Source organism: Ctenocephalides felis, unplaced genomic scaffold (genome assembly GCF_003426905.1).
Source record: "Ctenocephalides felis isolate EL2017-DRISC unplaced genomic scaffold, ASM342690v1 CF-g0.4_SCAFFOLD_00845, whole genome shotgun sequence".
Taxonomy (NCBI): domain Eukaryota; kingdom Metazoa; phylum Arthropoda; class Insecta; order Siphonaptera; family Pulicidae; genus Ctenocephalides; species Ctenocephalides felis.
In genome coordinates this window covers 14102889-14174977 of record NW_020536999.1, presented here as the reverse complement: position 1 = coordinate 14174977, position 72089 = coordinate 14102889, and the positions used below count along the sequence as shown (strand labels likewise).

Sequence of the window (72089 nt, the reverse complement as noted above, 5' to 3'; positions counted from 1 at the left end):
AAAAAGGAAACTGGGTTGGAATCGTAGTAGAAAAATGATGCAAAGAATTTATTGTTTATTGACGAAAAGATTGTTTTTAGAGAAAGCAAAAAAAAATAACTTTTATTTCATTTTTTTTAATTTCCAAAAACTTTTTTTTGAATATTGAAAATAATTAGGATTTTAATTTTTTATATAAATTCTAAATATATATATATATAAATTTTTGCTGAAATTCTAAAGCTCACTTATATGCTTGAAATAAATAATTTTAACTTTCGACTCAGTTTATATAATTCTTAAAAATATGAGATAAGGTCCGATTGATCAAGTTTTATTATTTACTTTTCTATAATAACATCATCGTCCAATTCGTCCAAGCTCTTTATATTATGTCTATAAAATACGAATGATTAAAGTTACAGTATTTATAATAATATATTTGAAAACATTTAATATTCCTCGAACATTTCATTACGGTACAGAAAGTTCCAGCAATTTGCCTTAAAGCACGATGCCATACACCACTAGTTAATATTAGTAATAAGTTTAAAATTGATTACATAATATACTTACAGAAAATTTATTCAAATGCAAATTAGAATCATCATCTAACAAGTGGTTGGAAGTACATGGCGTCACCATTTATTTATTTATGTCGATAAGAAAAAACATTTTATGAATGTAAATAATCAATTTGTTCATAATTATATAAATAATAAAATTAACTAGTGATGTCTTAATCGTTGAGGAAAAGAATACATTACATCTTATTTATATTTTATAAGTCTTTGGTTTTCATATGCAAATAGGAACAAATGGAAAAATCTAATACTGATTATATTTTTTATTTTCTCCTCTTCATTATTTGTTTTCATATGCAAATAGGAACAAATGGAAAAATCTAATACTCTTCATTACTCAAATATTTTATTAGTTTCTAAATAATATTTTAATCAATTTTTTGAGAAAGTGTTTATTTTAAATTAAATAAAACGTAGAAACGAAACTAGGCAAGCAAAATTTCTGGACTCAGACAAAGAAAATTTAAGTCATTTACCAATGCCTTAAAAAATTAATTATTATAAATCATTACCCAAATATTGGGTTTCTAAATAATATTTTATTAATCCTAATTCCCTGCAAACATCGTAAAATACTTTTACAGTAATATCGCGTTAACAAAAAATCCAAATAATTGTATTAATGAGCTAAATTGTTTGCCTTTGTTCAACACTTTGGACTGTTTGGATAAAAAATCATAACATCGTTAGCAAATATTATTTTTGAAACATTTTTCATGTCTCCGAAATTTTAATAGTCACCTTTGCAATGAAATATTGTGCGCAGAAATGAAATGATACAAAGATACAAAAAATTGAACAAATAGTTTTTATTAATTAATTACTTTCGATGATGAGATGAAATATTGGAATTCAATCTAAATATAAATTAACTAGTGGTGTATGGCATCGTGCCTTAAGGCAAATTGCTGAAACTTCCCGTACCGTAACGAAATGTTCGAGAAATATTAAAGATTATTATAAATACTGTAACATTGTCTAATATTTATAAGAATTATATAAACTAAATTACAAAGTCAAAATTATTTATTTGAAGTATATAAGTGACAATTAGAACTTTAGCTAGAATTAGAATTAAAATTTGAGTTATTTTTGAAATAAAAAAAGATCTGAAAAAAAAATCCAAAAGCAACTGTATCGTCAAAACACACAGAAACACACATAAAGTTTTCTGAATCAATCAAATCGGATCCTTAGTTCTCTCAAAATTGCCCTTTTTTACACATTAAAGTAAAGTAAAGTAAAGTTCTAAAATCTCAAAAATAACACTTTTTAAAAAATTCAGAGCTTTTTCAAAAAAATTTAACTCTCGTTACAGGAAGTTCCAGCAATTAGCCTTAGTAGTCAAGTATATTTTTGCCAGCCCTGTACCTTGTGCATATGACATAGTTGGCAAGTGTTATTTTTAACTACTATACAAATTCACCTGTAGCGAAAATTTATTCTAGATAAGAAAATATTATTGGATAGACAATACACTATAAAATAACAAAAATAAATTTTTGCTCTTTATTTTTGTTACACCAATAATTTCGAATTATACACAATTTGAGAAGATGCATGATGAAAAAGTTGGAAAAATTACAAAAGTTAATCAAGACTAGGATCTACAAAAATAGCGTTTTTGGAGTAACTAGTTTGTAAAATCAAGTATTAGAAAAAAATTACTAAAAAAAAACAGTATTGAAAAATAGAATAGTTGGAAGCACTAATAAGAAGAACTATTTTTTATAATTAAGAGTTATATAATTAGCCATTATTAAATTTAAAAGAGCATTTTGCACTAGTTTTTGTTTATAAATAATTTCAATTTGAATCAAGTGTTTTATGTATACAAAATAAAAAAAAAACACAAAAAGTTTTTTATGAACATTAATGTTTATGAACAAATATATTTCGTGTGAAACCTCTTCCTGTAATTGAACTATTACAGTTTTCAGAAGTTTAAATAATATTAAACAAATTATCATAAAAAATAATAAGAATCGCGATTTCTGATTAAAAATAGTTTTAAATTCTTTACTAAGAACTTATTTCAAGATCACATGTAAATATTATATTGACCTTCTGTAACATCCTTACATAATCAAAATTTAATTCATGCTCTTAAAGATGATAAGAGTTATTAGCAATAATAATAATTACATTTTAGTCGTATTATGCAACGTCTTCATAAAAAGATAAACTACATATTAAGCGGTTATTATCATTATCATTTGTATTATTATTATTATTATAAATATATTTAACTTCCCGAAAAAGAAGTAGTAGTTTAATCTAAAATTTGGTTCTGAAGACTACTTTTTCTAACTAATATATGGTTGTATGTAAAACTTTGTAAAAAAAAATTAGACTTTGTCAAACTTGCTGAATGATGACATACAGAGTCTAAACGTACATAATAAATCGCAAAAAAATCGAAAATATTTTTTTTATATATCTTTACGTTTCAGAACCTTCTGAACATTTTGGCATTTCTTAGAAAAAATAAATGTATGTGTGTGTGAATGTGTGTATGTAGCATGTATGTGTATGTTTGAAAACAATTTTTGGTCCATTTCGAGAACACGGATCAACCGATTTGAATGCTCCAAAAAACATTCGATTGCTATTGATGTGGAAATGTGCTGATTAGTTTTTGGCAAAGGCAGGTTCAGGCGTTTTGGAGAAACGGAGAAAAAATAAGAATCTTCAAAAAAATATGCATTTAAACATTTTGCATTCTTTAATCTAAGATTAACTTGCTAAATATTCCAATGCCAAATGATTTTTTGACACATGAAACAAAATTCTAAATCATTTTTTTAATAAGTAGAAATAATTTTTTGTATTGCTGAATAATTTAGTAAAATGAACCAAAATGCGACATGCAAACGTATCAAAAAATAATGAATATGCAATTTTGGACTTATTGCGTTATTTATTAAACTGAATTATATAATTGCATCTGCCAACATATACTGTTGACTGTATCTTATATTATTTTAATTTCTGGCACATCCAGGTGCTTTTCGGCAATAATAATGTAGACATTGCATTTTTCTTGTATGTTATATTCTAATATTATCTAGGCTCATAATTTCAGCTAAATTCAAATTTCAAGTTGAATTGACACTTTTAGCAGATGCCAGTTCAAATGTTTTCAATGTCTAACAATGACAAGTGATTTTTTGTAATTTTTATCATTTATTTCTACAATATTACTATAGTTTAATCGTTCATTAAATCTTAAAAATTTCCTTTGACAAACTCTAAAAAGGATTATCAAAATTCGAATAACCGTTTAGGAGAAGTATCAAATCATACACCCGTACAGAAGAATTTTATATATAAGACAATAATATATACATACATATATATATATATATATATATATGTATATATATATATATATAATTATTATTAATTATTATTAACTCACCTCTAAATTATTAATCCTATGCACATGAACACACAAACAAACTTATCCAAAGTTTCCTGTTGAGCGTTTACCGTTACTTTATATAGAAAGTAACATATAGGCGGACGGCCTACACGTTTTTTCAATAAATAACTGTTACAAACTTATTTATTCAATAACAAATTCAATGTATAAAACAATTAATTAATTGTTAATTTTTTAATCACTTTTTTCATTGAGTTCGCAAAACACTACTTTTTTGCTTCACAAACACTGTTTTGATTTTTGCAAGTCAAGAGGTCACGGACGAGCAAATTTTGCACTCTGATCACTTCTGGTAACTGAAATAATGGAAATAATTTTAAAATCATTTATATATAAAAATAGTATTACATAATTTACCATAATTATTCAATTTTATGTTTAATTAATTATATTAACTTCCCGTAGGGTAAGTTATTGTAATGGGCCGAAAATCGGAATTGAAAATTTTTACATTTCTCGACGTTTTGAAGGTTTCTGAACGTTTTGGCATACCTCAGAAAAAATGGATGTGTGTGTGTGTGTGTGTGTGTGTGTGTGTGTGTATGTATGGATACAAATTGTCGCCCACGTTTTCGGGCGTACGGATCAACCGATTGGAATGGTTCAAAAAACATTCTATTCGTATTGATAGGGAAAAGAGCTGATTAGTTTTTGGCAAAGGCAGGTCCAGCCGTTTCGGAGATACGGAGCAAAGAGTGCAGAAAATAGAAATCGAATTTTTTGAGAGAACGGAGTATCCGATTTGAATGATCTAAAAAACATTCAATTAGTAATGATTGAGAGAAGTGTTAATTAGTTTTGGCAAAGGCAGGCCCAGTCATTTTGAAGATACGGAGCTAAATATGTAAAAAATGGCATTTTTTGAGAGAACTAAGCGTCCGATTTAAATGATTCAAAGAACTTTCTGCTTGTCTTAACAAAATAATTGATTTTGGAACAAAATTTTTTGTTCCATTTTTTTTTTTTTTTTTTTTTTTTTTTTTTAGTTTTTTGTATAGCGAAAATATTTCAGATTTTATTTTTAATTCTTACTATAATTCTAATATACTTTACAAATAATTTCAACTCTGCAATTCAGTTTATATAATTCTTATAAATATTAGAAAATGTTACAATATTTATAATAATTTATTCGAAAACATTCAGTATTCCACGAACATTTCGTTACGGTACGGGAAGATCCAGCAATTTGCCTTAAGGCACGATGCCATAATTGCCTCAAGACAGAATTCCACTTACAGCTAGTTTAATATTATATTTAAAATAACAAATTTTTATCAATATCGATTACTCTTTAGAAAGAAAAGTAAGAAATTTGCATCGTTAATATATAGATAAATTATAGTTAGTAACATAATATATTATAGGTATTTTAATATGATGTATAGGTATTTTATAATTATTATTTAAATATTTAAGTATTTTATATTAAACATATTAAAAATTAACTGATCTGCCTTTTTATATATTTATATAATTTTATATTTGGTATATTATTTTATGTTTTGTAGCGTGCATATTATTTAAATAATATTATATGATTTAGTTTAGTTTAGTTAAATGTATTGCAGCTATGCTGAGGCTTGCAGCGCTGAGTGTATCTGTTGACAGAAATTAAACACAAACACGCTCGAGTCTCTAGCGCATAGCCTAGTTGTAGGAATCTTAGAGGCAAAAATTATTTTAAAGATTCCCATTAGTGCGAGGGAGATTGAATAATTTTTGCCTACGGGGAAAGAGAAAAAAAGTAACAGAAATGCTGTGACGAACAAATTTGATTCAATCCCCCACCGAAAATCAGGGTGGACATTTTTGTATAAAAGGCACAGCATTCCTGTTAAAAAGTGAGTCAGTGTTTTAGTTTTGATTTTAACGCATTTAATTAAAAGATACAGAAATTTTGACCTGGGTTCGCCGGCATTTCTGATACTAAATTAAATGCAGAAATAATTAATATTAAAGTAGTTAGTTTTCCGTTTAGTAGTGAAATACTGAGATTTTGACCTGGGTTCGCCGGCATCTCTGAAATTCGAACTAAACGCGAAAACTATTACTGGAAAAGTTTGTAAAGTTTAGACAGGGCTCCGAACAACGTTCGCTGACCAAATACAGAAATTTTGACCTGGGTTCGCCGGCATTCTGACATTGTTACCGTTACGGGGGATTAATTAATAAAACAACTTAGTCCTGCTAAGCTGTTTTAGATAACTTAATCAACCGTACGAGTGTTCTTCGTAACAAGATAGGGAGTTGTGTTTTAATGTTAATTAATGTAATAAGTGACTTTTATTAGTGTCTGTACGAATCCAAAATCTAAAGATAATACATGTTTTATAACTTATAGTGGTTTTCTTTATTGCATAACTGGTGCGAAAGTGAGAATTTAATAAGTTTATAAAATCTAGTGTTATAAACTGGCGCCCAAACGTGGGGCAGAGCTAAAAAAGACACTGTTATTGAAAAAGACATTAATCCGAACACAATGGAATTCTCAGTTACTGAAGAAATGCTATCACGCGTTTTTAAATTGTGCGACGGCTAGAAACGTTCCGCCAGGTAGTTTTTCAAAGTGCGATTACAAATTCGACGGATCTCGCGATGCGCATAAGGCTCAGGAATTCGTAGAAAAAATTGTTATCTACAAGAAATATGAACAAATCCCTGATGAAAGAGCCATCCGCGAGATGCCTTTACTATTGACAGGTGAGGCAACAGTATGGTGGAAGGGTGTGGAATCGGAAATCCACACCTGGACAGACGTTATCACCAACCTGCAGGAATCATTCGCACCCACACGCCCGGACTACTTAATTTTTTCGGAATTATTCGAGCGTCAGAAGGAGAAAGAGAACGTAGACAAATTCATAGCGCATAAGCGAGCTTTGTTTGCGGAATTGTCAACGAAGACAGTAGAAAGGACGCAAATTGACATGATATACGGTCTCTTAACCTTAAAATTAAGAAAGTGCGTTGATCGAAGTAGCGTCAACACATTTAACGAACTACTGACAAGGTGTCGAACGGTGCAGCAGAACATACAGGAAGCCACATCGTTGCAAGAAACTATAAAGTGTTCGCACTGCAGAAAATTCGGACACGAAAAAGAAGACTGCAGAAAATTTGTGCAACAAACCCTGCCTCAGAGAAAACCGCTAATTGAAAATCAGCTAATTTGCTATGGCTGCGGAGAGAAGGGTTTTGTGCGAAGTAAGTGTCCAAGATGCAACTCGAAACCAAAAATTGAGGATTCACCGTTAGCTTTTTTCGCGCTGGGTGCAAAAACAGATGTTGCAATAAACAAATCAAGATGCACAATCTGTAGGAACCACAAAAGAAAACGGCCGGAAAGCGATGAAACCGACATTTTGTGGATGCATCATCACGCAGACATAGGATTACCTAACGCAGGTATCTGTTCACGGCCCGTAATCCGAATGTCTATACAGGGATCTACTGGAGCAGGCTATATAGACACCGGAGCACGCAGAAGTTTGGCAGGCGCGAGCCTGTACGCGGTTTTGAAGGAGACTGGTCATCGCTTCGAACCTGAAATTATGCAGGTAACGCTTGCAGACGGCGTTGCAAAACGCGAACAAGTGTTAATGACATGCACGATTGTACGTGTGGAAGGTCGCGCCGTGCCGGTAGAATTCGTAATATTACCAAAAGCAAAAAATAGTCGCACGCTGCTGGGGGTCGATTTTCTTACGAAGGCTGGAATAATACTTGATATGGCAAACGGTCAATGGTATTTTAATAATGACACGAGCAGAAGTTTTAAGTTTTTAAAGGAAGACCAGGTAACCGCACAAATGAATATGGTTTCGGTCGAACCAACGCCGGAAGAAATAGACGATCGGAATAATATGATCCGACGTTTATAGAAGAGCTCTTTAGAGATTCGCTGCCGTTAAACTGTGAATTGGAATACCCCATGTATGCTCACCTAGCAGCGATCGACATGACTATAGATTTGCGAGAGGACGAAGCGACCGCGCTGACCGAAACACAACGGGGTGCCTGGAATCAGCTGCTTGACGAGTTCGATGACCTCTTTGCCGAAAATGGAACGGCTTGTGCGTACGTACAGCATCGCATAACTGCGACGGAGGACACGCCCATTGCGTTACCACCGTATAGGATGACTCCAAGGCGAAAAGGAGGAGCTGAAGACAGGCATAGACAAGCTGATGAAACTTTGGCACACAATCTGCGGACCGACGCAAGCTCTTATGCTCTAGGGGGAGCATTACTCCAGGGGGAGGAAGAGAACGAGCGGCCCGTGGAATATGCTAGCCGACTACGAGTCAATCCGCTACGGCGTAGAGGTCGTCCAAGGAAACGCTAGCATGCAGGAGATGCCCGCTGTTGATTCTGGACCGTTAGCTGGCACTTAAACGATCCAGAGGGGGAGGATGTAGCGTGCATATTATTTAAATAATATTATATGATTTAGTTTAGTTTAGTTAAATGTATTGCAGCTATGCTGAGGCTTGCAGCGCTGAGTGTATCTGTTGACAGAAATTAAACACAAACACGCTCGAGTCTCTAGCGCATAGCCTAGTTGTAGGAATCTTAGAGGCAAAAATTATTTTAAAGATTCCCATTAGTGCGAGGGAGATTGAATAATTTTTGCCTACGGGAAAGAGAAAAAAAGTAACAGAAATGCTGTGACGAACAAATTTGATTCAATCCCCCACCGAAAATCAGGGTGGACATTTTTGTATAAAAGGCACAGCATTCCTGTTAAAAAGTGAGTCAGTGTTTTAGTTTTGATTTTAACGCATTTAATTAAAAGATACAGAAATTTTGACCTGGGTTCGCCGGCATTTCTGATACTAAATTAAATGCAGAAATAATTAATATTAAAGTAGTTAGTTTTCCGTTTAGTAGTGAAATACTGAGATTTTGACCTGGGTTCGCCGGCATCTCTGAAATTCGAACTAAACGCGAAAACTATTACTGGAAAAGTTGTAAAGTTTAGACAGGGCTCCGAACAACGTTCGCTGACCAAATACAGAAATTTTGACCTGGGTTCGCCGGCATTTCTGACATTGGATTTGAACGTTACCGGTGGATTAATTAATAAAACAACTTAGTCCTGCTAAGCTGTTTTAGATAACTTAATCAACCGTACGAGTTGTTCTTCGTAACAAGATAGGGAGTTGTGTTTTAATGTATAATTAATGTAATAAGTGACTTTTATTAGTGTCTGTACGAATCCAAAATCTAAAGATAATACATGTTTTATAACTTATAGTGGTTTTCTTTATTGCATAACTGGTGCGAAAGTGAGAATTTAATAAGTTTATAAAATCTAGTGTTATAGTTTTAATTTAAATATTTCAAAGTATGAATAAAAATCAATTATTTGTTATAATTTAAATTATCGAATTTCATATTTATTATAAATTATTGATATTGTTTAAAGTATATAAATTGATGAATGTGATTTTTTGTAGTTTACTTTATATGTACATCACATATTGTTGAATATTTATGTTTTTTATATTTGAATTTAATTCTAATTTAATGTTTCAATGGAAAAAAATCAAAATATTAATTTATAAATATATAAGACTAATAATTATTTTTTATAATTTGAACGTTTATGTGTTTACTTAAATATAAGAAAATTATTGTTTAAAATTATGAAGAGTTAATTATAAATTTATTCCAATTGTTAGAAAATGTGGTCAATTGTTTTGCAAAGTTTTGAATTTTTCAAAAAGTTTGTAAAGTTGATAATTTACTGAGACGCCCCTAAAAATGTAAAAAATGGTCTCTTAAAATGTTATGAATTGTCCTTAAAAATGTTGTATGCTGTCCCTAAAAATATAGGAAATTTGTTATTAAATTTGTAGTAATTTGTTATTAAATATGTTATAAACTTGTTATTAAATATGCTGTAAATTTGTCCTTAAAATTATGTAAATTGTCACTGAAAATGTAGTAAATTTTCCTTTAAAATGAACTAAATTTCCCTTAAAAATGTTGTAATTTGTTCCTAAAAATGTAGTAAATTGTAGTTCCAAAAATGTAGTAAATTATCCTTAAAAATAAACCTAATTTCCCTTAAAAATGTTGTAATTTGTCCCTAAAATAGTCGTAATTTGTGCCTAAAAATGTTGTAAATTGTAGTTCCAAAAATGTAGTAAATTATCCTCAAAAACAAACTAAATTTTCCTTGAAAATGGAGAAATTTTTCCTAAAATTATCGTAATTTGTCCATAAAAATGTAGTAAATTGCAGTTCTAAAAATTGTATGAAAATATTGTAACTCGTCTCAAAATGTTGAAACTCGTCTCGAGATGTTGAAACTCGTCTCAAAATGTTGAAACTCGTCTCAAAATGTTGAAACTCGTCTCAAAATGTTGAAACTCGTCTCAAAATGTTGAAACTCGTCTCAAAATGTTGAAACTCGTCTCAAAATGTTGAAACTCGTCTCAAAATGTTGAAACTCGTCTCAAATTATTGAAACTCGTGTGAAAATGTTGAAACTCGTGTGAAAATGTGGAAACTCGTCTAAAAATGTAGTAAAGTTGTCAAAAAAAATGTTGAAAGTTGTCTGAAAATGTTGCAACTCGTCTGAAATTGAAGTGAAGTTGTTAAAAAATGTAGTAAAGTTGTCGAAAAATGTAGTAAAGTTGTCAAAAAATGTAGTAAAGACGTTTGAAAATGTAGTAAAGTTACCTAAAAAATGTTGTAAATTGTCTGAAAATGTAGTAACTGGTTTAAAAATGCAGTAAATGGTCTGAGAAAATGTAGTAAATGGTTTAAAAAACGTAGTAAAGTTGTCTGACAATGTAGTGAAGTTTTCTGGAAATTTTGCGGACTGTCTAAAAAAACAGTAAATTGTCTAAAAAAATAGTATATTATTTGGAAATGTTAATTGCCTGAAAATGTTGTGAATTGTCAAAATTATTTGGAAACGTAAATTATTTATAAATATTAAAAAATATGTAAAATTGTTATAGATTATCTGTAAATTTACTCGTAAACTTAGAAAATTGTCAGTAATTAGTGTGAAAATGTTGTAAACTGTTTCTGAAAATGTAAATTGAAATTGTTGCAAATTGCAACATATTATATTGCATATATATATATATATATATATATATATATATAAATATTTACATACTTGTATTTTAATCGTTAAAGTAATTTGCATTAAAAACACTGTAGTAATATTTACTTAATATTAAAAGGGCTTGAACAATATCTTACAATTTAGTAAACACTTTGAATTCCTGTAGTTGTTACTTGTAATAATTTATTCGGATTTATATGATATATTCGAATTTACTACAACACTTTTTTATTTATTCACTATATAAATATAATTATTTAATATTTTTAACAACAAACAGTATAATTATATCACACACTTTGAAATAATCGTTACCACACAAATATAAAATCGAGTCATAATTATTAAAACAAATTTAATTTTAATATTTATTTAACATAAATATATATAAAATAGTTATATCATTTATGACATGTTTCCTCGACGGCTTCGTCTTTCGTACTGACGAGTTCAATTCGGTTTTGTTCGTTCGAAACCGTTCGGATTGCAAATGTTTTTCCCCCACCCGATGTTTCCCGAAGTGGCAGGGATAGGTGCAAATTTGCATAGAAGCATTTGTTTGCTGATAAGACTAATAAGATAATAAGGATTTGCGAATTGATAATGGCAATGTTAATGTTTTTGTTGGACAAAAACCCTTGGGAATTGTTATAACTAACAGACTGTAATATAATATTTTATACTTGAAACTGGTGGTGCATTGCACTGGTGGCATCGAGCCTTAAGGCAAATTGCTGGGACTTCCCGTACCAAAATTTGAATTTTTTAACCCTAGAATGGTATTGGGCTTCTTAGTGCGGTAGTGGTATCTATTCGCTTCCTAGGCCCTAATTAATGCATTTTAAGGGGCACTACTAGTGTAACCGCCTATAAACAAAGTGATTTTTGGAAATTTATATTAAAAAAAACTATTTTATCAATCATTTCAAAATTTTACGAATATATTTACACATGTTTTAAGAATACATAGTAAAATTTTTGAAGAAAAAAATTAAATATCTTTTAAGTTATCGTCGATCTCCGCGACAAAAAAAGACCCTTCACTGCTGCAGTGATTCCGTCCTTCTACGTGGATGGCATTTAAAAAAAAATTCTCATTAAACCAGATAATATTGTCTGTAAAATAAACTACGATAAAAAAATCAAAAATTGACAAAATGGCGTCATTTTTTTAAAAAAAAGTCGAATTTTACCCAAAATTTTGGTCGTTTTTGGGCTGCCAAAATTCGATTTTTGATCTGATCAATAAAGAACATGTAAAAAAAAATTGATAGTGATCGGGTCATTTGTTTTTGGGTAATCGCTGCAGCAAATTCGGAAAATGCTGTTTCGAGAAAAACGCGTTTAAAGATTAAATGATCGTTATACTATATATATATACTCTTTAAATGGCTGAGACTCAAAAACTATAAGATATCGATTAGAAATTTTGGTATGATATTTTGAAAGGTATAATCTATCGAAATATGGAAAAATTGAAAATTCGATTTTTTGAAAATTTCACACTAGTTGTGCCCCTTAACATTTTTTTTCAAAATTTCCGTAACAAAAGTATTATCGCCTCAGAAATACCATAAAATTTTAGTCTTCATAAAAAACAATAAAAAAAGCTTTAAAACTTCGAGAAAATGAGATTTTTGAAATTTTTAAAACTGTTGAAAGAAATGACTTGATAATTTTGATTTTTTTTTATAATTTATAATTTATAAATTTTGAAACTTTTATTACTTTTTTTCCAAGCAATCGTGCTTCGTGGCTTATACAGTTTTATAGCAAATATTATACAGTAAGTTATAGTAATCGCAAAAAAATCGAAAATGAAAATTTTTATATATCTTTACGTTTCAGAGATTTCTGAACATTTTGGCATACCTTAGAAAAAATAGATGTATGTGCGTGTGTATGTGTGTGTGTGCGGATACAAATTTTTGTGCACGATTTCGAGCATACGGTTCAACCGATTTCAATTATTCAAAAAACATTCGATTCGTATTGATAAGGAGACGTGCTGATTAGTTTTTGGCAAAAGCAGGTCTAGATGTTTCGGAGATACGGGGCAAACACAAAACAAAAATGTTAATTCAGTTTTCGAGAAAACGAAGCGTCCGATTTTAAAAATTCAAAAAACATTTTACTTGTTCTGTCAAAATGAAAAACTGTTTAAATTTTTGGGAAGGCAGGTTCAGCGGACCCTCGATAAAAATAAGTTAAAAAATGTCTATTGGACATATCTACATCAAATTATCAGATATTTTATAGAGATTTTAATAATGTGTATACATTTTGTGTAAATTTTTTGGGTTACGTACCAAGACTTTTAATTAAGGTACGGGTACGTCCAGCAATTTGCCTTAAGGCACGATGCACCCCACTAGTTGAAAATATAAACCTCTCTTTCAGGACTAGTAATAAGTTATCTTCTTCTATAAAGTTTGTGAATTCAAGCGAAATATTTAACAACGGTACATTTTGCAAAATTACATTAAAAGATTATCATTTGAATCTTAATGTAATTAATGGTGGAAGTCTTTCAAGTTTTTTTTAAGGGGCTTTGAACTATGACGACTGATTCATATGACTGAGTCATTTTTATTATAAACATACAGTAAAAGTACGAGTCTGACTCGATGGTCATAGATATTCGTAATATTGAAAATTGTTTGATTCGTTTATATAAAACTTTTAAAATTTAGGGCTAGTGTTAAATTATTTTTCCACTAAAGTATTTACTCTTGTTTTCTATTAACGCTCCCCCATTGTGAGGTCACATTGACCCATGACGTCATTCTTAAATTGACGTCATTTATAATGCGAAAAAAGGTACTAAAATGGTAACACAAAATATTTTTTGAGCAAACAAATGTTGAATCATACCTGTATAGAGGAAAGACGGGTAAATAATAATGGATTTGCTACTAGATTTATTTTTCATTTGTAGTCAACTACAAGAAAGTGTGATCATTTGAGATGAACAGAATTTGAGAAATTTTTATAAATTAGTACATATAGAAAATGAAAGACTTACAAAGTGAGTGATTTTTGGGTTATTTTAATGTTATTTTTGAATTCAACGACCAAAGTATTTTTTGTATTAATAGATAAACCGTGACTTGATAAATATAAAATGAAACTTCTAAATTGTACTATAAATCACAAAGAACGATAGAATTATTTATAGCATATTTTATGAAAATACTAACATTAATATTATATAGTCAAATCTATATCATTGACCATCAACTTGCATTTTAAATTAAAATAAAAATACAATATATTAAAAATGCTACTGTTAATGCCGCTTTCCCCTAACAGTGGGCGATTTAACACAAATTTTAGGTATTGAATATTTTGTCAAAGAGACAAGTTTGCTTTTATGGTAACCTGTTCATTTTTGTTTTGGACATTTGAATGCTAAATATTTTTCAAAAGATTCACTTTTCATATGTATTCTTGCGTGGAACGAAATTGGATCATTAGGTAGTTGTTTATCGAAAACAATTTTTTTAAATGTAAATAATTTTTTAATTATTTTCACCAAAAATCATTGTTTTTTGCCAGAACGCGGACAAAAATTTCAGCACGTTTCTGCTAATTATAAAGATACGACTTGACTGATTTTTTGTGAACAATTTTTTGTCTTGCAAGTCCTTATCAAGTTTCAAAAAATGGTTGTTGAAATCGGTTCAACTGTTTTAGTAAAAAAACGTCGACGAAAGGTAAAATATCGGCTGAAATTTTAATTTTAATTAGAAAAGAGACTCTACTGACGAGCAAACTAAATTCAGATTTGATTTACAAAAAGGACTCTACTGACAGGCAAACGAAATTTGGATTACAATTAGAAAAAGGACTTTACTGACGAGCAAAGTTAGGACTCTGCTGACGAGCAAACTAAAATTCAGATTGCAATTACAATAAGGGATTCTACTGACTAGCAAACTTAAATTTAGATTTCAATTACAATAAAGGACTCTACTGAGTTACCGTTTTTGGCACTTTTTGCCGCGTATTTTCGAGGGGCTAGACCTGCCTTTGTCAAAAACTAATCAGCACGTTTCCTTATCTCGCTGTCAATGGAAATCGAATGCTTTTTTAATCATTCAAATCGGTTAATCCGTGTGCCCGAAAACGTGGACGAAAAATTGAATCCACACATACACATGCACACACACATACATCCATTTTTTTTCTAAAGTATGCCAAAATGTTCAGAAACCTTCATATCGTGAACAAATGCAAAAATTTTCAATTTCGATCTTTTAACGATTACTATAACTTACCCTGCGGGTGTATGTAAGACGATTTTGTCCATGGAACTTGATCGCGTATTAAAAGGGCTGTTAAACTTGCCTGAAGACGAAATGCCACCCACACCTGCCTACTATACTAGACCTTTTTTCTATTACTTTTGCCATTTTTTTGAATCCATCACCGATTTATTTCGGCCGATATTATGATCCATGTATCATGCCTCGTAGATTTGATTCAATCCAGGAAGTATTGCAGTATAACTAGAATATCCGCATTATTATTACGAGAGCGAGACGAAAACGGAAATGATTCCGATGGATGCTGTTAGGCGATTCAATTAGTTTCGAGTCACAACACCAAAGCACCCATCGGATTAATATTATTATTGCACAGGAATGACATTAATCATGGGCGAGGTCAAAAAGGGCCATTGGCCCGAAAAAGGCGACATAGGTTTAGCGTTTGAATGAGATTTTTCCGAAATTCCCGAAAAAGTTTTTGTTTTTGTCAGAAAATCCGATTTGTTAATTTTATGTTTTCTCAACGTTTCAAGCCATTCTGAATAGTTCGAGACCAAAATTAAAAGATCAGTTGGGAATCGTGATTAGTTTTTGGCACTCTTATGATACATCAATGAAGTATAAATTAAACACCACAGCTATGCCTTTACTTTTTTTATTACTTTCCCGTAGGATAATCGGATTTGAATGATCTAAAAAACATTCAATTCGTAATGACGGGGAGAAGTGGTGATTAGTTTTTGGCTAAAGCAGATCCAGCCGTTTCGGAGATACAGAGCTAAAAGTGCCAAAAATAGCAGTTTTTGAGAAAACAAGGCATCCAAACTGAATTATTCAAAAAACTTTCCGCTTGTTTTGACGAAACGATTTTTTTTATTCTTCAAAAAAAATTTTTAATATCGAAATTTTAATTTTAAGTCTAGCTATTGTTATGAAGCTCACTTATATATCTCAAATAAATAATTTTAACTGTGCTATTTAAACAGTTTATATAATCACTAGTAGAAATAAAATTTTTCACTTTTATGCTATTTACAAAGAAACGGTTTGGTTGACCGTCGCACAAAAATGACAAACGCAAGTTCTTATCGAGATGCATCGAATGGCTTTCAATTTTTTAAAAATCGGTCCAGCCCTTGCAAATAAGGATTTTTTGACGAAAACATAAACTTCTCCTTCGGGAAGTTAAATATACAGGGTAGAATAAATAAATTTGACTAATCATATTTTCACAAAAATATTTAATAATAAAAAATACAAGTTTAAAGTATGCGTATTATAATCAGGGAATCAGTTATTTAAAAATAGCGAAAAAATTTCACTAAAACAGGGTAAAGCACATTTGTTCTGTATTCACACCATCCATAATAACTATTATCAATCAGCACCAAACCAAATTCATTTACTGTTATCATCAATTTCCGCCTTTTACAATAATATTTATAAATTGCTTAGAAAGTTTTAGCTCCGTAAAGAGATATCGATAAATCAATATTATTCTTTCGACTTAAATTAATTTATATCGATACGAGTCGTTTCTTGGTGAGTCATTATTATTGAGACAGTATCGATACTGCAGAAATTGTATTAATTAGAAAAATGCGATTAAGACATATTTGCCAACATTCACTAATAGAGATACAAGTTATCTTGCAGAAATTACTGAACAGTTTAACAAAAAGTTGATTGGAATGGTGACTCATTAAAGATTAAAAGAGTTATGTGAATACAGTTGTACCTTGAGTTACAAGAAACTTGACATACGAGTGTTTCGAGATACGAGCCGCTAAAGAAGCGATTTGTTGCTTTGACATACGAGCAAAAGTCAAGATACGATCTATTTTATAGATATATATGTTAAGTTCACGTTTTTTTGCTTCTTGAATTTTGACAAAATTGTATGTACTTCTTTAACCATGGATCTAAAAAAAATAGCCAATGTTTCTTGAATTAAAGGGTGAAATTATTGCAAAATATAAAGAATACAAGAATATACATTCTGTAAGACCATGAAAATCTATCTATTATCTATCTATTCTAGAAGAATGAAAATTGAATGAAATTGAAGAAAGCAAATTGAATGGAAGATATAGGATATAAAGAAGAGATAGTATATATATGATGAATGGACAAGAAATATATATGTAAGAATTGTATAGAATATGATGAAAAATAATATTATATCTATCGCGAAAAAAAGTTTCATAAAAATAGACAAAATATTTTTTTCAACACAAAAAAATGGCTCCGTCGATCTACACCTAAAATTAATTAGTATCATTCCCAACCAATGTCTTATGAACAGTTTTTAATTTTTTAAAATCGATTTAGTATTGTGAGCTAAAACGTGAACGAGTTTTACACTTTTTTGGAAATTACAAAGAAACGGCTCGATCGATAGTCGTACAAAGCTGAGAAACGCTAGTCCTCATCGATATACATCGAATGGCTTTTACATTTTTGGAATCAGTCTAGCCATTTTTTAGAAAACGTCGATTTAAGGTAAAAATCTGTTCACACACATACACACACATTATTTTTTTAAATTTGGTATTATTCGATTTAGAATGACTTGAAACTTCGCGAAAACATAAACTTCTCCTTCAGAAATTTTTAATATTAATTTGATTAATATTAAAAAATTAAATTATTTTTAATATTCAAAAAACTTAACAGAAACCACAAGGCTGAAACGATTTAATCTCAAATCAATGTATTTATATAGAAAAAATTGCTTCAAGATACCATTGTATATATTTTTGGGCAATGTCCACGAAAGTCGATTTTTACTTAAGATTCATAATCCAAAGTAAAAATTTGATATTATTCTGTTTGATATAAAGCTGGTCCAGGTTGGTATCAAACCAGGGACTAACCATTACACCACGTCCAGTTCAAATTCATGTTATGGTCGAATTTATATTCTTTAATTACGAAAAAAAACACATTCTTTAATAACGTTATTGAGGCCCATTGGGGTGGTCCTTAATGTGGATGTTTTCGAATTTTCTTATTCTCAGGGGCTCAAATGCTTCCAAATTGATGAAAAAAAATTCAGCTCTTAATATTAACTCTAACATAATCTACACTCCAACCAAAGTTTCTTGGTTCTTCTTCCTAAGTAAATACTTATTTTATGAAATATGTCACTTTTTATTGCAAATTATTTATTTATGATAAAAATAAGCAAATTTATTATTCTCAAAATTTTTAATCACTTGTCGCTAAATTATGAAATTTTACTCATGTTATTTCCATAGAAACTTTGGTTGAAGTGCAGACTATCTAAAAGTTAATAAAGATCTAAAACTTTAAGAGAATTTTTTTTATCAATTTCGAAGCATTTGAGCTCCTTGGAGCAAAACAACATCCATATCAAGGACCACCCTAAGGCCCATATTGAGGCTGCACCTCATGTCCCTTTCGAAGTACCCGAAGAAGCCCTCGTCAGTACGTGTAAACATGCAAAGAGTGTTATTACCTTTGTTGATGTTTATTTCTCTTTTCTCGACCGGTATAAACCGGTTCTTGTATTACATACGGTTGTACCTTTTTGCGGTGAGAAACATGCACTCATTGTTCGGAGTAATCCGATACTATTGCAGAGGTTGACAACGTGTTATTGATATATGTATTGAATCTTTCGAAGAAAAAGTTTAGGTTTAGGCAAAAAAAAATATTTGCTTATTATATGTTTTGTTGATGTTTAGAAAAACGCATGTGCTCAGTTACTATAAACAACAAATTGTCGGAAAATTACATTAACAATAAAAAATGTGAACTAGTGGCGAATGACATCGTGTCTTAAGACAAATTGCTCGAACTTCCAGTATCGTAATATTCCAGTACAGTAAATATTCGAGGAATATTAAATGTTTTCAAATAGATTATTTTTTCAAATACTGATATAAGTTTACATGATAAGTGAATAAACAAAACTCTAGTAAAGAACTTGCAAGTCCTCTGAGAAGTGCAAGCAGCCTTTACAATAAACTACCGGACAAACTAAAGACAATGACGGACCTAAACAGTTTCAAAATTAAATTACATAAGAGATAAATGAAATAAATGAGTTAAAATCCCTATTTTAAATACTATATTACTTCTGTTTTGTAAAAATATTAATTACAATTAAGTATAAGTATGTATAAGCGTTCTGTGTATATATGTGTGTATAATATAGTAATAAGTAAAAATATATAGATGTCTTAATGTAAGCCTGTTACATAAAATTTAGATTTTATTTTTGTTATAATTGCTGTGATCTCTCATACCAGAACAATTGTCTGACTGAGATACAGTATGAATGAATTATATCAAATAAAAAAAAAATAAAAAACAATCGAGTTTAAAATGAAGGTCATTGTCTAATATTTATAAGAATTATATAAACTGAATAGCACAGTTAAAATTATTTATTTGAAGTAAATTAGTGATTTTTAGAACTTTAAAATTGAAATCCGAATTATTTTTAATATTAAAAAAAAATATTTATAGAAATTCAAAAAAGAAACTAGTAGTGTATGGCATCGTGCCTTAAGGTAAATTGCTGGAACTTTCCAAACCGTATCAAAATGTTTAAGGAATATTAAATGTTTTCAAATAGATTATTATAAATACTGTAATTGCGTCTAATATTTATAAGAATTATATATAAACCGAATTACAAAGTTAAAATTGTTCACTAAAAGTATATAAGTGAGCTTTAGAACTTTAACCAAAATTAAAATTGAAATCTGAATTATTAAAAAAAAAACAAAACAAAAAACTTTTGTTTCGTTAACACAAGCAGAAAGTTCTTTGAATCGTTGAAATCGAAATCGGAATCTGTGAAATCGAACGCTTAGTTCTCTCAAAAACTACTATTTTTTACACATTTTGCTCTGTATCTCCGAAACGACTGGACCTGCCTTTGCCAAAAACTAATCACATCTTCTACCAATCATTACAAATTGAATGTATTTTAGATAATTCAAATCGGATGCTCCGTTCTCTCAAAAACTCGCTTCCTATTTTCTGCGCTCTTTACTCCCTATCTCCAAAACGGTTGGATCTGCCTTTGCCAAAAACTAATCGATACATCTCCCTATCAATCGGAATAGAATATTTTTTGAACCACTCAAATCGGTTGATCCGTGCGCTTGATAACGTGGACAAAAAATGCCGACACACAAAACACACACACAGACACATCCATTTTTTCTGAGGTATGACAAAATTTTCAGAAACCTTCAAAACGCGAAGAAATGCAAAAATGTTCATTTTAGTTTATCGGCCCCACCCTATGAGAAGTTAAAAATAGTGACAGTAATACAAAATCTAATTTGAAATGTGGAATAATTTGGAAATTCATACATTTGCGTGATAATGTTGCCAATACACGTAGTTATGTAATCAACTGAAGCATTCATAAAGATATCAACATAATAAAGATTGAATCAAATATATTCAGAGAACTTTAATAATAACCACAGCAAAATGTGACTGGGTACGCCACACGTATATAATTATATAATATTACGTATTAATTATAATTATACTTTGTTAAAATTATAATATTACTTTGTAAACTATGAAAACTAACAAAAACAATACAATACTCACTTTTCACCTGAAGGTTCCAAAAACAAGCGTTAATTTCACTAGCACAAAACTGTCATGTTTTCTTCGGCATCAACACGCGACGACGACGTCCCGGATGCTCTGGCGCCCGGGACGACCGCGCCGATGTAATCACTACCAAATGCAAGAACAAACTGGCCGCGCCAGTCGAAAAATTGCTATAATTACAACTAGCATAGACCATAAACCTCGCAAAGATAGGAATTTCGGTTAATAAACAAACCAATTGTATCGATATATCGATATTGTAGATAAAACTGCCCTCTGGTAGGCAAATTTCACAACTGAGGTGACTGAGAATCGGTCAATAAAGGGTCTGCCATATAACTTTTTTTTATTCGTAGCAATTTAGAATTTTTTGACAGCCATTTAAAAGTTAGACAGCCATTTCAATGAAATTATTTTCGATTATTAACCACAAGGATTGCACTCTCAAATAGAAAAGATTTAGATTGAGAAAATATTCAGTAGTTTATATATAGCGTTTTCAAAAAAAAAGTTATCTGACGGACCTTTTATTTTCATAAATAAATATTATGTAAGTAGCACAAAATTATATTTTCACTAAAATAGTAGTTTTTAACGTATTAATGTTCAAAAATTGCACAAAGCATTTGACAGTTGAACAAAAATTTCGTTAAATACACACTGACAACAGACTGCGTCTTGCCATTTTGCGGATTTTTACCGAACTATATCGTACCTTAAGGACATAGATAACAGAAACTTTTTTTTTTAATTTATTTGGCCGTTAGGTCATTTGGCAAAAATAGAAACCTTAGAATGCAGAATATTGAAGAAAAAACTACCTTTTCCGTTAACTTGTTTCTAAAGAGTACAGATCATTTATTATTCTGAATTTATTTTGTTCGTACTCTCCAAAAGGCAAAATACCACTTACAACTAGTTAATACATAACAAAAAATTTAATGTTAGAATTGGTACTAAGCACTCTGTTATAACGTTGTGCACTAAAACGTGGGCACATAAATAAAAGGTTCACAGATTTGATGTCTCCTGAACAAAATGAGAGTAAATGTCTGTTGGAATGCAAATGCATTGTATGGATGTTAAGATAATTATTTCACTATCATCTTTTTTTCTGTTCACATATATTTATAACCAATTTTGTTACAATTAAGTACAAAACACCATAAATATATCAATAAGTAACATTAGTTCAAATCTCAATAAGGAGTACCAATTACGATATTTAAAAATACATTAACAAATATTAAAAATAACAAATATTTTTAATAACATAATAAATAATTTAGAATCTCACAGTCCCAAATGGTGTAACAGCAAATATATATATATATATATATATATATATATATACATATATTATAATTAAAAATAAAATAAAGTTGGATAATTTGAGTTGCATTAGGTATGTATCAAATTATTTCATTTCTAGCGAATTTCATTGAATTATAGTAGTTAGGATAGAAGAGTTTTCTTATCCTAAAATTAAATTAATTATTATTTCTATCGACTCATATTTTTGCATATAGCAACATATGATTTCACTTAACATTCCTTGGCAAGTCATTATTATTAAAACAATGAAAATTGTGAATATTTTGTTCGACCTAAATTATATATACCAAATTCCCAAATAATTATAGGTATAACAGTCTAAATCTAATGTAATAAAGAAATGTCTTCAAAGTTCTTCAATAGATTATACAAGCTTCGTTGTAGTTAGAATAAGTATAATTGATACTATTTTGATAGACAACGAACTATTTTGGATTCAATAAATAGATTTTGATCAATTTGATGGAAAAGACTTGTTAAACATTATGCTGATGTATCATACTACAAATGGAGCAGTCTAAGGTAAACCAAAATGTAGAAGGGTCAGTCTACGTATGGATCAGACTATAGGTGGATCAGATTGATTATATATGGGAAAACAAATGGATCCGACTGCAGATGAACTAGACTTCAAAGGAATCACACAAACTGCAGAAGGACTAGACAGCAGATGGATCAGACATTAGATAGACCAGATTGCAGATGAACCAAACTACATATAATTTAAAATGCCAATAGATCAGGTTGCAGATGGACCACATGGACCAGACTACAGATGGATCAAACTATATACTAAATAGACTGTAGATGAATCCAACTGTTAATAGTACAGACTATGGATAAATTAGACTGTAGATGCATCAGAAAACCAATGAATCAGTCTACAGTTTAATCAGACGACAGACAAGCTGATAAGTAAAGATTGTTTTTCATTTGCTGATGGATTTCCTTTAAATTTATTTTGTTATTAATGGGGCAATTCTGCTGTAACAGAGCTCATAAAATAGCGTTGTCATGACAATTTGTTTTTGGTAGTGAAAATTATGACTATAGCTATTTGCTATGCGATTAGGCGTATTTTATATATAAACAAAGCAAAGGAGAATGTTATGATAACTGCATCATTGAAGATTCTGTTATATAGCATAAGAAAGCGTTGCCATGACAACGCTGTTTTATAAACTCTGTTACGGCGGAATTGCCCCAAAAATTTCATCAAGACAAATCTAATAAATCTAATTTATATTTTAATTAAATCTGGTGTTACAGGGTTCCTTTCTGATAATTTATAAATTAGATCCAATAAATTTGTGCTTGATATATCAATATATATATATATATATATACATAGTTTTAGAAAAATTGCTAAATTTTTAAAAAGTTGCTGTAAAAAATCAGCTAAATTAAAAGAAACTTTTGAAACTAACAGCATATAATCGGCTTCATTAATTAAATATTTTGTAAACCATATGTTAACTTATTGAAACTAAATCACAAATTGATAAAATTGTTGGTAGATTGTTCCTTTCTGACTTTTTATGATTTAATTTCAATAAATTTAATTGACCACATGATCAACAAATAATTGTTTATTTTATTAACTTCCCGTAGGGTAAGTTATAGTAATTTATGCTAATTTGTTCTTTTATCTATTAAAGCTCTTGATTGCCGAAGGCAGCAAATTTCTGAATATTTAGAGATGAACGATCAGATAAATTTTGAGATCAAATTATATCAGCTCAACTATAACCAAATAATGGTAATTATAATTTCTGGTTTATTTTATTGAAAAACTTTGAAGACAAAAACTATTTCTGTTTTTCTGCAATAGGTTGATGGCATTATAAAAAGTTATAATTTGTCGAGAAAACAAATGATCCAAAACCTTGTTATAATAAATAAACTATGATGGTAAATGTGTTCCTTTCTGACTTACCATAACAAAGCTTTAGTCAATTTGTGATGTTGCAATAATGGGCAAGTACGTTATCAGATCAAAAAATTGTTTTACAAAGCCATCAGATCTTTAAGGGGCACAACTAGTGTGAAATTTTCAAAAAATCGAATTTTCAATTTTTCCATATTTCGATAGGTTATACCTTTAAAAATAACATACCAAAAATTTAAATCGATATCTTAAATAGTTTTTGAGTCACAGCCATTTAAAGAGTGTATAACTATAGTATAACAATCATTTTATCTTTAAACGCGTTTTTCTCGAAACAGCATTTTCTGAATTTGCTGCAGCGATTACTCAAAAACAAATGATCCGATCACTATCATTTTTTTTACATGTTCTATATATAGTTCTCCGTAAAATGAACTATCGATTTTTTGATCGGATCAAAAATCGAATTTTGGCAGTCCAAAAACGACCAAAATTTTGGGTAAAATTCGACTTTTTTTTAAAAAACGCCGTCATTTTGTCAATTTTTTATTTTTTTCTTTATCGTAGTTCATTTTACAGACAATATTATCTAGTTGAACGAGTATTTTTTTTTTAAATTTCATCCACGTAGAAGGCCGGAATCACTGCAGCAGTGAAGGGCCTTTTTTTGTCGCGCCGTTGGAGATCGACGATAACTTAAAAAATATTTAATTTTTTTCTTCAAAAATTTTACTATGTATTCTTGAAACATGTATAAATATATTCCTATAATTTTGAAATGATTGATAAAGTAGTTTTTATAATATAAATTCCCAAAAATCACTTTTTTTTCAGGCGGTTACACTAGTTGTGCCCCTTAAAAACAAAACAGTATAAAATTTCATCATCTTAAATCAGTCTATCTATCTACTCCCTCTTAGTCTTTTTTCCTCAAAGCAGCACTGCTGGCTTCGATAGATTGCAGCCAAAGTTTAAGATCTTCTGATGGTTCTGGAGGAGAGTCGGCACCTCCAGGAACCTCCTTCATCAATTGCAAAGGACTTACACCGACTACGTTCTGTTTGCTCAAGGCTTCAGCTCGTACAAAACCATCGCTGATGGTTATGAAACGCTGGCGGATGTAGATGGCTTTCTCGTCCCAGTAGATGAGCTAAAGGAGAAGATCAATAATAAATAATTGTGTGGATAAATAAAAGTGGCATTTTTCCTTGAGGCAAGTTGCATGAACTTCACGAAATGTGTAATAATTGCTTTAATCAACCGAAATTGAGATTTAGATATTAAGATGAAATTTTCAACTACACGATAACATTTTTACCATGTACATAGTGCTGGACTTACAGTAGGGGCAGTTGGGGCTAGTGCCCAGGGCGGTAAAATTTGGAAAGTGAAGAACAAATGTTCAGAAACCTTTAAAACGTGAAAATTCGTATATAAGAAATTTTATTTTCGATTTTGTTGCGATTACTATATTTTAAATTTTTGGCTATAAATAACTTATCCCACGGGAAGTTAAAAAGTTCGTTGAATGTCCCTGTGAAAAAGTCCTTGGTACAAAATTTATAATTCTTTTTGCTAGAACAAATATGTATATTTTGTTACATTGTTATAGTATGTAAGGGGGTGTCCATTAATCACGTAATCGACTTTTTAAGGATTTTTGGACCCCGCCTCCCCCTTGGTGATACGTGGTGATATTTAAAATTACCCCCGCCTCCCCAATCAAACCTCACGTGTATTTTTAGTTACGGGAAAAAAAGGTAATTTTTTTTATTTTTTTTTTTTTTGAAAATGTTTTTTTTTCTTTAAATTCAGTAAAAAATAAATACACGTGATATCTTACTATAGCCTCCCTCCCCCTACGTGATATTTCGTGATTTTTTGCCAAATCCCCACCTACCCCTAAGCGTAATAATTTTTTTGCAATCATATAGTTAATTTTAGAAAAAAATGAGACAAAAACTATTTAAAGTAAAATTTCAGTGATGGGGGCCAGGGCGCCAAATATCTAAATGCGGCCCTTCATGTAGCCTTTCATATTATTTAAATTAGTCGTAACATTTTTTACGCAACTTGAGAAGTTTTGTCTATTTAATTTTCGGCTGATTCCAAAAAAAATGGCTTTTCCAAAAAAAATTTGACTCATCTCATCACAAAAGCGACTTTTGACAAAAATTTTGACTTCAATTTTTTCCATCTTTGATCAATTTTTAAAATTAAACTACAAATTTTGATATGTTCTTTAGGACCATGATGTCTATCAACGAGGAAACGATTTGGCGCCCGCAATTCTGAATCAGCACGTTTTTCAAATAGCATCTAGTCAGAATTTTTGGCTAAAACGTGCACTGTTTTTTTTATTTTTATTTTAATTACTTAGAAACGGCTTGACCGATCGCATGGAACTGTCCTTATCGAGATACATCGAATGGCTTTTAAATTTTTGAAATCCGTTTAGGCGTTTTTAAGAAAATGTCGATGAAATGTCTAATTTTGATAAACGCCCAAAAACGTCACTAATTTTTGCAAACTTTGACGAATTTTTAAAATTAAACTAATTGTCGTAGGGCCGTAATATTTTAGTATGATCTATAAGACTATGGTACCTAACATAAAAAAATCATAAAAATCCTCGAAATTTTTTTTTAACACCATAACACAAGAAAACGACCCGGCCGATTCCCAACCAATATCTTTCGAACGGTTTTTCAAAATCTATTTAGAATTGCGGGCTAAAAGGAGGACGAAAAAATTTTCACTTTTCTGCTATTTACAAAGAAATACAAAGGCTTGGCTGAACGTCGCGCTAGTCCTCATCGAGATACATCAAATGGCTTTTAAATTTTTGAAATCGGTCCAACCGTTTTCGAGAAAACGTCGATTTACGGCAAAAAATCTGTTCACATACTTTTTCCAAATTTGGTCTCATTCGATTCAGAATGGCTTAAAACGTCGAGAAAACATAAAATCAGCAAATCGGATTTTTTGATGAAAACATAAACTCCTTCGGGAAGTTAATAGTTAATAAGCTATTGTTCTTCAATTTTTTTATTAACCTGTGTTTCGACTTTGTACATCGTGAATATCGGTATGGTGCGCCTATATCTGACGCTGGAGGCCCCCTGAAGGGCTCCGCCGCCCCTTTGGCGAATGGCGGCGTAGATACCCGATCTGTCGTAATAGTGGAACCTCGCGAAATCTAATTCTCGGAGGTACCGGGCGTTGTTCATATGGCGCAGGAAGATGTCGACATCGTGGGTGGTACATAGACCTAAAAATAATAAATACAAAAATAAAAAAAAATATTTAAAAATCCTATTTTTGCTCACACCCACTCATACTCATCTCATACCTATTCCAATTTAGGTGTCAACCGAATTATTAATTTATCTATTTATTATGTACGTTTCGACACTGTATGTGTGTCATAGTTACAAATATAAAACTAGTGGTGTATGGCATCGTGCCTTAAGGCAAATTGATGGAACTTTCCGTACCGTAATGAAATATTCGAGAAATTTTAAACGTTTTCAAATATTACAAATACTGTAACTTTCATTATTTGTTCTATCTTGTTGTATCTGAGCAAATCAAATGTAAATCATAAATCAATTTATTTCCAGAACATTAACAATCGTCATTTCATTTCGAATTCAATTTAAAAAAAAATAGTTGCCTAATTTACACAAAATTGAAAGAGTGCTCCCGTATAGTCACAGTATAAACTCATTTGCAAATAATTCTGTGCGACATTTTCACTTATACTGTGCTTAGCTTGGCGGCATTTTCACATATTTCGATAGTTTTCGCAAAATTGGAAAAGCGATCCGTACGTAAACAGTCTAAACGCACTTGGATAAATATTTGTACCAGAGTGGCGCTTAGACTGTGCTTAGCCTGGGTAATTTTTTGAATTTTTAATCCAAAATTACAAAAATAAAAAAAAGATGTAATAATTTTTTATCCTCAAAAGCAATTGTTTTATTAATACAAGCAGAAAGTTTTTTAGATCATTCAAATCGAACGCTTAGTTCACTCAAAAACTGCCATTTTTTGCACATTTAGATCTGTATCTTCGAAATGGCTGGGCCTGCCTTTGCGAAAAACTAATAACCACTTCTCCCAATCATTATTAATTGCGTGTTTTTTAGATGATTCAAATCCGATACTCCGTTCTCTCAAAAACTCGATTTGTATTTTCTGCACTCTTTGCTCCGTATCTCCGTAACGGCTGGAACTGCCTATGCCAAAAACTAATCAGAACATTTTCCTATCAATAGGGATCGAATGTTTTTTAAACCATTCAAATCGATGGATCCGTGCGCCCGAAAACGTGACTGGAAAATTGTATCCAGACATACATACACACACACATCCATTTTTTCTGAGGTATGCCAAAATGTTCAGAAACCTTCAAAACGTGAAGAAATGTAAAAAAATTCAATTTCGATTTTTGGACGATTACAATAACTTACCCTTCGGGAAGTTAATAAATATTTTCTAGTATAATTTATTATATATGTTTGAATTTTTACCCACTTGAAATTTCATATGGTGAAAGTCTTGGGATTTTAATTATATTCAAGTGACCATTTATCATATTTTTCCACAGTTGAGGTAAGGAAGAGTTGCATGTCTCTGACTTCCACCATCACTATATGATATTTTGCATAGAATATAATAATTTACATCTTGAATGCATACTTAAACTTGTTTAAGAAAAAATCATATAAGTTATGACGACCTAAGAGAATAAATTTTGTGCAAAAATTATAATTTTTGCCGAAACGGCTTGACGGGTTTTTATGAAATTATATACTAAAACAGAAAACGTATGATTTGCGTACGTAACGTAAGAAAACGTAAGCCACTTTTTTGTAAGGGATATATTTACAAAACTATTCATAGTGTGCTTTGATCTATTTTTTACTTCCTATCTTTTTTTGATTTTTTTATATATATACTAGATGACCCGACAGACGTTGTCCTGTACCCATGTCTAAAATTCAAAAGTTCCAATTTTTTTAATAACCTGTACTGATATTTACCAATTAGTTAAAAATTATTATGTTTTTCACAATACATTTTTTAAGTATGTATATACATATGGGTGATTTTTAATGTAGAACTGCTCTAAATAAATGATGAGCCTCAGGACCCACACTGAACTCTTCAATTATACTGTAAAATTCAAATCAGCCACGTAAAACCATCAAACAAACAAATATTGAAATATGTTCAATAAAATAGTATTTTAGAAATATACACTACAATTAATGCCAAGGGTTATCCAATATTTTTAGTCATACCTGTAGGTGTAAATGTATAAATAAATGATTTTTTCGCTCAAAATAATTAATAAATAATTGTTTTTAGTAATAATATCTAAATTACATTTTTCTTAATAATAATTCGATATATATTATCACTTAGTTGCATGATATTTTGGAATTCTTTGGACCAAGTTAATTCAAGATGAACAACGATTAATTTTAATTTTGTTGGAAATGGCACTCATAAAACTATTTGATTTAAATGAAAAAAAAAACAGACCCTTAACAGTACACATTTTATAGCTTATTTTGATCACTATACAACCCAACAATTAAATATTGAACGAAATAAAAATCGCATTTTCATATCTAGCTTAATATTGTTCCTAGGACACTTTATAAAACACCGATTTATTTAGATTATAATTGATATAATTCTGTTCATTACATGATTTTCGTTAAAATGTATATTTTTGGAGATAATTGCAAACAAAAAAAAACGACCAAGAACGGCAAAGAACAAGTTTTTAGTTTTAGACAGGGTTATGAGTTCATGCAGTAGTGATATCACTATTCTTCCCTGATTCGAATTCGAGTTTAACTCAGCTCACAAACCTACCCCAAGGTAAATTACATTATTTATCTATATCTTACCATAAATAGTAGTCTTATCTCTGATCCCGCTTTTCTTGCTGAAAATTCTTCCTAATCCAAGAGTGAAGATGAACCTGAGGAAGTAGTTGAGGTCCCATAAGGCATACAGGATACAAAGTCCTGTTATGAGACAGACACACACCATCCTGCCTAAAAAACAAAAAAAAAATTGTTTACAAATATATAAACATTTGTTATTGTTGGAATCGATTTACCTAAAATTAAAGGACAATATTAAAATATGTATAAACGAATATGAGAATAAAAATTATAAAATGAAAATACTCGTAATGAAATTATGATGTTCATTGTACGAATATTAAACTTTATAGGTATTTTCTAATTGTAGACACTTTCTAACAACATGCATATGTTTATGAAATTCAATTAAAATTTCCACATTTAGTAGTTCAAGACATAAACATATGAAGGAAACATACATTAAATCTCATTTACATTATTAGAAATAAATTGCTAGAAAACGTTGACAGTTTAAATATTTTAAATTATTTGTTATAAACGAACATACTAAAATATTGTCCTACGAAAACTGGTTGTATTATACATATTTATTAATGTTTGGAGTAATGGTCTGCGCTTTTAGGACATCATTTAAGTGCTTGTATTAATACAATTAAAAATATCATAAGTTTGTTCAAAACATATCATATATCAACAATCTAAATAAATATTCAAGTATCAATAAATATTAATGAAATAACATGCCTATTTTGCTATTATTTAAATTAATCGATTATTAATTAATAAAATTCTCATTCTGACCAGCAAACGTTCCATATGCATTTTTCCATTGTTCTATTCTAAGAGGCCGTGTACTGTAAAATCCTTGAACTTCTTACGAATAAATTTTAATTAATCAAGAAATTTCAAGTTTTTTGAGCCTTTATGAACAAAACACGAAGCAAACGCATTTGCAACTGAGAAAAATAGGTTTTTCGTTCTTCAAAACAACAACAAATATAATAGACAATTGTTGTTATATATTTATATTTGAACAGCAATTAGAACTTTAACAAGTCATGTAGGTAATAGATAAAACTACTTCGATTTTAATTGTTTCCCCGCTCGATAGAGGCGCCACTAATTTCAGCACGTAAATTTACCCCTAGGTTTAATTCTAGATAAGATTTATTTGAAAATATAATATAAAAAAAATGAAAAAAAAATCAATATTAAAAGAGCAAAGTGTCCACGCTTCGGATTCTTTTTTTTAATTTTGGAAAAAAAAAATTGAAGAAAAAAATCATTAAAAAAGTCAAAAAATATCTACATTTTTCAATCAATTTAATATTATGAAAAAAGTAAAGCGTATAGTCCACGTATAATAAATAAAATGATAGTAAAATTAAACCTAGTTGTCTAAAAAATATTTTCAACTAAATCACAAATATATTTTCACAAAAATATATAATAAAAAATATTAAATGTTTGCAGTACGTTTGTTATAATAAGGGAATCAGTTCTTTAGTAAGACCCTCTGTTGAGTGCGGAAAACACTAAAACAGGGTAAAGCACATTTGTTCTGTTATCCCCATGCCTTATTTCCATGTGATGTTTCATTATTACAATTTCTGTTATTTACAATACTGATGTTCTTTTTTATTGATGTCAGAAAAAAGCTATTTTCATTTGAAAACATTGCCTTCAAGTGAAAACTGATGTCACCACTGCTTGACATCAGGCTGTTCATGGGTCTAATTACTAAACTTTTTTTTTTTTTCATCTATACACATATATACATATATTTACAAAATAATATTTTTATTTTAACTTTGTTTATAATATTAAACATTTGTTTTTAATTTTTTGATTATTTATATTTTAAATTTAGCAATAACTTTATTTTTGTTCTCTTTTATTATAATGTATAATTTTTATTTTTGTTGTTTATTTACGTTAATTTACATTTTTTATCTCTGTTTATAATTCATAATTGTTATTTTATCTGTTACATTTTAGTATGTTTTTGTTATGTGCTTTTCTTATGTAAAGTTATTTTTATTATTAACTAAACTATGCTAGCATTATGCTGAAGAAGTATTTGTATATATGTATAATAATTCGTATATAAACTAATTAATAGTAAGTATTAGTAATAGAAGAAAAATCATTATCAAAATTACTAGATATAAAAAATATAGTTAACAGTATAAAATATCATTCAATAAAAATGGTATTCAATAACTAATGCCATAAAAAAATAAAAAAATATTTTTTTAATGATCTCCATAAAGAAAATTTTAAATAAACCATTCTTTGATATAAATGTATTATTTTTCATATGAATATTATATTTATAACCGATTGTTCTAAGTGTAGAATAGAATAGCCACATTTTTCTTAAATATTTATTTTTTAAATTATTATAGTTATTTTTCACTGAATTGCGTTATTTTTTAAACTGAATTATATAATTTCATCTGCCAAATATATACTATTGACTGTATCTTATATTATTTTAATTTCTGGCACATCTCAGCTGCTTTTCGGCAATAATAATGTAGACATTACATTTTTCTTGTATATTATATTGTAATATTATCTAGGCTCATAATTTGAGCTAAATTCAAATTTCAAGTGAATTGACATTTCTAGCAGATAACTGATTAAATGTTTTCAATGTCGACCAATGATAAGTGGCTTTTGTAATTTTTGCCATTTAATTTTACAATATTACTGTAGTTTTATCGTTCATTGAATCTTAAAAATTTCCTTTGACAAACTCTAAAAATATTTATCAAAATCCGAATAACCGTTTAGAAGAAGTATCAAATCATACACCCGTACAGAGAAATTTTATATATAAGATATATATGTAATTATATATATATATATATATATATATATAACAATTATACTTAATATAATTAATAATAATCACTCACCTGATTTTAAGAAATTTCAAAACACTATTTCATCAAAAACTTGATTACCAGACAGACACTGTAACAATAAACACAAAATTACAAAAAATACTAGAAAAACAAATAAAATTGTTTATAAAGTTTTAACAACAAATCAATATTTATAACCTCAAAGAACAAATTTTGAAAGTCATCGATGGCAATAACCCAAAAAAGATTTGGTAAAATATTTATTACTGTTATGTTAATGCTCTAATAATTTATAACACGATGCACTAATTGTTGGTAAATTTGTTTATAATATTATTTATTGTTATATTATTATATTTATTTATATTATTGATTATTTGTTTGGATTATTGTTAAATTTTCAATAAATTTCACATACGTGTTGCTTACACGTCGCCGGTCCGCATAGAAGTGACCGCGGCGATTTCGATGACTCTGCTATTATTTCTACTAAATTATCCGATTTACCTGTAAATAGATAAAATACGTAAACATAATATACATATCTGTGTATATATATATATATATATATTAATATATATATATATATATATATTAATATATATATATTAATATATATATATTAATATATATATATATATTTACGTATGTGTACTTGGAGGAATCTTTAATTATGTGTAGATTTCCTATAGAACCTGTTCTTCGGCGCCCAGATGGTCAAGCAACGGCCCGAAACTTATAAAAAATGTTTTTAACTTGCCGAAGGAGAAGTTTATGTTTTCATCAAAAAAATCCGATTCGCTAATTTTATGTTTTCTCGACGTTTCGAGCCATTCTGAATCGAATGAGACCAAATTTGGAAAAAGTATGTGCGTGTTTTGGAACAGATTTTCTGCTTTAAATCGACGTTTTCTCAAAAACGGCTGGATTGATTTCAAAAATTTAAAAGCCATTCGAGGTATCTCGATAAGGACTATCGTTTGCGCTACGATCGGCCTTTTCTTTGCAAATAGCAGAAAAGTGAAAAAAATTTCATCCACGTTTTAGCCCGCAATACTGAATCGATTTTGAAAAATCAAAGACTGAAATTGATTTTAAATAATTTATTAGGTTTTTTTAAAAAAAAATTGTCGATGTTGAATTATGAAAATTAAAATGGCGATAGGGTTCATGCACCAAAGAGTCCTACAAAAAATGGCTGAATTATTTAAATCGATTTTGGAACCATAAGCTATAGTTTTAGGACATACAAGCACAAGTGATACAAGCACTATAATCAATATAATTACAGATATTATAAATGTGTTTGAGAAAATTCAATTGGAAATCGCATTGATAAGATTTAATTATGAGCGAAAATTTGATTTTCAAAATAAACAGTTGAAAATGTTATCTAAATATCTAAATCTTAATTTCAAATCAAACTAGATATAAGTAGCACATTGTCTTAAGGTAAGTTACTTGAACTAATATGCCTAAATAATCGATCTAAAGGGTTATTCTGATCTAGAGGTATCAAGTCGTAAAAAAGACAAAAAATATTTTTATTTTTAATTTTTTTGCAAGTTATTAATTAACGTTTTGTGTGACTGTTTTATTCCTAAAAGGTGATAAACGTGGGGTCTCAAAAAATGAGCACGTGACCATACCCCTGATCATAACCTTCCAAATAATCCGATAAAAAATATTGTTAATCTAGAATAATGTCGCATTTGTATAAACAACGAACAAGTTTTAAAAAAACTCACAAAATACCCACTGTCAGACAAGAAAAATACAACTTTTCTTGATTTTCTCTAATATTTGAAAAATCACAATTTGAAGGTGATCAATGTTCATTCATCAATGAAGAGATGTCCACAAAATCTCGGTAAAAAATTCAAATAAATTGGTGCAGTAGAAGTCGAAAAATCGTGGGTATTGTATCGAAAAAGACAGACAAAAAATTGATTTCTTAAAACTTCTATATGTTCTTTCTAGAAAACCCTTTTAATGTAGAAATTGCCTTTAATGCTAATTGTAAGTTGAATGAGTGAAGTCCAAACGCGAAGACATTGTTAACGGTACACAGTCCGCTATATATATATATATATATATATATATATATATATATATATATATATATTTATACTCAAATAGTTTGTCCAAACGTACTAGTGATCAACAGCCTACATTTTTCTCCCTATCACTTTCCCAATTTTGATAATAATGAACCGCAACATATTACAAGTTCACCAACAATCACTAAAACAATTTAAAACCATGTTTTCTGAGCAACAAATAACAAATTCCTTCCTTTAATCACACTTTAATTACTTATTATGACCATTCTTTATAAACAAAAAACATCAGGATATTTATATTTATGTTTACACACACATATATATATATATATATATATATATATATATTGCATATATATATATATATATATATATATATGCAAAAAATTCGGGCGCACGCCTTAGGGGCGCCAAAATGAGATTCGGAAATGAAATTTACAATATATATTTTTTTTTAATATAATTCAAGAAACATATATAATTTGTTTGCATTTTTCACTATTTTTTTAGTAATATTTAATATGCAATTTTGGATATTTTAAACAATGAAAGATCAAAATAAAATTATTCAACATAACGTGTTATGTTTATCAATGACAGGCTAGAATTTTTTTGCTTTCCATGATTTGTTTAATAGAATAAATCGCATAAAATCTCCAAAATAAAAGTAAAATTTTTCAAAACCCAAATATTAATAACACATGCGTTAGAATCAAATGAAAATATAAGAATATTATTTCAAGCAATAATAAACATACTGAAATGTTTTGATGTCCTAAAAAGTTTGGATTAAAAATAAGAATTTAGAAGTAGTTTGGTAGTGATTATGAAGAACCCGCGAATCGCCACGATATTCTAAATAAATCTAAAATCAATGTGCTTTTATATTATATATATATATATATATATATATATATATATATATATTGTGTACTAAATCCATAGTTATTAAAGAGTATTTAAAAAAGTAACGTAAATCTTCTTACAATTTTAATGATATACTGTTAAAACAGTTAAAATAACAAGGAGGGGAGGCGCAGGAAAAAAAATTGCATGCGGGCGCTGAGGACCGGCCCTGTATATATATATATATATATATATATATATATATATATCTATATATATATATATATAGATAAAGGGAAAATCCAGTATCCATCAATCAAATAAATATATGTAATAAAAACGTTAAATAAACATTATAAATTCATTTCATAATGCATTATTTATAAATTGCATACGAAATTGACTCGGTCTAATAACTTCAAATTATAATTTACAAAATCTGTACACGCCATATTGATTTAATTAATAAAAACTACAATTATCTGATCATTGTGGGTGTCGTACATGAAATAAAATATAATATAATTTATAAAATATTGACAAGAATCGAATTATCAAAACGTTTTTCGGAACAGTTTTTCCTATCAAGATGAATAAAATTTTGTGTGGGTTCCAAATTTGTCAATAAAACACAATCAATCCTATATTTTCACTTTTCTACCATAAACCCTTTTTAACTTCCCGTAGGGTAAGTTATAGTAATCGCAAAAAATCGAAAATGAAATTCTTATATATCTTTACGTTTCAGCGGTTTCTGAACATTTTGGCATACCTTACAAAAAATGGGTGTATGTGTGTGATATACGTGTGACGTGTGTGTGTGTGCGGATACAAATTTTTGTCGACGATTTCGCGAACACGAATCAACCGATTTGAATAATTCAAAAAACATTCGATTCCTACTGATAAGAAGACGTGCTGATTAGTTTTTGGCAAACGCAGGTCTAGCCGTTTCGGCGATAAAGAGCAAAGAATGCAGAAAATAGAAATCAAGTTTTCGAGAGAATGGAGCATCCGATTTTAATGATCTAAAACCATCCAATTTGTAATGATTAAGAGAAGTGGTGATTAGATTTTGGCAAAGGCAGGTTCAACCATTTCGAAGATACAGAGCTAAATATACAAAAAATAAGAATTTTGGGGAAAAAAATTCATTTCATTTTTTTTTTCAAAATTTTTGTGATTCAGTTTTTGTAATTCAGTTTACATAATTCTTATAAATATTAGCCGATATTACAGAATTTATAATAATCTATTTGAAAACATTTAATATCCCACGAACATTTCGTTACGGCACGAGAAGTTCCAGCAATTTGCCTTAAGGCACGATGCCATACACCACTAGTTACATCTTGAATTTGCCGCCATTCTGCATTTCAAATCGCGACATGAAGTATCATACAATTCATTCTGACAGTTTATAACCTAGACAATACAATAATAATAATTTTAATTAATAAGATCGCAAATTTCGTCAATTTCTTTTTCATTCGAGGTTTGCTGCATAAAGTAAGTAAAAAAAAAAAATTAATACATGATAAAATATTATTATACTACATGTTAACGTTAATTTCTACTTCAGCTAAACAAATTCTTGGCAATAGTTTCAAGTTAGTGCACAGCACGAGCTCTATTGTGTCAACTGTATTGAGGAGACAAACAGCATAATAGTTTTACAAGACTCCTCACAAAACTGATGTCTAATTCTTAGCCAGGTCTTCGTCTAATTCATTATTAGCATTATATATTGGCAACTGTTTATGCTGCTTCTTAAGCCAGTTATCAATTTTTGCAGGCAATCTTCATAGCGAGTTATTGTAACAAGGTGGTAGTTATGCTAGCTCTGAGAATTTAATACATCGGATCTTCAGCCAACTATTTTGAAGTAAACAACCGATAATAAGTACCATTTGATTCCCGGCCAGTCTGACCTGCACGTTTCCAAGCTGGTGATAAATTATATAGTCGTTACTTTCTTTTCAAGATCTCGAATCATGTGTACTTGTCTTCACTTTAGCAAGCCCCACAAGCTGCTGGCTGGATGATATAATTAAGCTTTTTTAGATTTAGTAGAGTTTGCTTGGCTATGTACACCATTTGATTTAATATTAGATATTGAAGTATTTTTTAGAACAAAAGTATGTGAATATCTTATATTTACTAGAATTAACTATATCTTGGTATTTTGAATCCATTTTTTATCAGTTTTATTCAAAAAGAAGATACCAGACATTAGCATTAACTGCAGTCTCGACATTTTCTAGTCTTGATAATTGTTTTTAGTATTTTTAACATTTCTAAAGTAGTAAAAGTTTTAAAAAGTATTCATATATTTATTTATTAATAAAATTATTAAGAACAGATTGAAATATGTATATTAACAAGAAAATACATATATATTATTTGGTTATTAATGTTTAAAATAATTTATTCATATAATAGTATAAAATAACAATTACCTAACATATACTTAAAAACAAACTATATTTATGGTCCAATATAATTTACTATGCACAATTTAAAAAAAATGGCAGTGTTAAAATAATAGTTTTAATAATTACTATTTACAGTAAATTGTGAGTATCCTTATTTTCATTTTTTTTACAAATGTATAAAAGCACTTTTTATTCATAAAGCTAATTGTATAATTATCTTAAAATTATAGGCACGGGATTAATTTAATTGTAAAAGTAGTAATTGAAATTGCTATACTATATATAGTAACTTCTTTTTGTCAGTTAATATATCATTTAGATTACATTCTTGATGTTTAAGTAAAAAATCTGAAGCTTATCAAATAATTTTATCTCTAAAAAGTAATACTTACCGCTATTGTGCCAATATTGAAATATTTCCATCATTACTTATCCTTTAAATAAATTAAATTTCATGAAGACTATCCTAAATTTTAAGTCCAGATGGATGTCGGCAGCATTCCTTCTTTGGAATAACCGGAAGGCGTCAACACTTCATTGGCAAGAAAGTTTAAGGGAAAGTCCACCAAGTTGCCCTGAAAACAAAAATAAATAGTAAGCCGAGGTAATAAAAATCAACAAAAATTAGTTGGACTAAATAATATGACTAAAACTCTCCTTGGACATAAGCTCTTTTAAATTAAATTAGACATCTTCAATTGAAATGAATAGGAAAGCTATTTCAATATCCAAGTGTGTGTGTAACAGTTTGTACTAGATTTTAGTAATTTTTATGTAGTTTTTACTAATGTGGACAAATTTAAATGTCCAAGATAAAAATTAAAAGTTATTTGAAGAAATGTACAAAAATGTCCTAAATCCATATAATGCAAGTTATCAAAATACTAAAGTTCTCATTCTACTACTAATTATACAAAATTTCAATATCCAAGTGTGTATAATAGTTCTTATCAGATTTTAGTAAATTTTATCTAGTTTTCACAAACGCAAACAAATTATAATGTCCAAGATAAAAATTAAAAGTTATTTGAATAAAGGTAAAAAAATGTCCTAAATCCAATTGCAAATTATGAAAATTTTATTTTATTATTTCTTGCCTGTAAATGAGTATAGCAAACATGAGCAGCCCTAGCAGGTTCCAATTTGGCCAGAGCCTGACCGACTTCGACTCTCTGATATCGGGCCAATTCCTTGAAGTCTTTGACTTGGTCAGTTGGAAGACAACGAAATACTGCTTCGTGTGTTTCCGTATTGTCTCTGGAGACTCGACGCCAGACGTCGTGCCAAAAGGCATCATGGGTTGCATCTGTGATGTCGTACCTGAGGTGATCCTGATCGGAATCCAAAAGACCTGGGAGGAGAAAGATACATGAGATGATATTTTTTAATTTCTTAAAGGAACATATTCGAATCATGGAGCAATTCTGATGTAACAGAACTCATAAAATAGCGTTGTTATGGTAACGCTTTCTTATGCTTGTTATTGGTATTGAAAATTATGAAAATGTCTATCTATTTGCCGTGCAATCAGGCATATTTTACATATAAAGAAGCAAGAAATAATCTTATGATAACTGCACAATCTAGAATTCTGTGATAGTTTAGTTAAAAATGGAAGAAGGGTAAAAGTACTAAATACTTTCTATAATATCATGATTTTATTTAAGTGTTTGAATATATATTACCTAGGTGCTCTTTGAACAAATGTTTTCTCAACGATCCTGCATAGACTCCACAAGGAAATACTTCTCCATTCATTGTACCTTCTTCAAAGGCTTCATCCTGAAAAATTTAAGAAGAATATTTGAGAAATCCTTCCTAAAAATATTATATCTATAATCAGAGTTATACTTTGAAAAATTTGAGGTAAATTTTTGAGTACGTCAAGTGCAATTTTCAATTTCTGTTATATAATATATATATATATATATATATATATATATATATTAGGGTGGTCTTTAATATAGATTTTTTGAATTTCCTTGCTCCCAAGGGTTCAAATGCTCAAATGCTCTGTAAATTTTAACTCTTAATATTAACTTTGAGATAGTCCGCACTCCAATCAAAGTTTCTTATGAAAATAACATGGGTAAAATTCCATTTGTTTTATAACTTAGCGACAAGAGAACCAAAATTTTGAGAATAACATTGAATTTGCTTATTTTGATCATGAATAAAAAATTTACAATAAAAATTTGATATATTTAATAATGTAAGTATTTACTTAAGAAAAAGAACCAAGAAACTTTGGTTGGAGTGCAGACTATGTTAGAGTTAATATTAAGAGCTAATATTTCAGAGAATTTTCTTTTATCAATTTGAAAGCATTTGAGCCCCTGGAAGCAGAGAAATTTGAAAACATTCATATTAAGGACCACCCCAATATATATATATATATATATATATATATATATATATATATATTCATATCTACCTGTATTATAACAGCCATCTCAGAATCCCTTATCCCCAACATAGACCTATCATTGATGTTGGCCGATCCACAAATAACAGTTTTATCATCAGCAATCAGTAATTTAGAATGTACGTAGACAAGTTCTGTTACTGGTGCACCATCTATAGGTAATGCTCCATGAGTTCTCAATCCATGAAACGATACATAATCTTCTGGGTGTTCAATTCCTGAATCTTTTAGTCGTTGTATGAGCGAATCCTTACCTCTTGAAAAAGACAAAGATAATAAAGGATAAGTTTCTGAAGGATAAGTTTATATTTTTACTGCAATATCCAATATGCTAAAATTATGTTTACTTGACTATGTTTTTCTCAAGATTGAAAATTAAAAAACTGTTTGAAAGACATCAGTTTGAGATCATGCTGACTAGTTTTTAATGAATCCGTTTATATTGTTAATTAATTAGATAAAATTTTGTCACTTACCTGGATATGGAAGCATAATTATAATGAGTGATGGCATGAAGTGATGCTCCAGAAGGTGCTCCAATTTCACCCTCGAAGGCAGGCAACAATGGCATAACAACATAAACTCTAAATACAGCATTTTCTCTAAAACGATAGAAAAAAAATATAAAAGTATATATAATTATTAAATTTAATATAATTGCCTAGACAAAAAATATTTAATCTCACATGACAAATTCGACTTTGGCAAAAATTATATAAAAGTTCATAATAAACTTTTTTCCAACCATTTCTGTTACAATTATTTTCTATATTTACCTGTGGGCTCTCATAATTCTTTTGTACAAAGCTTCTCCAATTTGGTTCTTAACCCTCGAATCATTACCCATAGCAAGAGTGATAAAAAATTGATTCTCAATATAAATATAATGCTGAGCTCTCGATATTGTTTGAACATAAGCCTCATGAATGCTCTGCTCGACCTGGTCGTGCTCGAGGAAACCACAGCTCCAGCAACTTGCACTCCTTAAAACCTGAAAGAAGAAAAAGTAAAATAATTGTAGTCTAAAGAAAACTAGTAATCTATGGCATCGTGCCTTAAGGCAAATTGCTGGACTTCATGTAACGTAATAAAATATTCAAAGAATATTAAATGTTTTCAAATAGATTATTATAAATACTGTAACTTATATATGTTTACCAAAAAGTAAATAAACAAAACTTAATTAATCAATCAAATTTAAAATGAAGGTCATTGACTAATATTTATTGGAATTATATAAACTAAATTGCAAAGTTAATATTATTTATTTCAAGTATAGAAGCAAGCTTAAGAACTTTGCTAGAATTAAAATTATAATTCCAATTATTTTCAATATTCGAATAGGGGATGTTAAAGATTGTGTGTGTTAAAAGAAGTAGAAAGTTCATTATCATTATCCTCACCTGGCAAGTAACTTTATAAGCTCCCTCACCCACAATCTTCTCAAATTCGTCCTCAAGATCCTGACTCCAAGCCCAGTCGCGATAACTTTTCGGAAGTAAATAAGGATACGAAGGATTCTCTCGTTGTTTCTCAAATTTGCAGACGTTCCAACGTTGGATAAAATGCCTTGCTGCATCCCTGGCTGCTGAACCACAAATTGACACGGCTATATCATGCCAGGGCATTCTGGGAGTGGTGCATCGATCAACCAAATCTTGGGAAGAAAATTCATACGTTTACATTTATATACAGAAGTTTTTGTATATAATATTTATTATTTGTATCATTTATTACCGACGTATGGAAGATCCAAGTTTTCGAAATCCTTAATAATAAAATTGCAGTAATCTTTTCCTATCCAATATTTAGCTTGGCCGTCCAAACTGTTAACAAATTCATCGTGTTCGTTCTTCTTCGACAATTTTTTTTTGGATTTTTGATCACCCTTTTGGCCACCAGGGGAATCACTGATTTGTTCATTTTGCGTGTAGAATAAATTTTTGTCTAGATTCTTTGCGTCCAGATCATGGTCGGTGTTGAACATGTGGATTAGATCTAAAATGAAAAATGTAATTAGAAAAATATTTTGGTTTGTAAGGAAACTTCCAGAGGACAAATAAATTCAGATTCCTTGTCTGGAATTTTGATGAATCATGAGATAGTAGTCCTTGGTAAAAAAAATACTGTGAAGCATTAGAAGCTTTTAAGTGTTTTATAACCAATAACTTCTCATATTTAAGGAAATTTGTCATCACTTTTATCATTATCTACCAATCAGATAGAAAAGTAAAATGGAAGTTTTCTCCATGTAAGAAACGTAAGTTTATTGAAATAATTTGTATTATTCGTGGTTACTATATAAGTTTAGAAATTATTTTTATGGGCAAAAAATATACTACATCTGCTCAAAGAATGAGACTGTATCACTAGCAAATACTCAAAAAAAAAAACAAACAGTCAATGAATGAAACAACATGGAAATTCTCATTCAAATGTTAAAGCTTACAATTTCATTTTACTGATCCTGAACGTAAAATATTACAAATTTGCATACCTTTATAAATAATTATAAATAATGAAGAACGATTTATCTGTGAAATAAATTGATAAATATTATAGAATTTATTAACCAGCAATTACTTCATTTCTCTAATAAAGGTTTAAGTCTTAAAGGCTAATTACAATGACAAACCGATCATGTCGTATTCGAAGTATGTCTTTAGTTACATTAATATTTTCAAATAATATAAATATTTTTAATGTATTTATTTTTAACTTGAATGCCATCTCGTACGATACGAAAACAGTTTTACTTCAATCGAGTGTGAACCATACGCGCACTCTTTTTTTTAATTTTGTAATTTATATCTTTACATCTTACCTTTTCCCTTGTCTTTGATTTTTTCCAAAACATTCTTTCTTTGTGCTTCTGGCGTGTTGCACTTCGGCTGTTGCTTTTCCAAAAAACTTGGCCTTTTCTCACCACTCAACATCATCAATCGATCATCAGGCGATGTGAATTTATCAGGAGGTTTTGTTATGAGAAGTTTATCGCCTGGTTCTAATACAGGAAGCTTATCGACACTACTACTGCAAATTATAATTAAAAGGATAAATGAGATAAATATTTCCGTCTACTGGATAAATAGATGAATATTTCCGTCTACTAGATAAAAGGATAAATATTTCCGTTAACTGATGCCAATGTTTTAATATTCACCTTTCTGAACTAACAGTGTTAACAAAAGCAGCACTGATATCCTTAGTCGATTCCGCTAAAGAGAGTATTGTAGAATTTCTATTCCCAGTAGGTGTCATATTTGGAAAATTCTTGCCACTAAAACTTATTTTACTCGTAGATGAACTGTTAGTTCTATCCAAAAGGCTCTTTCCATTATTTTGGAGTGTTGCAGATTGGGAGACACTGCCCATATCTGTTAGCCTGGAAATAATAATATAATTAACGGATAAGTTTGTAATAATATTGCCAATTACAATTTTGTTTCAAGATATTCACCTGTGTTTATGATCATCCCATCTTCCATAACATAAATCTATACCTCCGAGGAAAGCTATGGACTGGTCAACGCAGACTAATTTTTCGTGATGAGCCCATAATAGAACACCAGCACTGGCGTGATCTGGATGTCGTATAACCTATTGAGAAAATAATATAAAATGAATAGCATATTATATGATACTTTTATAATTATTATAACATAGTTCATTAACAAAATTTTATTCTATACAAATTTACTCTATACAAGTAAATATTAGTCATCGATAGTAACTACCAACAATCTTTTAAGTACTTACTTTAATATCACTATCTTCGACTAGTTTCTGTTTGCTGTAATAGCTGTTTATTCCTAAAGCCATTTCCACTTCTTTGTAGAGTAAAACAAATATTTTCACACCTTGTTTCTAAAAAAAAGAGTTAAATTAGAAACTGATTTAAATAATATTTAACTAGTTGTAAGAGGCATTTTGTCTTATGGCAACTAATGAGTGACTTTATTCCGTCAATAAAAATACAATGTTTTTTGAATAATTAAAATCGGACGCTCCGTTCTCTCGAAAATTGCAATTTCTTTGCACTTTTTGCTCCTGATCTCCAAACCTGCTGATCCTGCCTTTACCAAAAACTAATCAGGATGTTTTGCGATCTCTGGGTATCAATTGTTTTTCAAAGCATTCAAATGGGTTGATTCATGCTTCCAAAATCGTCGAAGAAAGATACATACATATATAAATTTCTTCGATGGTTCAGATAACATTGAAACCTAAAGATATCCTAAAACTATAATTTCTTATTAACTTACCGACTTCCGTTTGAGTATCTTATCCAATCTCCAGTAATCTCCACTCAGTGCAGGTCTCTTCATATAAATTTCTGGCGTCAACCACCAATCTGCTATAAAAATTTCTTCTTTGGCTCCATCTAAAGCATCGGCTACATGGCACATATAATCACTGGCATCTGCATACCATCGAGAACTTATGGCATTCCTGACTGGTGCAAAAGAACCATGAGGGTTGGGTGATGTGAAATCTCGAGCTAAAAAGATAAAGAGTTTTTTGTGCACTTATTTGCAAATTATAAAGAAATGACTCAGTCAATCATGTACTAACCTTCATTATTTGCTATAATTTTGAGATGATTCATCCACTCTCTGGCTTTCCTCCTGGTCCACAATTTGATGACCATTTGTCGATTGCTGTTTATAATTTGAAGACCGTTTCGAAGACCAGTTGAGTACATGCCAGAAGAAACTTCAAAACTTTGGTCAAATAACATCACAGACCTATAAAGATAATAGATATTGTTATTTATAATAAGACTAGCAAACCCGACGAACTCCGTTTCGCCACAAGATGGTTTCGTGAGAAAGATGAAGAAAATTTTTGTTTGTTTTATATTTGAAAAGGAAAAACTTGATTTTATTATACAACAGTAATGAATTTATTTCTATTACAAAAATGAAGTGTTTTTTAGTTGAACTTCTCTAAGTAAATGAAATGCTCTTTGGTAAACCACATTTTTTGTTTTTTGGTCTGGCGTTAACACAAACAAAGCGGATGGTTTTCCAACTCGTGAACAGGCAACGTATAACTGTCCATGTGAAAAACAATGATTTTCTAAATAATCTATTTGAAATTTATCCCGCAAACACTGAGCGATTGGACTTGCGACTTTTTATTGCGAACGCAAGGCGAACTGGAAATTGCAATCGTTTGAAGTCAAACGGAAGACCAGTCGGAATCATTGGTATGTCACCAAATCGCCAGCAATTTTTGATTGAATGGTGAAATTCAGTGCTTGTACATCATTATTCTTTGCGGCAAGAATTGCTCGTTGACTTAACCAAGCATAGTTCTGATAATTCTCACTAATGTGGTTACTCGAATTTTTAATTACGGTGCAAGAAGTTCCAGCAATTTGTGGAGCCCGAAACCTTTCCAACGAATGCAAAATTGTCGAAATCGGTTCGTGCGTTCTGGAGTTATTTCGTCAGGAAGGAAAACCCGACTTATTTTTATATATATAGAAGATAAACATGTCTTTAGATATTTTCTATTACTATTACCTTACTGTGCCATCCTCCGGCCTGATGTATCCAAAACAAGAGTCCTTGGCAAAAAACCACCTGGTCTTCCATTTGGCGCATATGACATCAGTGCAAAAGTAATTGCACCTAACACAAACTGTATTTTGAGCAAGGCCACAACAGGTGCAACCTGACTGTCCAGGTTGAGTTGATCCTGTCCTTTTCAGAACCATACCTTCTTTTCCCTTATCTCCCAGATCTCTGATGAACGATAAATTGGATACTTCTAGGAAAGCTACCTGGATAAAAATAATTATAATGGTAAACAGGTATCTATTTGTAGAGATTTTTATCCTTACTCACAGTTTCGTGATGGTTTCTATAAAAGCTTATGTTAAGAAGATTGTAAAGATAGTCCTCGAGTTGTCTCATCCTGTTCTGAAGACCTTCCTCGCCTACAAGTGCTTCTGGTCTATTCGGAAACCTAGGGAGTGCTCCTCTTCTTCGTTTGGTTTTGACTTTATTTGTTTCTGTACCTAACATATGACTAGAAAGGAAAAAAAAAACAAAATATAAATATTTGACTGCAAAAAATGAGTTTACAAAAATTACCTTACCTGTTGAGTGTATTTTTAAAAGATGTCCTTCGTTCCTTGTGCGTTTTTGTAGGAAAAGGAATATTTAAAGATGCCCTGAATAATCTCAATTGCTGATGAAGATGCTGAAAGTGTTTGTACCTTTTTCGTATCTCCCATTTGAATTCGCCATGCTGTAGTAATATCGTATATCTAAAATATTTTAGAAAATCATATCATATATAAAAAAAAATATAATTTTCTATATCATAACATTCTTCCTTGCTTGTTTATATGTAATATAGATAGACATTTCCATAATTTTCAATACCAAGAACAAGCATAAGAGAACGTTGTCATGACAACGCTATTTCATGAGCTCTGTTTCGCCAGAATTGCCCCATTTATCTATATATTAAATTTGAAATGCACCATTTATTTTTTTCTACAACGTTGATATTAAAATTGTATTACCTGCAATGTGATTTAAACTCTAAAATTTTTAATAATTAAGTAATGAATTAAAATACTAGACAAACCGAAATCACTTATTGGATTTAAATACAAAAGTTGGAAATAACCATATAATGAAAGTACTTATAAATTATATAAATTTACTATCACTGATTTTAATGTTCTCGATTGAGGGGTAACAGCACTGTAAAGTCAAAAAATATTTTTAACTTTTTAGAGAAAAATATTTCATACCAAAAAGTATTTTTTTCTTGTAGTTGTTGTAATTTCGTCTTTTTTGTAGATTTTTATATAATTTTTTAATTTTGTTACTCAAATATACCATTAGCCTTCCTGTTAATATTATAAATTTAATACTTCTCCATTCGTCTAAAAAAAATTACAAAAAAGAAGTTTTTCAAGTCGTTACTACAGTACTGTTACCCTTTAATAAACTATACTTATTAAAATTAGTATTAATCAAGTTAATAAATTATTATCAAATCCGGTTGTTTAAATAGATACTCCCATAATTTAATTATACAATTAATTAAAAATTTTATAATTACAATATATTATAACAATGCATTAATAATTTTGAAAAACCAGAATTCTGGTTTACAATGATACAAGAGAATTAAGATATTTAATAATTATAATGATTATTTTTACTTACAAGTTAGGATTAAGCATATGCGTCGTCACATTTCTTTCAAAATCTGTAATTTGTACCAAAATTTCTACTCCTGGTATGAACACCTTTCGTTGTATCGACTTAAACTTGACAGGAGGCAGGTGGACAGCACTAAATGGAACTGAGTTTATTGGCTCTAAAAAAAAATCTACATAAGTTTGTTAATATTTGTTTTCTTAAAGTTATAAAAAAGAAAAATATAAAATTATTGTTTTCAGATTTTTTTGGTATATTTTACCTGCAGGATTGTCTACAACTGATTTGCCTTCAACTAAAACAGGAACATCACCAGCCACAGAAATAACACTCAAGGAATCAGGTACGGCCAGAAATTCGTCATATTCTGATTCTCCTAAAATATTTAATTAAAATGCAATTTATGACTAAATTAAAGGCACAAAAAATTATAATAGTTATTTAAATGGTCTACTATCGCCTACAAGAAAGGAAAAATGATCATAACAATTAGATATTTTTAACGATCATTTTTTAGAATTCTTGTTAATTTATATAATTATTTATTTTTACCTGTGGGTGAAAGAGGTTCCACACTCAAAGCGAACCCTTCGGCTGGTTTTAAATCCAGGTCCTTGGGAACCTCTGGGTCTAATTCTGTAAATTGGGAGTCCATATCGGGGTCCCTGAGAGCCCCTTCTATAAAAACAGAGTCAGTGTCGGCAAGTGTCAAGGTAGGGTTGTCCAGGCCGCCTTCAATTTCTGTCATATCTAGAAAAGGAAAAAAATATATATTAGTAATGATAATAACATTTTTTTTAATTTTTAATGCAATTTTAACTTTAACGAGTCCTATTAACTGTTGTCCTATCTTTATGTTAATTTAGATACCATTTCTGTAATACTGATGATTAAGGGGAATATCGCTTTCTGTATTTCCAAGAGATGTTAATGCTGCTTGACATCACGTTGTCTGAGACGAGATTCGATAGATTTAGGTAGTTGGATTATTAGATAATTTAGAAATAACATAATCAATTTATTAACATGAAAAAAATGTAGATAAATCTTTATAATAATTAGACCACATTTGCAGTAAAAATTAATCATTCTAAATAATGAACTCGAGTAATCATATATGTCACGTTCAAGTATGATTAATGAATATATAAACAACAGAATATCTAAACATGGGATTCTCAAAACATATATGTTATTTAAAACACTGTTTCCCAATCTTTTCTACATTACAAATCACAACAAAAATTATAAAAGTTCTATACTTCTATAGATCAATTTTAACCTAAACAAATTGATGTAATAAAAATAAGAAAATTAAAAAATATAAGTAATTTATATTTTTTTAAGAATTTGTCTTTCTTGTTAAATTTATATACGAGGTCTGTTCAAAAAGTACCCGGAATTACTAATAATTAAATTTCGCGGGTCTGGAGTGTCTGATTGTCAAAATTTTTTTTTTATTGTGTTGGTATACATGCCCCTAAAGTATGATGAAATTTTCAGCTATATTCACTGTTTACTTTGTCTGTGGTAGTCGCTAAGGTTCGACGTGTTTTTCTGAGCTCGGCGATTTTTACAATGGAAGAATTGAAAAGTCAAAGAATTTGTATTAAATTTTTCGTAAAAAATGAAATAAAGTGTTGCAAAGTGCAAAAATTCACCAGATATGGCTCCGTGTAACTTTTTCCTATTCCCAAAGTTGAAGAGACCCATGAAAGGACGGCGGTTTTCCTCGATTGAAGAAAATCGCCGAGAGTGCTCAAGGACATATCAAAAAGTGAATATCAAGGGTGCTTCGAAAATTGGAAAAAACGCTGGCATAAGTGTATTATATCTGGGGGGGACTACTTTGAAGGGGACCACATTAATGTAGACGAATAAATAAATATTTTTTTGAAAAAACGAAAATTCCGAAAACTTTTTGAACAGACCATGTATATTTAAGAATTTAAAATTGGTTTAGTAGTATAAGAGTTTATTTGTAACTATATAGTGACACGTACTTTTAATACATGCAAAAAAAAAACAACTAATACAATATATTTCTAAAAATATTTGATAAACTTCTATACGTTTCAGTTCCCAATTTGACGCTTCATCAGTTGTATAAATAGATCGCAAACACGGTCGCTTGGCCATAGATCAATTTTAATTGTTTTCCGACTCCATAGGGGCGCCACCAACTGTAGCACGTAAATTTACCCCTAGGTTTAATTCTAGATTAAATTTATATAAATATACTAGATGACCCGACAGACTTTGTACTGTACCCACGTCTACAATTCAAAAGTTCACATTTTTTAATATCCTATTCTTATACTTTTTAATATCCTATTTGATATCCTAGCTTTGTGATTCATTTATGGTCATTATAAGATTTTCAAAAAAAAATTTAAATAAAATTAAAACAATATTGTATATGCATAAGTTTAAAAAAAATAATGTATTTGCAATTTTGGACTGATTGCGTAATTTATTAAACTGAATTTATATAATTTTATCTGCCAAACATATACTATTGACTCTATCTTGTATTATTTTAATTTCTGGCACATCTCAGCTGCTTTTCGGCAATAATAATGTAGACATTTCATTTTTCTTGTATATTATATTCTAATATTATCTAAGCTTATAATTTCACCTAAATTCAATTTTCAAATGAATTGACATTTCTAGCAGATGACAGTTCAAATGTTTTCACCGTCAAACAATGACGAGTGTTTTTTTGTAATTTTTGCTATTTATTTCTACAATATTACTATAGTTTTATCGTTCATTAAATCTTAAAAAATTCCTTTCACAAAGTCTAAAAAGAATTATCAAAATCCGAATAATCGTTTTGGAGAAGTATCAAATCAGTCGACCCTCTGTTGAGTGCGGAAGACACTAAAAAGGGTTAAACCACATTTGTTCTCTATTATTATTTAAAAACATTCGATATTCCAACAAAACAAATTTAATTGTCAAATAAGTTACGATATTTTTCTTTATCACTATTATTATTTGAAATTATGAGTTGCATGCATCATGTTTATCATTTTTAATTTATAAAGAATTGCAAATTCCAAGATAATTACTATGAACATATGTGTTGTTCCTAGAATAACTTATGATGCAATTAAATTAAAATTGCACATACGATATTCAATCAAGATTATTATAACATTGTAGACAATTTACTGAATATTTTAAAATAATCAAGATTACACAATGTGGCTTGGACGAATTTTGCATTATTATGCGAATACAGAGAACAAAAAAAGTATAAACAATGGTAATGAGAATTTAGTATAAAAAAGTAGATTTAAGAACCAACTCTACGATAAAATAGAAATGTTAAGGTAATGATATTTTGTGGGTCTATCTTCGTAAGAGTTGGTAGTAACCAATTGTCAAAAAGCTAAGTATTTGTTGTACTATCAGATGTTCCACACATAAAAACTAACCTACAAATAACAATTTCATCACAAGTGCATCTTTCTGATGATAACACATACGTGAAGTTAGGCTTTATGTGTGAAACGCCTGATCGACATTAATTTTTCGACATTAATACACGAAGTTAAGCTTTTTGAGAGATTTTACTACCAGTTCATATGAATATAGAACTATAATATAGCGTTGCCATAACATTTCAATTTTATCCGAGAATTTTTGACTTACTCAGTACGATTTTCAACGAATAGACTTTTTGAAATCTGTTCAGAACTTTTGTATACAAAGTGAATGACAAATATCAAGAAGTTGATAGAGAACATTCAAAAGAAAAGGATGTGATATAAAAATTGATTTAAATGACTAAATGATTGTTTTCAACAGTATATTGCTTATTGGAGCAATTACTACAATTTGCTTTTTTTATTTCTTTATTTTTCTTTATTTGTAATTCATTTTTATTATCGATCTATTTTATTATTATTATTTTTTATTATTGTGTGTAATTTAACCATACAACTCATAGGGTCTGTAAATAACTCTGATTGCTCTATAATATGGAATGGATAAAAAAAGACTAAATGCTATATAAATATAGATAGAACATCTATTAATTACCAGAAGCTCCATTTTCATGTAAATTAAATACGTGGACATCATAACAAATTACTTCAATCGATCTTGCTCGATTACAACTTTGTTATACTTCTATAATTGTTATAACTTTACATTCACAACTACAATAAACCAAATCATAATACCCATATATTATTCCACATATTTTTATACAAATTTAACCATTTTTTTCGCCAACTTGCGTCACTTGACAACAAAACTTATCACGAAAACTTCCACATAAATTTTAAACAATTTATTAAAATTACACGGTTGAAACACTTGCACGCAAAATCTGAACTTTTGCATGTATCATGATCAAAAACAATAATTGAAAAGTTATAAATAATATAAATTATTTTGAATATTGTTATTGATATTGTAACATTTTTGTTTGTTGAATGAATGATTTTAGATGTCTGTTTGAAAGTTAATGAAGATTTTACAAACGAAGACGAAGGCCGGCTGTGTTACTAATAATTCCGATGTTATGACATATACTAGTAAGGCGAGTAGAGTACGTAACCGGAATGAAGAGCCACCGATTCTCAATATTTATAATTATTAAAAAAAACTAGTGGGGCCACATGGCATCGTGCCTTGAAGCAAATTGCTGGAACATCCCGTACCGTAATTAAACATTCGAAGAATCAAAATGATCAGTCAACAAAAATGTCTATGAACAAATATTATAAAAACTAGAATTTTCATTAGTTGTTCCTTGTAGACAAAATGTGAAAACTTATTAGATTAGACGACGTTGTTTATATATGTTTGAATGAGATAGATATAAACAAAAACTAATTATGCACACTTTTTGTTAGAATCAACATATTTTATTTCAAATGCATCAATTTTTCGTTCGAAAATATATGCACTGAGTTAACAATTTTAAATAGTTCATGTAGTATCAACGATACAAACATAAAAAGTATTTAAAAGGGAATTTAAAAAATATTACAGACGCGCCAACCAACTCAGCTATAACGACATGATCACGCACAACGCTATGAGCGAATGTCTAGAATCTAATCGGAATTTCTGCACTTTTCGCTCTGTATCTTCGAAACGGCTGGACCTGCCTATACCAAAAACTAATCAGTACGTCTCCACATCAATACGAATCGAATGCTTTTTAAATCATTCAAATCGGACAATTTGTTCTCTCAAAACCTGCCATTTTTTGCACTTTTTGCCTTGTATCTTCAAAACGGCTAGACCAGCCTTCGCCTAACAGTAATCAGCACGTCTCCTTGTCAATACGAATCAAATGTTTTTTGAATTATTCAAATCGGTTGATCAGTGTTCCCAAAATCGTCGATGAAAATTTGTATCCGCACACACATATATCATTTTGGCAAACCTTTTGTGCAGAAAATTGAAATCGAGTTTTTGAGAGAACGGAGCATCCGATTTGAATTATCGAAAAAACATTCAATTTGTAATGTTGGGGAGAAGTGGTGATTAGTTTTTGGCAAATGCAGATCTAGACGTTTTGGAGATAATGTGCCAAAAATGGCGGTTTCTGAGAGAACTATGCATCCGATTTGAATGATTCAAAAAATTCTGCTTGTGTTGAGAATTTTTTTTTTAATTTCCAAAATATTTTCTTTTTATATCTAAAATGATTTGGATTTTAATTTTAATTCTAGCTAAAGTTCTAAAGCTCACTCATATACTTGAATTAAATAATTTTAACTTTGCAATTCAGTTTATATAATTCTTATAAATATGAGATAAGTTTCTTTATTCTAACTCCGCTTGATCAAGTTTTGTTTATTTACTTTTCATACAAATATATAAGCGTCATCGTCCAATTTATATGTTGTCTCTTATATTTGTTTCTTATTATATATGGCCTTTATTTTTTGTCTTATATTAGTTATCATAATCTATTTGAAATCATTTAATATTCCTCGAACATTTCATTACGGTACGGGAAGTTCGAGCAATTTGCCTTAAGACACGTTGCCATGCACCACTAGTTTTATTTATAAAACTCTCAAAATTATTACTCTCCACAGTTTAAAATTTGCACAAAATTCCGCTATATTTATTATTCATGTTATCAATAATACATTTATACACTAGCATTCAGTAAAACGATAACAAAAATAATTCAACATATTTTATTTTATCTTTGATAAATTTTTATACTTATAAAACAATTTAAAATATTCAATTTTATCTTTTATTTTATTTTTATTGTTTTGACAAGCTCTGAAAATAGTGTCCATGAAACATTTCAATTTCAATTGAACCTATGCACCAAATAATTATCAAGTACGAATTGATGTTTGTAAAATTCTTATTTGTTGCCAATTTAGTAAGAATAATACATATTTATCAGCAAATTATTATTTTGAGTAATATTAAACTAGTGGTTTATTATGGCACCTTGCATTGAGGCAAATTGCTGGAACTTCTCGGACCAAAAATTAAATTAAAAAAAAAAATCATTTTTTTTAGAACTTCGAATAAAATAGATTTTTGAGAATTTTAAAATTTTGAATTTTTAATTTTTGAAATATATGAACTTTTTTTATACTTTGAAATATTTTGAAAAAATTGAACTGATCATTTTTGTCCGCCAAATGACATTTTTTTACTTTTTTAATGGATCTCTGAAACCTCGAGACCTGCCTTCCTAAAAATTTCATTGATTTCGTCAATACAAATAAAATGTTTTTGAATTATTGAAATCGGATGCTCCGTTCTCTCAAAAACTGAATTACCATTTTGGCTCTTTATGTCAAAATTCAAATGTTTTTTGAATAATTCAAATCGGTTGATCCGTGTTCCCGAAATCGTCGACAAAAATTTGTATCCGCACACACACACACACATAGATCCATTTTATACCAAAACGTTCAGAAACCTTTAAAAAAATTATTTTCGATTTTTTTGCGATTACTTTAACTTATCCTAAGTTTCAGGATAGAATAGTAATGTATTTCTATTTTCTTCAATCTTATTTTTGTAAATGTGACCTTTACCATGAATTCAAAACTTATCAAGTTCATTATTGTAATGAATTACAGATACTAAACAATAACAACAAGAAAATGAGTAGTTAATTATTTGATAATGATAATTATTTGATAATAGCTTGATAAAATATATTTATTTGATGGGGAAAAATCTCACATAAAATCAGAAGACATGTTTCGTTTATATCCAAATAGCTTTTTTAAAATACTAATAAATCTAAATTTAATTATTATATATTCGAATAGAGAAAAAACTAAAATAAAATTCATAATATATATATTAGGGTTGACCTTAATATGGACATTTTCGAATTTTATTGATCCCAAGGGCTTAAATGCTTTCAAATTGATAAAAAAAATCCCTAAAAGTTTTAGCTCTTAATTTTAACTTTTAGATATTGCGCAACTCAATCAAAGCTTCGTATGGAAATAGCATGAATTTTTTTTCGAAAATTTAAAAAATGTTTTTTAGGTATAACTTAGCGACAAATGAATTAAAAATGACAATTCGTGTCATTTTTTATTGAAAATTCGACGCTCTACAAAACAGGATTTTTATAATTTGTTTTGTAGAGCGTCGAATTTTGATTAAAACTCATTCATTTGTTCGCTAAGTTATATCTAAAAACATTTTTAATTTTTTTGAAAATTTTCCCATGCTATTTCCATACAGAACTTTGATTGAATTGCGCACTAAAAGACAATATTAAGAGCTAAAACTTATAGAGGATTTTTTTTATCAATTCGGAAGCATTTTAGCCACTGGGAGCAAGGAAAAAATCAAACACAAGCCAAGAAGTACTTGCAAGGATACTTCAGGATCAAATTGAATTTTACCAAAATATTTCTTCTAAATATTATAATAATAATATTTAAAAAAAAAGATGTAACTTGCCAATAGCAAATACTTTATATTTACAATATAAAATCAATTAATTTATTATTAAAATGTATTTTATCACCTTGATTCCACGATGACATTTGAGAGCGTCCATAACCTCAAAATTTTGACGTTTGTGCCCATGTGTCAATTTTCAAAGAAATTTGACATTTGTTTAAACATTTAACACTTTTTTGAAAAATTTTATACAAATCTAGAATACAAAATGTTTTTTTAATGTTTTATTCATAATTTATAAATAAAAACTCTGCATTCAATTTTTTAGTTTAAAATATGTACTTTTACAAGTTTTTAAGTAATTTGTTAACTATTTGTTTATGCTAACACAATTTGTTTTTAATATGAAGTTGTTTAAATGTTATTTTATTTGTTAAGAATATAACATACTAGTTTTATATATTAAAATTATTTTTAAATAATATATTTTGTACTGCACTTTACGACGCACTTTGTTGAATGAGTAACCTACTTTATAAGAGAGTTTGGCACGAATTTATGAATTTCATAAGTTTACAAAATATTTTATATTTAAATATATATATATATATATATATATATATATATATATGTGTGTGTGTATGTATGTATATGTATATATATAAGATGTATTTTTCCAGGTGGTATAATATTTTTATTAATTTTCAACAAATTCAATTTTTAGTTTCTTCTGATTAGCTTGTTAGACGTTTGGAAAGTTTTGCTTTAAATTGTATAATTTTTTTTAAAAAAGCAGAAATGAAAATTTTTATATATCTTAACGTTTTAGGGGTTTCTGAACATTTTGGTATACCTTAGAATAAATTAATGCATATGTGTATGTGGGGATACAATTTTCGTCGACAATTTCAAGAACACGGATCAACCGATTGGCAGAAAGTGCCAAAATTGTTAATTCAATTTTTGAGAGAACGGATTGTCTAATTTGAATAATTCAAAAACATTTTAATGCACTGACAAAATGAAGAACTTTTGATTAAATTTTTAGAAAGGCAGGTCTAGCGGTTTCGGAGATCTAATAAAAAAAGTAAAAAAACTTCATTTGGCGATCATTAGGCATATGCACATCAAATTACGGCGCTTAAGCGCTTCGATAATTTATCTCTAAAATAATTAAGGAGCGTGATTGGTTTAAAAAAGATCAGGAATTTAAAAAAAACTCTGAATATAAAAAAAATCCAAATTTTTCAAAAAAGTGATTTTTTATTTTTCAATCGAATTTTTTCAAAGTTTTAAAAAAATACTTTAAAACTTTTTTTAAAAATTCACTTCTCATTACGGGAAGTTTCAGCAATTTGACATAATGCATGATGCCATGCATCACTAGTTTTTTTTTCATAAAAGTATTTAGCCATATAAATATGCATAAATAAATAAATAAAACAATCCTTCGGTACGTTGAAAAAATAAATAAAATACAATACAAAATAAAAGTTTTTTTTCTAATAAATTAATGAAAATAGGCTGTATGTTGAAAACTTTTAGAGTCAAATTTTCAAAAACTTTTTTAACTCTAAAATAATTAACTAATTCTCAATTCTTATTAATTAAAATAATTATATACACGAATCAGGAAGTTCATGCAACTTGCTTCAAGGCAAAATACCACTTCCAACTAGTATAATATAAATTTTGTTAAAAACTCTTTATTCAAATTATTTTAACAAGCTTAACGTGAACATTGCTGATTGAGGAGACGTATAAGCAGGCCCGGATTTAGAAATTTGGCGCCCTGGGGCACTGACAAAAATGCCGCTCCATCCCTGAACTTTTACTTAAATAGTTTTTATTTATGATTTTTCTAAAATTGCAGAATATTTATTACGCATTACATATTGGCATCGAGCCTTAAAGAAAATCCCATACCAAAAATTAAAATTAACTAGCTGTAAGTGGAATTCTGTCTTAAGGCAATTAAGGCATCGTGCCTTGACGCAAATTGCCGGAACTTCCCGTACCAAAAATTATTATTCTTTTTAAAAACAATTAACATTTTTGAAAAAATTTTACTTCGAAAAAATAAGATGTTTGAGAAACTATACATTGGACAAAAAATTACTTTTTTTTGAAAAAAAAAAATTAATTTCTTTTTTTTTTTTTTAAATTTTTTTTGGAAAAAATTTTTTTTCTTTATTTTGACATATTTTGGAAGATCTAAACTTTTTTTCGAAGCAATCGTACTGTTTTAACTAATAAAGACAAAATATCAAAGCGCGTAAGCGCGCGTCGCCGTCTAACGCGTAAAACATGGTACGGAACCCATAGGATGTAAACCAAATTTATACTTATTGTTAAAATCTCTATAAAATATCTGATAATTTGATGTGCATATGTCTAATGATCATTTTGACCGCCAAATGACATTTTTATTTATTCATTAGATCTCCAAAACCGCTAGAAACGCCTTATGGAAATTTGATCGGTTCTTCACCTTGTCAATAACAAGTAAAATGTTTTTGAATTATTAAAATCGGACGCTCCGTTCTCTTTAAAAACTGAGTTACCGCTTTTGGCACTTTTTGCCCCGTATCTTCGGAACGGCTAGACCTGCCTTCGCCAAAAACTAATCAGAACGTCTCCTTATCAATACAAATCGAATGTTCTTTGAATTATTCAAATCGGTTGATCGGTGTTCCCGAAATCGTCGACGAAAATTTGTATCCGCACATACATACACACACATACACACACACACACATACATCCATTTTTTCTAAGGCATGCCAAAATATTCAGAAACCTTTGAAACGTCGAGAAATGCAAAAATTTTCATTTTCGTTTTTTTGGCGATTACTATAACTTGTCCTACGGGAAGTTAAAAAAAAAACAAATTTTGAAAATCTTGAAAAAAAAAATCTTTGAAAATTTTTGAAAGAATTTGAAGCAATCGCGCTGCTTTTACCAATGATAAATTTATCAAAATAATAAATTTTAATAATAGGTTATTTGAACCCAAATTTTGCATTGCAATCGTATTATATTTTGGTTATTTTATTTCTTGAAATAAAAATGTTAATAAAAAAATAGTCAATTATATTGTATAGAATTCAATTATATTGTAAATATATTAGTCAATTATATTGTATTGTATAAAATTTGCCGCCCTGGGCAGTAGCCCCAACTGCCCCTACTGTAAATGCAGCACTGCGTATAAGATACCAAAAGCGCTGGATAACTCGCGCCGCAGAATATAGTCCGACATACATTATAATACATTTGTAACGTTAGTTCTTCAAACGTATAGGTCACGAAAGATCACTGATGACGACATCTAGTCGAAACGTTATTTTTTGGAGCCCCCAATCCTTTGATGGTAGGGGCCAATCATTACTCAAACTAGCTGTAAGTGGAAATCTGTCTTAAGGCAATTAAGGCACCGTGCCTTAAGGCAAATTGCTGGAACATCCCGTACCAAAAATTATTATTTTTTGAAAAACGATTAACATTTTTGAAAAAAATTTACTTCAAAAAAATAAGATTTTTGAGAAACTATAAATTGGACAAAAAATTACTTTTTGATTCAAATGAGAGGTGAGTTTTTTATCAATTTGGAAGCATTTGAGCCCCGGGAGCAAGAAAATTCGATATTTGAAAATAATTACGAGCCCTTTCGTCGAAATAAAAGAGAATTTCTGCATTAATTATACGTTTCGGCACTTGATATGTGTCATCATTCAGTAAAAATAAACATTAAAGTTATGTTATTTTTCCTATTAAATTTTTTTAAACTTTTTAATACGTCGAACATATATATATATATATATATATATATATATATATATATATATATATATATGCGTTCAGCTTTTTCAACTTAATGCGTCCGTTTCAGTTTTATATCCTTTCTAATATTAATATTAACAAAGGGAAACAGTTTCGGACGTTAATTAACTTCCCGTAGGGCAAGTTATAGTAATCGCAAAAAAATCGAAATTGAAAATTTTTGCATTTCTTCACGTTTTGAAGGTTTCTGAACATTTTGGCATACCTTAGAAAAAAATGGATGTGTATGTGTATGTATACAACTTTTCGTCCACGTTTTCGGGCGCACGGATCAACCGATTTGAGTGGTTAAAAAATATTCGATTCCTATTGATGGGGAGATGTGCTGAGTAGTTTTTGGCAAAGGCAGGTGTAGTCGTTTGAGAGAACGGAGCATTCGATTTGAATGATCCAAAAAATATTCAATTTGTAATGATGGGGAGAAGAGGTGATTAGTTTTTGGCGAATGCAGGTGTAGTCGTTTCGGAGATACGGAGCTAAATGTGCAAAAAATTGCAGTTTTTGAGAGAACTAAGCATTCAAATTGAAACTTTCTGCTTCGGTTGACGAAACAATTTCTTTTTTGTTTCAAAAAAAAAAATTTTTAATATCAAAAATAATTCGGATTCTAATTTTAATTCTAGCTAAAGCTTTAAAGCTCACTTATAGACTTCAAATAAACAATTTTAACTTTGCAATTCAGTATATAAAATTCTTATAAATATTAGACAATGCCCTTCATTTTAAATCCGATTGATTAAGTTTTGTTTATTTAGGTTCGGGAAGTTCCAGCAATTTGCCTCAAGGCACGACGCTATGCACCACTATTTTTATATAATAATAATAAAAAACCAAATATTGAAATCTGTCATAGTATTTCCTTAAGCATCCAGATCCAAAAATCGCCTTCACTGATAACTTACCGAAGATCACTAACTTTCTTCACAAAAAAACTAATCACTAAACAAACACTACACAACACCTACACGTGACCAACTAACCTCACAAACACTAAAAAAAATCCATTTAACCTCTCAAAACTCCTTTTAACCTCTTAAAACTTGTGTTTACCCTTTTCCACTAACCTTCAGAATTGAGTCGCTCCGAGACGCTCCTTTGAAATCCGAATTTGTTCGGCATTTTCGCAAAATTTCCTCTGATACTACGTTTATTATTTATTTATTTATTTGTTAATTTATTACTCTTTATCAGTCGAGTGGCAGATTATAATGCCATTATAACAAGACATAATGGAGTGCACAGCTGGCATTAATTTCGTTAATAATGTGTCAGCTAAAACGCGAAATGTTGTTTGCTTATCTTTCCAGTCAAAATAAATATTGTACATTGCAGCCAATTACCTGTGCGATGGTTTAAATTTTTATAGACGGAAAGCTGGTAGACACAGTTTATAGTTAAAAAAAAATAACTTGATAAGCATTCGATTAAGAGAATATTGTAATATTAAATTATAACTAGTGGGGCTCATGGCATCGTGCCTTAAGGCAAATTGCTGGAACTTCCCGTACCAAAAATTATTTTTTTAAAAAGATAAACATTTAAAAAAAAATTACTTTGAAAAAATTAGATTTTTGACTAAAATTTACTTTTTTAGAAAAAAAAGACTTTGAAAATGTTTCCTTCATTTTGAAATATTTTGGAAATTATCCTGGAAATATACTAGGTGGCCTGAAAATGTTATTCTAATAAAATTATAAATGGTTTGAAAATATGCTAGATGATCTGAAATTATATATCTAGATACTCTGAAAATATTTCAAATAGTCTCAATATTTTCTAGTTAGTCTTAAGATATTCTAGATAATTCAAAATGTTCTAGCTATTTTGAGAATATCATAGATATGATGAAAATGTTGCAAATCGCTTTAACCCTTTTGGGATGCCTGCACTCCGGCATCACATCTCGGAATTTGCGAGTGGAAAGGGTTAAAATGCTGCAAGTTATCTAAAAATGTAAATCATCTGAAAATTTTGCGTGAGAATGTTACAAATCGTCTAAAAATGCTATAAATAGCTTGAAAACGTTGCACATCGTCCAAAAGTATTGCAAATTGTTCGAAAATGTTTCAATTTGTCTGAAATTGTTGCATATAGTTTGAAAATATTGCAAATCGTATAAAAATGCTCCAAATCAACTGAAAATATTGTAAATCATGTAGTAATTCATCTGAAAATATTGAAAATCGTGTGAAACTATTGAAAATCACCTAAAAGTTGATAATTTTTTTAAAAGAAATAAAACATTGAATGTGATGAATACCAATTAAGAGTAAGGTAAAAGATAAGATAAAATCAAACATGTCTACTACTAAAATATTTTTTTTTGGGTTCCGTACAAAAATTTATAATTACGGGAAGTTTCAGCAATTTGCCTTAAGACACGATGCCATGCACCCCACGAACATGACGACTAACGTTTTAAATACAAAAAAATATGAATTCGATTATTACATCCTACCAGAGCTCGTACTATTATACCGTGTTATTCTATCTATGTACATCTATATTACTCGTATGTGTGCCAAACTGACGATGATATACATTTGCGTTTAATGAAAGCACGTGCGTTATCTAAGGCCATACTACACCTCGTGCACATATGTGTGGTCATGATTTCGTCAAACATCGTAAAAAAAAATTGGGTTTTACTGTGTCATCGACACAGATGACGCGATAAATGAAAGGCTGGACGGATTGGTCACATTTGACCAAAACATAAGTAATAGAGTCATCAGGAATAACATGATGGTGGCAATCCTTTTATTAGTTCTTTAAAAACTTTTTGGGAATAAATGCAATCTCGACTGAAATAACAGGTGCTTCAATTTTAAAGGATCGAATTAAGACTTTGAATGAGTCAACACTATCTATATCAATACTGTTCGTTTTTCGATCCATACGAAATAACTAAAGTTGTTCAATATGGTCCCTTGTTTTTATTAACTTTCCGTAGGTTAAGTTATTGTAATTATCCAAAAATCCTAAATGAATTTTTTTGCATATCTTTACGTTTCAGTGCTTCCTGAACATTTTGGCATACCTTAAAATTAGAAAAAATGGAAGTGTGTGTGTATTTTGTGTGTCCACATATTTTCGTCCACGTTTTCATACGCAAGATCAACCGATTTGAATGATTCAAAAAACATTCGATTCCCATTGATAGCGTGATGTGCTAATTAGTTATTGGCAAAGGCAGGTCCAGCCGTTTCGGAGATACGAAGCAAAGCGCGTAGAAAATAGAAATCGAGTTTTTGAGAGAACAGAGCATCCGATTTTAATGATCCAAAAAGTATTCAATTCGTTATGATGTAAAAAAGTGGAGATTAGTTTTTGTCAAAGGCAGTCTTAGCCGTTTCAGAGATGCAAAGCTAAATGAGCAAAAAATGGCAGTTTTTCACTTATATACTACTTCAAATGGATAATTATAACTTTGCAATTCAGTTTATATGAAAATTAGATAGTGTCCTTGATTTTAAATTCCATTGATTAAATTTTGTTTATTTATTTTTCTGTAAACGTCGTCGTCGTCAAATTGATAAGCTCTTATATTTAATTATAAAATTTTATAAATTCTTGTACTCTTGTACAAGTGTACTGATGATGAAAATCTAAAAATCTCTCGAAAAATAGTTATTATTTTAAAACCCTGCTGATTAGATTTGTAAAGCATAATGCCACTTACACTGCGTTATTTATAACATCTTGGATAGAGATTTATGCCAAACCCTGTGCATGTCTAGTGTTTTTAAAAACAATCACTAATTAACCAGTAATACATTTGCGAATTTTGTGTTGACTATGCATCAGGTGCTTCATTTATATTAGAATATTCATTGGAAAGCCAGGCGAATAAATTATAATGTGCAAAGCAAAGGTATTTGTTAATTTAATATAAATCACCCAGTAACAAAGACCTGCGTTTTCTTACAAATCCATTTGAAATATAGTAGGATTATAGTAAGGAGATAGTAAGGCAAAAAATCTCCCTCCCAACCAAATTTATAACATTATTAACAAAGAAAAGGATATATGATGCACTATATAATTATATACAATCAAATAAAATAAAAGCGTAAAGTTATCTTATAAAATATATGACTTGTATGTACGTGTATACAAAGTCAGCAAATAAATAATATAAAAACAATAATTAATTATCTTTATTATAGAGTCTTTAATATTTTAAATTGTTAACAGATAAAGATTTAACAAGCTCTTTGAACGATTGTGCTACTTACTTAAAATTCGTAGCTTTTTATAGATGTCAACCTAAAATGGTTGTCCTATCTGTATATGACGAATTTATTATTAAAATAACTCTTAAATATTTGGAGCAAATTAGTCTCTAAGATTAAGAAGTCATTATTTTATATAGAAAAAAAAAAGTGTACAAAAAATATCGATGTCTAATAAAATCATCGTTGAATTACAAAGTATTGTATTTTCATTAAACCCACTTAGTTATCAAACTAAAATAACTGAAATAATTAATACAAGTGTTGTAAGCATAACCATAAACTTAAAAAAAGAAGATATTTATGGAAATGCTCTCCAATATTTTTAAAATTATTTAGTTTATTAATATAATTAATTAATTTAATGAGTGCAGCAATTGTCGGGTAATAGCTATATTTTAAATTGGAAACATATTGCCATATGTATATTCACAAGCAAAAACTGCAAAACTGTATATGAACTGAATTGCACAGTTGTAATTATTTGTTTAAAGTATATAATTGAGCTTTAGAGTTTTAGTCAGAATTAAAATATGAATTATCTTCGATACACAAAAAAAAAACAATTTTTTTCCCAAAAACAATTATTTTGTTAAAGCAACTAAAAAGTTCTTTAAATTATTCAAATCGGACGCTGAGTTCTCTTAAAAACTGCCATTTTTTGTACATTTAGCTCTATATCTTCGAAATGACTGAACCTGCCTTTGCCAAAAACTAATTAGCAACATTACAATTAAAAGTTTTTTAGATCATTCACATCGGATACTCCGCTCTCCCAAAAACTCAATTCGTATTTTCTGCACTCTTTGCTCCGTCTCTCCGAAACGGCTGGACCTGCCTTTGCCAAAAACTTAATACTCGATTTGAATGACACATACAACCCTTTTTTCTAAGGTATGCCAAAATGTTCACAAACTTTTGAAACTTAAAGAGATGCAAAAATTTTCATTTTTGATTTTTTTGCGATTACTAGAACTTACCCTACGGGAAGTTATTTATTTTTATATGACGAGTGGTGGCTAAAAATTGCACCATTATGTTGCAACTTTTAATTATAGTATATATTCTCTATTGTGTTTCTCTGTAAACAGAAGTAATTATCAATTCCAATTTTATTACCATATAACTGTCTATAGTTTATTAGCACTTTCTCACTCTCGAACAATCATCGGTTTAGTGCATGCACACCCATTAATTAGTAATTACTCTGTTAGTGAAATTGTCAACTGAACTTTGTTTGTCTGACCTCATAAATGTTTATTAATATTATATTCTGTTAACTCACTAGGAAAGAGAAATTGAAGGTATATACTTTTGCACCTTACGATCACCTAAAAATTTGGGTTACTTACAATTAGACTGTTTGTAGCATGTATGGTAGCAACATGAAGTATATTGTTTATTTTAATTATACCATATCCCTGTCTTTGATCAGGATTATAATGATAATAATATCAGTGAATGCAATACATGTGTGTGACTAATCGACTGCTAAATACAATATAGTAAAGCGCTCGGTGATTATTTAGAAAGTTTTAACGACGTCGTCAATTCGCCTATTAACACTGCGTTTGCATTAAGTTGCAGATTATTCTATGTTGCACTTTTTACGATCTATGCACAAATCAGTAATGTTGTTCCATCGAAACAGCTTTTGCAGATTTTACAGACAATAAAGTCCAGTATCGTTTCTGTCGCCAACCAACTCGCAATTGTCATAGGTAATTGGTAGTGGCACTGAAGTTGACACTAACATATAATTTAAAAAATATCATCGTAATAAACAACAAAACTAGTGGTGCATGGCATCGTGCCTTAAGGCAAATTGCTAGAACTTTCCGTACCAGAATTAAATATTCGAGAAAAAAATATCAGTAAACAATAAATACTGATCAATGATTAATAACAATTGTTTTAAACATTTTAAAATATATAATTATAATCACTTTATATTTTATCATACATAAAATATACAGTGAGGATCTCCTCGCTCAAAACACTTGAGAATGTTTTACATTAGCAAGTGGTGCCGAATGAATCCATCTGATGGAATATTTCTTACAATTAGAATAACGCATTTGAAATAAATACATTTTCAAACTGAATTGTGAATTTAAAATTTATAATTGAAGTATAAAAATTTGTATTTTTTTGAAATTTTTTTTTCCGAAAATTTTGAAATTTGCTTTAACCGATAGGTAAACTTTAAAAATTAACAATCTTGGTACGGAACCCAACAAAATTATAACAAAATTACTTCTCATTTTCAAAAATTTTATCAAATATCTGATAATTGGATGTGCATATGTCTAATGATCATTTTTGACCGCCAAATCTCTTTTTTTTACTTTTTCTCTGTATCTCCAAAACCGCTAGACCTGCCTTACCAAAAGTCGTCAATTCTTCATTTCGTCGATACAAGTAAAATGTTTTTTGAATCATTCAAATCGGATACTCCGTTCTCTCAAAAACTAAATTACCGTTTTTGATACTTATGCCCCGTATCTTCGAAACGGCTGGACCTGTCTTCGCCAAAAACTAATCAGCATGTCTTCTCATGCCAAAATGTTCAGAAACCTTTAAAACTTGAAGAAATGCAAAAAATTTTCAATTTCGATTTTTGGTCGATTGCAATAACATTTGATTCGTAGTGTGAGGGAAATAAAAAAAAACTTATAATAATGATAATAATAAACTTATCATATTATGGTCATGTTACAATACTTTTTCATCGTGTAACAGAAAAATAATTTCCATATAATATCATATACATATAATTAGATATCATCACCTGTTATTGACATTTTGTAAATATTATTAAACCACAAAAAGTAAAATTTGACCGCACCCGAAAAAAAACGTTGAATGATTATATTAACTTCCCGTAGGATAATAACTTATAGTAATAGCAAAAAAATCGAAAATGAAACTTTTTGCATATCTTTACATATCAAAGGTTTCTGAACATTTTGGCATACCTTAGAAAATATGGATGTATGTGTGTGTGTGTGTGTTACTATTTTTTGGGTTCCGTACTAAAATTTAAAATTATTAAAGTTCACTTATACTTATTATTTTTCAAGCAAATTTCTAAATCTTCAGATTTTTTTGCACCACTAGTTTCTCTCTATATATACGCTTTTTCAACTTTTGTACTAAATGATTAAAAAGAACTATTTAAAGCCCTTATATAAATTTTGCGAAGATTTTCTGGAGATAGCATGATATGATATTTAGGACAAAAGGATCCACCGTTTATACATTGAACATGGAAAAAAATTATCTCTTTTTGGTGTTCCTTTGCAAGTTCTATTAAAGTGTCTTCAAAGATATAAAATTTGAGATGCAAAACTTTTCCACAAATTATACATTTATTGTACCAAAAAATTTATAATGACTTGAAACAATAAAAAACTATATTTTTAACAAAGTGGTAAAATCATGTACGTTCTTTGGAAGTCAAATGCAATGCTGATTACTCATAAACCTTCTTCAGAAGTTTGCAATATTTTTTTTAAATTGCACTTGGTGCGTCAATCGCGTTGCATTAGCAATAATTACAAATTTTATCAGCAATTACCTTGGCTTAAGTTGCATATTCGATTCGAATATCGTTCCTTGATCGCAGTCTGCATTCGGTTAAATAAAGTTACGTGTGATCCGGTTTCTCTTTCACTTTTGTCCGAAGTGAATGGACATTCGACAGGTTATTAAGAATACGACGAATGACTAAATAAAACACAAATTAGCTAATATAAAGGATAGAGGACGTAGGACTCATGATAATTCAAAATTCGACCCAAAGTAAATGATCGAGACTGGTCATCTTTTTATTCTTTAGAGAGTTTACAATAAATCTGGTCAACCAGTTGGAAGCAAATCTTATTTATATTGACTCCAAGAAATTATTTAATCCAGACGGCAGAAATTTTATCACTCTATTCTAGTATCCTTACAAATGAATCAAGACAAGATATGTCCTTTATCATTTGTAGTTACCCTCCGACTGTCAGGTCAAGGCATCAACTTTAAGAATGACAACTACCTAGGGTAGGGCGGGGCTAGTTGAGCAAATTTTTACTTAAACGGATGTAGCTCCTCAATGAAAAGTCTCAATAAATTGCTAGACGGCTTAATGGATTTGTTGTTTATCGCTTAACAAAAGTATTAATACTAGTTTATGGTAATAAGTAAAATTTAAAAGCTACAGCTGTTTAAATGAAAAAAGTCAAGTATGCTCAATGTACCCCATAGGTGGGGCAAGTTGAGCACTAATAAAGTATAATGAAATTATAGGTTCAATGTCGATTAGTGATGAAATAAAATAAGTTTTTAATAACCAGTTTTATATTTATAGTCTTTATGAACAGAGAAAACAAAACTTATAGTAATTTGCTTTGAATAATTAACGATTAATTAACCTAGGAAATATTTCACCATTATATTCAGTATTTTTGTTTAAAATCATTATTTCTTTATATCATTACTCATAAACTTAGCTTAAATCTTAAAAATAATAATTAATTTCTGGAAGTTAATGGTAATTGTCTTAGTGACAGAACAAGTATAGCAACTATGCTCAACTAGCCCCAACTCGGAATTTCAAAATAAAAGTGAGCTTATAAAAAAACCGTGAGATTTATACCCAGAATCTCTGTGCATATTAAAAGTACTATAATTATATGAAAGAATAAAATTTACCTGGTTAAAAATAAATAACATTTGACTAAACTAGACGAAAACTCGTGATGAATGACTTTTTTACTTTTTGGTCTCAAAATAAACAAAACGCTGGTGAGCCTCACTCATTTGTCCAGCGGCCACTAGCGATCGCGGGATGTTTATATCTCCAAAACCTCTATCTTTCCGCCATATAATGCCTAAACGGACGGTGAATAGTTTTCGAGATATTTCGATTGTTCAAATTGCCCCTATGCTCAACTAGCCCCGCCCTACCCTACCGACACCAGAAAATTTTACCTTCGGCCAGATTCTACCAAATCCCCACTTGTCTTCCATATATAATTCTCACTCACAAGTTATATGCATTATGCTGCAAAAGTAACGTAAAACATTCAAATCTGTATTATCAGTCCCTCCACAATCCAAAGTAATCGTAACAAATTTCATAAAACCATGCATAAGAGAAGACGGCTGGGAGAAAAGTTACTCGATAAAAAATATCAATTAATTTTACAACAATTAAGTTTCAATTTATGAAAATATAAGTCCATAAGATTTTACAATTTTTTTATTAATTGACTTATTATTATTATTAGACTGAACATTTGTGCTTGGAAACATCCGTTGGTCCTAAGAATGAAAGGTATATGAATTGTTATCAGATGTAATAATTTTTCTAATGAATCTTTTTAGGTGAGCCTGATATTGTTCTAGATTGTCTAAAAACATGAAAACATTCTAGCTAGTCTTGAAAATGCTCTAGATCTTTCTGGAAATGTTGTAGATCTTTCTAAATATTTCTAGAAATGTTCTAGATCTTTCTAGATATTTCTAGAAATGTTCTAGATCTTTCTAGATATTTCTAGAAATGTCTTAGATCTTTCTAGATATTTCTAGAAATGTTCCAGATCTTTCTAGAAATGTTCTAGATCTTTCTAGATAATTCTAGACCTTCCTAGATAATTCTAGAAAGGTTCTGGATTTTTCTAGAAATGTTCTAGATCTTTCTAGAAACGTTCTAGATCTTTCTAGAAACGTTCTAGATCTTTCTAGAAACGTTCTAGATCTTTCTAGAAACATTCTAGATCTTTCTATAAATTTTTTAGATCTTTTTAGAAATGCTCTAGATCTTTCTAGAAATGTTCTAGATATTTCTAGAAATGTTCTAGATATTTCTAGAAATGTTCTAGATATTTCTAGAAATGTTCTAGATATTTCTAGAAATGTTCTAGATCTTTCCAGAAATGTTCTAGATAGTCTGAAAATATTCTAAATAGTCTAAAAACTTCCTATATAGTGTAAAAATATTCTAGATATGCTGAAAATGTTCTAGATAAAGAAAGAGTCTTAGAATATTAGTCCATTTTAGTTCCAATTTATATTTAATCATATATCATTTAATATTCACCAAGTAGAATATATGTTTATGATATTAAAATATTTAACTTCGCGAAGGAGAAGTTTATGTTTTCACCAAAAAATCCGATTCGCTAATTTTATGTTTTCTCGTCGACGTTTCAAGCCATTCTGAATCGAATGAGACCAAATTTGAAAAAAGTAAGAGTGTGTGTGTGATCAGATTTTTTACTGTAAATCGACGTTTTTTTTCAAAAACGGCTGGACCGATTTCAAAAATTTAAAAGCCATTTGATGCATCTCAATGGAGACTATCGTTTGTCAGCTTTGTTTCAGCCAAGCCGTTTATTTGTAATTTGCAAAAAAGTGTTAAACTTTATCGATTCGATTCTCAAAAATCAAAAAATGTTCGAAACATATTATAAGTTGGGAATCATAATGATTATGTTTTAGGTGAAAATCTACCAAGCTGTCGTCTTGTAGTTAACTGTTAAAAAAAATTTAGGCCGATTTTTATGGAACTTTTTTTGGTGATATATATCATGGTCTTATAGAACTTACTGAAATATTAGGGCCTTACGACAAGTAGTTTAATTTTAAAAAATCCAAGTTTGAAAAAATGAGTAGTTTTTTTGACGTTTGTTAAAATTAAAATTGGGCGATTTAATTGGTGTAACGATAGAGTACTTGGTCTTAATGAACATACTAAGCCACGGAACAATACTAAGCCACGGAAGCTGGTTCAATTATAAAAAATATTGATTTGTGAAAATTTACTTTTAGAAAATACTCCAAGTTAACGTGTTCGTTCGTTTTCAATTATGTGTAATGAATCCACTCAGAATACTTTTAATCCCTCATAAATAAATTTATTTTCTATTAATTAAGTCGATTATTTACACATATCAGAAAGTTCATGTAACTTGCCTCAAGGTAAAATACCAATACCAACTAGTTTAGTTTTTGCCTACAACTTTCTACCTACGTTTTCCTTTCCAGCTCTCCAACTATTTCCCCACACAGTAAATGTTCCAAGTCGCGCGTGCAAAATGCGTGGGGCAAATGAAATCGAACTTTTTTTTTCTTCTGTTTTGCCATTTTCAGGGAACTTTGGAAGCAAAGAAATCGAGCATTGCGATTAGTATGTGATTAACTGCACTACAGGCAGTGGTGAGTGAGAGAAAAAAAAAATAAAGTGCATTTTTGAAAAAAATTGATAGTGGGTGATTTATGGATAATTGATGATTTTGGTTTTTATAAATATTGTTGGGAATTGAAATATTTATTAAAGTCGAATTTTAAACAAAACAACATATGTTGCTTAAAAGTTTTGTTTAATTTTGAAAAAAAATTATTATTCATATAAAAATTCATATAAATTTAAAATCTCCATATTTAAAAAATATGAATATATTTATTCAGAGTTAGATTTTTTCAAAATTGCTATCTTTGTCGATTTAACAGTTAATCGCCTTGTCAGTCATATGTGTCTGACGCTAACAAGTTTTACATCAACCTTGTCTGACATACGCAATTTGGTAGCAAAAAAAAGTTTTGATATAGGGCCATGTCAGTCAAATATGTGTGACATGAAAAATAGTGTTTTCCAAGAATTTTGCTAAAAAAATCTAATCTTTTATATATTTGAAACTAAATTATCTAACAAAGTTACCAGGGTCCGTATGATTTTTTTTCTGATATTATTGTGGGGTTTTACGTGTTAATTACCAAAAATATTTTATAAACTGTAAAATCATATTCATTATTTATTTTCGAACCGTTTCGAACTTTTTTCTGAACAACCGTTAAAATAAAAAAATGATTTCAAATAATACCGTATGTAAAAAAATGTTTCTCTAATAAAATATTTAAAATATAAATTTAAATTCCTAGTTCCTCTAAAAACTTTTCAAGCACTTATTAAGACCTTTAAGACCTTTATCATGTACTTGTTCAACCTTCAGGACTTTTATAATACCTTTTCGGGACCTTAAGAACTTTTCAAACTGTATCTTAGGACCTTTAAAAGCTAGAATACATATTATAATTTATTTAAGACTTATAATTTATTTAAAATTTTGTATTTAATTTCATTTAAGCTTTTTTATGCAGCACTTAGTTTATTCTTTGAAAATTTTTGTAAAATCTCTTC

At 29.4% G+C, this 72089-nt stretch overlaps 3 protein-coding genes and 1 long non-coding RNA gene across 5 annotated transcripts in view; 1 reads left to right on the top strand and 3 right to left on the bottom strand.

The window, feature by feature from the left end:
• LOC113364314 (tetraspanin-9) overlaps positions 1 to 21101 on the bottom strand; it is a 38679-nt gene extending 17578 nt beyond the window's left edge. The window contains exon 1 of one of the 2 annotated variants that reach the window (XM_026606803.1): positions 20974 to 21101. The gene's annotated coding sequence lies outside the window, so the exon portion shown is untranslated. Of the gene's footprint in view, positions 1 to 3984; positions 4269 to 20973 lie in introns of those variants that run through there. The other variant, XM_026606802.1, reaches the window with a different exon arrangement.
• Positions 21102 to 24970: 3869 nt separating this feature from the next.
• Positions 24971 to 33437, bottom strand: LOC113364315 (protein THEM6-like). The gene is made up of 5 exons (XM_026606804.1): positions 33403 to 33437; positions 33036 to 33093; positions 30130 to 30279; positions 27259 to 27473; positions 24971 to 25352 (listed from the first exon to the last, which is right to left on the bottom strand). Exons 3-5 carry the CDS (start codon positions 30272 to 30274, stop codon positions 25119 to 25121), a joined length of 594 nt encoding a protein of 197 aa, XP_026462589.1. The 5' UTR covers positions 30275 to 30279; positions 33036 to 33093; positions 33403 to 33437; the 3' UTR covers positions 24971 to 25118.
• A 3913-nt stretch (positions 33438 to 37350) lies between these two features.
• On the top strand, positions 37351 to 38023 carry LOC113364187. The gene is made up of 3 exons (XR_003366025.1): positions 37351 to 37402; positions 37476 to 37608; positions 37689 to 38023. It is a non-coding gene; the product is annotated as an uncharacterized LOC113364187 (long non-coding RNA).
• Positions 38024 to 38667: 644 nt separating this feature from the next.
• LOC113374026 (phospholipase D1-like) lies at positions 38668 to 48307 on the bottom strand. Its single transcript, XM_026614277.1, has 19 exons — positions 48206 to 48307; positions 47950 to 48103; positions 46863 to 47033; positions 46609 to 46792; positions 46285 to 46544; positions 45329 to 45501; positions 45019 to 45254; positions 44513 to 44620; positions 44214 to 44353; positions 43917 to 44138; positions 43578 to 43786; positions 42491 to 42751; positions 42157 to 42410; positions 41530 to 41744; positions 41230 to 41355; positions 40763 to 41009; positions 40014 to 40110; positions 39426 to 39679; positions 38668 to 38903 (listed from the first exon to the last, which is right to left on the bottom strand). Exons 2-19 carry the CDS (start codon positions 47964 to 47966, stop codon positions 38802 to 38804), a joined length of 3276 nt encoding a protein of 1091 aa, XP_026470062.1. The 5' UTR covers positions 47967 to 48103; positions 48206 to 48307; the 3' UTR covers positions 38668 to 38801.
• Positions 48308 to 72089: the final 23782 nt, after the last annotated feature.

Bases quoted from the DNA above. Each gene is read 5' to 3' on its own strand.
- LOC113374026 (XM_026614277.1), bottom strand. The intron at 45,255-45,328 runs GTTAGTACATGA...TTATCTTTTTAG, and splicing joins AATTATAGCAAATAATGAAG to CTCGAGATTTCACATCACCC. The intron at 38,904-39,425 runs GCAAGAAATAAT...TTTTGTTTTCAG, and splicing joins TTTGCTATACTCATTTACAG to GGCAACTTGGTGGACTTTCC.
- LOC113364315 (XM_026606804.1), bottom strand. From the start codon at position 30,274: ATGGTGTGTGTCTGTCTCATAACAGGACTTTGTATCCTGTATGCCTTA. The intron at 27,474-30,129 runs GTAAGATATAGA...TATTATTTTTAG, and splicing joins AGATAAGACTACTATTTATG to GTCTATGTACCACCCACGAT. The intron at 25,353-27,258 runs GTTAATAAAAAA...CTTCTCCTTTAG, and splicing joins TGTACAAAGTCGAAACACAG to CTCATCTACTGGGACGAGAA.